Raw genomic sequence first — 72,089 nt, 5'->3', positions numbered from 1 at the left:
CTGCTTTAAGAGAACAATCAAACAAGTTGCAACCCTCATATGTACAAATGTATGTATGAGTGTCTATATATAAATATGTATGTATGTATGTTTGCATGCATGTGTGTATGTGTATACACACATACACATGCACACACACATCCAGAAGAATATGTACTCAACACCATGATATAATATTTTCAAGCTAATCCAGTTGACTGTTAGTCTAAAATTTCCCTGACTACCAGTCAGTTCCCTGGGCAGTATAAACTGCATAAACGAACAGAACATACCTGCTATGTTCTCAACAGCCCACCTTTCAAGAACCTGTAATTTCCAGTCATATGACCAGAAATTATACTGTCGCCCCATTCATTACCCATCAATAACCTCCTTTCCCCTTTCACAACTATGATGCTTTTTCCTGCTGAATCATGGCTAAAGCTTGTATCTATTGTAATGCAGCAGCCAGCCTGCTCACCATACACTTCTGTCTATCTATCATTTAATTAATTATATGCTCCTACACATCTATCATTACAAGAAGTGGTCTGTTTAACTTTTCTACTTTATACTGACTGATGAACTAATTGGAAATCAGGGAAATTCCACTATAACAGTCTATTGAATCAACTAAAATAAATTGTGTGTGTATTTATTAAGATGTAGTAGTTTAAAATAAAATAATGGTAGTCTAACATAATGTGTAACCACTTTTACTAGAAATGAAATGCAGTAGTTAGCTGGATATGAAAAAATGGTAACAGGATCACCATTTATTCGATTGATCACTAAATAGAATTCTTTGTTATAGTGTTTAAGAAACGAAGTTTCTTTAGCAAGAAATTGTAATGTCAAATGGAAAAAGTAAGTGGGAACATTCTCTTGTATAAAAGCTTCTTTTAATTTAACAGGCTTCCTTTGACTTTGTTGTGTTGAAAGCTGAGATAGCAACAGTAACTAATATTGCTTTTTCTTATACAATAGTCTTCTATTATGGAAGTACTGTGGAATAATATACAACATTACATCAGGTTTCTTTCCAGAGATTTCAGTAACTTTGAATTGACATAAACATCTGTATGAATATATGACTTGTATGTGTATGTGAGAGAGAGAGATAGATAGAGAGAGAGAACTGTTAAGGAGAGATTGTTTGCTAATGCTCTGCACACTGTCTTTACTAAAGCTCTCTCACACACTGTCTTGCAACACAAAGTGTTTCGTATTGCAAGACAATGTGTGAGAGAGAATCGTGATGTCATTGGAGAGAAATGTGTCTGCATGGATGATGGCTCATTTGCATTTAATGAGGCTGCAAAGAGAGAGATTTGGAGACACCACTATGAAAGGTTACTAAATGAAGAGAATGAATGGGAGAAAGAGAGTCTGCCAAATGTCGACCCAACAGAGGGACCAGCTATCTGAATTGACAGTACCTTAGTAGATAAAGCAATTAAGGGTATGAAGACAGGGAAAGCCTCCAGCCCATCAGGAATCACTGAAGAGATGCTTAAAATATCTGGCAGTGTAGGTTGTAGTCTAGTCACCTGTATAGCCAACCAGGTGATACATGAAGGAGTCATACCCAATGACTGGTGTAACAGCACCATAGTCAACTGCTACAAAGGTAAAGGTGATGCTTTAGATACAAATAATTACAGAGGTATCAAGTTGTTGGATGAGGTAATGACAGTCATGGAGAGGGTCATAGCCCAACTAATTAGGAAGAGAGTTGCTTTAGATGAGATGCAGTTTGGGATTGTGCCAGGGATAAGTACTACTGATGCTATATTTCTGGTAAGACAGCTGCAGAAGAAATATCTAGCCAAGGATAAACCTCTGTACTTAGCTTTCATTGACAGTCCTCAATCAAACCGTCCAACCCATGTCAGCATGGAAAGCGGATATTAAACGATGATGATGATGATATATGCTGCAATAGTTATGATGGCAGACTGTAAATCTATTTAACTTAGACTGGTATATTTAAATTTAAGCCAAAATATGTTTGAATTTTTAGTACTTTGTTAAACAAGATTGCAAAACAACTAGATTATTGAAGAACCAATCTAACAGAAAGACATCAAAATAACCATATAGAGGTATCAAAGTGAAGTCATAGAAAACTAATGAAAAAGTGGCTGGAATTTTCAAATTCATTGATTGCTGTATGTTGACTGTAGTTGGATAATTCCATGGATCAGTTGATTTGTCTGTAAAACAACAACTGAAGAGTTGATGTTGAAAAAATTCATGTACTTCTTGAATCTTGAAAGAAATTTGCTGCATTGCTTGTTGTTGTAGAACATAAATGAGCTTTGAAATAATAGAAATAAAACAAAAAATATGGTAGAACAGGGGAAAATTTTCTGATGTCATGATTGTTATGGTTTTTATGTTGATGAGGTTTATTACAGTTGAGGAGAAGTTTTTTTTTCCATTAAGTATTCCTTGCAAATTTAGATAAAACATAAGTTGTGGAGTTGATGACACGGTGACCTTCTCACATGAGTCAAAATGACAAAAATTCCAAATATTATTTGCTAAACCACTGAAGTGATAACTCTTGTTGTAACATCTGTAGATAGATTGATGACAGTTGGTTGTGATGTTGATATTATTTTATTTTAGATCAACCTAGAGTGAATAAAGCCATGATCAAACAATTGCGACCATCCTATTGATATATGTGTGTGCATGTATATATATACATATATATATATATATATATATATATATATATATATATACATAACAAGCAACATCATGAATTATTCATCATGCTGATTGTTGGATAGGTCATCATCAGAGTTTTACCTTGCCTTTTTATACCTCTTTAAAATGTTAATGAAAGATTTATGCTATGATGTAATCTATGAATACATCAATAAAGTTCTATCGAAACAGCTGTAGTAAATTTTAAATGTCATTTGTGTCCTTTTTAAACCTATATCCCACTTAAACCAACCCTAATCTGGATCTACAGTTTAAATTGGATTTGATACTTACATATCAATATATCTGCAGCATACTACTGATATGTGATACCTCATGGTTGTTTTACCACACTGTGAACCCTGTGCTAAAATACCTAGTCAATTCTGACATCTTACATGTTGATGCACCTAGATTCTGATGAATCTTATGACTGATTAATGTGTGTGTGTGTGTGTGTGTGTGTGTGTGTGTGTGTGTGTGTGTGTCCTCTCTATCTTTAATTACTTGAAGTCCTCCTGTAAGGAAGGAGCTGGTTTCCAACAAAGATACAAAGCTCCAAAGCTGGAATGTAGAAACAAAGTGTTCTTTTTGATTTTATTTGCTGTTTTGTTTTTAATCTTTTTTTAATTCTTTGTTTTTAATCTTTTATAATTTCTTGGCCGTACCTTTTTTCTTAGGTATAATTAGCTTTTTGTTTGCATTTTATATAAAGAGAAATGTTTAGTTTTTTTTTTTTGGGGGGGGGGGGGTCAGGTTCCCTTATTATGCATAACAGTTTGCCTTTAGAGCTTCCAACTATTTTTATAGATTAACTACAATTACTTAAAAATAGTTATCTCTTTCTATTAAGTACAATCCTCTCTGTGTATACAGTAAATATATCTCAGCTTTAGGAAGTTGAGTTCAGAATTTAGTGAGTAATATTTTTTTTTTCATCTAGGCTCAGTAGATTGATAGACTTTCAATGTATCACATTGAGATTGTAGTTTATGACAAGGACAGCTACTTTGCTTGTGTCTATGATAATATTTCTTAGAATGAGTTTAAGTTTTGATATTATATTGCTTAGGATTTTGAAATTGCATTCATTTCTATATTCTATAAGTTACATGTTTTCCTACTATATGAGCTGTTGTTTTAGATTTCCGTTTTCAATATCTAAATCTAAATTGATATTTCAAGTTTTATTAATTAATTTGCTGCTTTTTAATTCAAAACTATTTGATATAACTGCAAATTCCACTTAAATCTGTTTTGGTTGAGTCTCCAGATAGTGTATATTTCTTAAGCATTCATAATACACTGTCAAATGTAATACTTATTTATTGACGTTCTTTTGAATTAATCATGTATTATCTTGTGGCTTTGAAATTTCAATTATGAGATTGCTTATTTTTACAATGACATTGTAGGGTAGGTGTGAGAAGCTAGATGTGGCCAGTGTGAATATAAACAGGTTGAATATTTTGGCCAAACATAGCCAATTGAAATATGCAAAGGGGTTAAATATAGCTGCTATGTCAGATATTATCAGTAACATTTGTTGGTTTGATTCATTAAATTTGTTCGTAGAATCAGAGCTAAACTTATGTAGTGGGAATAAGGAGGATACTTGAAAAGTTTCATCTTTATGAGAATATGATTATTATTATTATCATCATCATCCTCATCATCATTATTATTATTATTATTATCTCTTTATTTTACAATAGTTTGGATCTTTGGCAATATTTCTTTCTTATTTCATTTTATTTCACTTCATTTCATCATCTACTTTTAAGTACAAATATGAATTTTTCTGTTCTAATTCTCCAGTTCTAATGACTAATTCTCAACTATTGACTTATATTTGGATTGATGTGTTTATGTACAATGTCATTACTATCCAAAAATTCTCTTAAAGTATTCTCTGCAATCAATTCCTACTTAGCTTAGATTTTTATTCTTGTTGTGTTGTCTTTAATAATTATTCAGTTTATCCACAGCTGTCCAATATACTCACGTATCTTTTCCTTTAATACATGGATTTATGATAGGCTGAAAGCCTATATACATCAGGGCTATGTATATTCTTGGCTAATTGGTTATTGTTTTTCCTTATTTTATTTATTTATTTTCTTTAGGATTAATGTTTTTTTCCTTTTCCTAGAATCAGCTTGGTGTCCCTTTAGTCTTGTGATTCTTTATAATCTCAAACATTCCACAGAATTACTCAATATATCTCTTATACACACTTTTCCAGGCTATGAAAATCATAACCAACACTAGACTTCAAAATATGCTAATAACTAGGTTTTTACTTTACCTATGGATAAACAGGAATGAAATATGAAAGAAAAATCATAAGAAGCCCATCGTATGTGTGTGAGTGTGTTTATCCTCCCCCTATCACCACTTGACAATAAGTACTAAGCTTAAAAATAATAATTCCTGGGGTCAATTTGTTTGACTAAGACCCTTCAAGGTGGTGCTCCAGCATGGCTGCAGTCAAATGACTGAAACAAGTAGAAAAATAAAAGGAATATATATACACACACACACATATAGGAAACAACACTAGAGATCAAGTCCCTTAACTCTTATATAAGAACCTCTGCTCTAGTAATTCATTGAATGCTGTTGCTATAGATTTGTGTATACTGCAAGCTTTATCAATTCTGGAAGCCTGCCAGTTGTTACTTGTTAGTAAACCATCTCCAATATCTTGGATTTGCATTGCAGTTGAAGTTCTACTACAATTATTTCAGTAAATGTTCCATGTACATGAATCTGATGGAAGAGCCCTCATGTTTTCCAAAGCATGTTATTTGAAATTCTTTACCAAAATAAGTTGTTTCCATTTTTTTTTAAGGTTCTATTTTCCTTTTGAATCTCTATTGCATTTGTTTGTTTTTTCTTCCATATTAGACACCTTTCTGCTTTGCAGGATAAAGCTAAATCTTTTCTCTTTTTGCTCCTTTTCTATTCTATATTTCGTCTTGTGTAGTTTTTGGTGTGTATGCATTGTAAGCGGAGTGTGACTTATTGTATTAGGGTCAAGTTTGGTTTCCCTTGATACATCCATTTACTGAGAAAATTAGGTTATTTAGCATATTGGTGTTTTGGTTTACTTCTGTAGAAAATATTTTTTCGAAAGGTTTTGTTGTATTTGGCTACATTTCCCATAGATGTTTGTTCATTCATTGTTTATGGAGTTATTTCTATTGATCCATATCGATTGATTTCTTTGTGGTCAGTTCTTCTATTTTCATAATCATTTCTGTTAGGTTCCCTCATTGTTGACTTTGCTTTTTCTGTCGTCCTTGTAGCTGTTTTTAGTGTTGTTGCTTCTGTTTAGCCCATGGTCAAACCTTTTTGAGCAGAACTATGTTCAAGTGCATTCCAGCCATGCCTGTTCCATCTTTTTAAAGTTATGCAGCACTACATTATTTAATTGTTATCTGAGAGTGAATTTACATACTATTTCTAGCAGATCAAATGACCAGGTAGAGGGTCTTTCTCCTGTTTCTTATCTGTGAAGTGAAGAGTATGTATAGTATAGCTGAGTATTTCAATGACTATTTCCAATGAGTCTTTCTTTGGCTTTTTTGTTATATTTTTTCTTTTGTTATCTGTTTTGTAGTGATGTTCTTTTCATGTGTGGTCATTTTAGTTGCGCTATTTTCAGATCTTGCTTCACACAAAACACACAAGAGGTTCATCTATTTTGTGTTTGTCATGTTTTGTTGTATTGCTTTTATAGGTTCATAGGGTATTATCTATTCCTTTGTGTGGTCAATTTTTCTTTCTTTCTGTGATTTTCAGTGAACATTCTTTCTAAAAGTTATTTTGTCTTTCTTCTATGGATAGTTTTTATTATTTATTACATTAGTATATTATTATCAGTATATCAGTATGTTTTATTATTATTATTTTATTTCATGCCTATTTGAGATATTTCCCTTATTTTCAAATCATTCTAAGAAACTAGGGATTTGGAATCTAGGATTATTGTTTGTGTGACTAGACCAAGTTCTGAAAGATTGGAAATTGTGTTAGCACAATTCACAAAAAAGAAAAAAGTCTGGTGAACATCAATGAGAATGCCAATGCTGATTCCCATTGTTTAATATATATACACATAGATCTGTTAATGTATTTTAGTCGAGTTGTTGTCTTTCATCTACTATTTTGTTCTTCAAATCTCATACATTACTTTTATAGTGCCTGTGAGTACTACATATAGTCTGGACATGTATAGGTATAATTCTATGTTCTACAATTCCCATGTGCTTTTCAGTTTATTTTGGCACATACTATATGTGTGTGTATATGTATACAATTTTTTTTCTTTGTCAAAGATTAACCACTTGAGTGGGTATTGCTTCTGATACTCATATTTCATGCACTTGCTAGTATGATTATATTAAACTCACACAACAACATTCCTCATGAATCATGGGTCACTAGGCATTGTTTTTATTGATTGCTGCTGTTTGTACTGTTAGTTATGGTTGATATGTTGTGACACTTTGGTTTTGTTTTAAGTTAGCTCACTTTATTTATGTGTCTTAGTCTTTGTTGTTGTTTGTTTTCTTTTGTGATTACCCATTGTTTATTATTACTACTAGCTGTATACTTTGTATATAATCAAGACAAGCAAGGCTAGCCTTCTTTGTCTTTAGTTATACAAAATAAATACTAAATATAATTACAAGGAGATACACTAACATTATTTTCTAATTAGTTTGTTAAATTTGCTTTGGATCAATAGTGTTATTTTTTTCTTTTATTCTTTTTCTACAGATTATTATGTTGCCTCTTCTAGTCATTCACTTTTTCAGAACAATGGATTTGTAGAAGTGGATTAGCAGAGTTTCTAACAAAGTACTTCATTGTATTTCGTTAAGTTTCTTTATTCACTGAACTCAACTTTGATTTTCATCCTTCTGTAAGTTGATAAAACTAAGTCCCAATTAAGAACAGGTTCATTTGTTGCTCTCTGTCCTTCAAATTTCTGGCCTATGTTTGGAAACATTAGTATTATTCTTATTATTAAGGTGGCAAGCTGGCGGAACCATTAGCATGCTGGACAAAATGATTAGCAGCATTTCATCCATCTTCACATACTGGTCTCATAAGTACCTGTCAAGCACTGCGGTCAACATAATCAACTCACCCTTCTCCCCAAATCCCGTGTCTTGTGCTTATAGTAGATTGAATCATTATTATTATTATTATTATATGAAAACTCACAGCTTATTTTGCTGGGTATGATGGAAAGTGTCAGCTGTCCACAGCCAGCAGACTAAGGTGACATTTGTCTGCTGGTCAACTTCAAGAACCCTGTGAAGAATTCTGTTTTTTGTAGGTGTTCTACCTTCATACTCACACCAATCTTTTTCAGCCAAGCTGGTAGTTGAGTGCTGATATTTCCAAGTGCACCAATTGCTATTGGTGTCTTTGACAACAACTTTCATATTTCCCACTTTAAATCATCTTAGTTGTTTATTTTTTCTTCTTCTTTCACATTGATCCTGTTGTCACCAGGACATGCTATATTGATAATCATACATGTTCTATCATTTTTATTCACCACAACCATGACCGGTTTTCTATATCTGGTCAGGTGATCACACTGGATCATTAAATCACATAGGATTATGTAATTCTCATTCTCAGTGACTCCTTCTAGAGTTTGCTCATACCATGTCTTTGCTATTTGTAGGCTGTGATTTCCACAGAGCTCCCAATTGGTCATTCTTGCCACATTGTTATGGCATCATTTGTATTTGCATTGTACTAATTTTGGACATTTGCTAACGATGTGCAATTCTGTTTCACCCCTCTCACCACACATTCTGCATTTGTCACTATCTATATTATTACTATTATTGTTATTATTATTATTATCATTGCATTTGCACAGCATCTAATGCTGGAAATGTACTACAGTGTCAGCTGTTCACTACCAGTGAACTAAGGTAACACTCCTTATTTTTCAAGAACCTTCCGGAGTATTCGAGCAGTTCCAAGCAGTGCTGTTTTCTGCAAGTGCTCCATCCTTATTTGTTCCATGTACTTCTCAAGATTTTTCCTCACTATTCCCAAGGCTCCAACAATTATTGGTACTACTACCACCTTTTTCATGGACCACAACTGCTTAACCTCCCAAGCTAACCTGTCATATCTATCTGCTTTTCTTTCTTCCTTATCGCATACCTTGTGGTCAGGTGGGCATGCTATAACTATGATCCAGCATAGTTTGGTTTCTTTCTCAAAGAAGACTATGTCTGGATTCCTATTCTTTATCCCATGGTTGCACTGAATCAAAATTCCGCAGGATCTTTGCATTATCATTTTTGATGTTGCCTTCGGGTTTATGGTTGTACCAATTTTTTGCTCTGTCAAGTCCATACTTGTTGCAAAGTGTCCAATGGACAAGCCTTGCTATATTGTTGTGGCATCTCTTATATCCCTTCTGGGTTAGTAGCATATATTGACTGGTAATTTGCCATACGGTTTCACCATTCTGTCCACTAATTCTGCACTTATCACTTTCTGATGTGTTTTCTATTCTGTATTTTATATAACTTCTTCTTCTTCTTCCCCCTTATCATTATTATTATTATTATAAGAATAGAAAGGTGATGGATTGGCTGAATTGTTAAAGTGTCAGGCAAGTTCCGTGTGGTATTACTTTTTGCTCTTTGCTTTCATTTTTTATCGAGGACAACTTTGTCTTTCATCCCACCAGGGTTGACAAAGTAAAGTACAGTAGTACCTCGGTTTTCAAGCAACTTTGATCATGAATACATCATGCTTTATATATATATATATATATATATATATATATATAGATAGATAGATAGATATAGCATGATTTATTCATGATCAGAGGCATTCGTAAACCAAGGTGCTACTGTATTAAAAGAATATGAGAAAGACAGGAGATGAAGTACGATTCATTTGTGATGAGAGTTGTTCAAAAACCTAGGTTCTACTGTACTTATTGGTGTAGATATAATTAATCACTCCCCTCAAGATTGTTGGTTTTGTGCCTAAATTAGAATGTATTATTAAGAACACAAAGGTGGTGAACTGAAAATTTTGCTTGAATGTTGGACAAAATGTCTTGTGTTATTTATTTTTTATATTCTGAGTTCAAATCAGGCTAGAGTTAACTTTGCCTCTCCTTGTTTCTGGGTTATTGAAATAAAATATCAGTTAAATGCTAGGTTCAATTCAATCATCTGTTCCACGCTATCACAAAATTCTAGCATTCTTTTCTTATGCTCATGTTAAAAAATAGTTATTATTTAATATATGATAGAAAGTTTTTTTTTTTATAAGGTAATAATATTTTGCATTCTGTTTGCATAAACCTCAATTAGAAATGTGATAAAGTTTGTCTACTTACTACTTAACTTCACAACTGTCTACTTTAATAATGCAAATTAATCTTACATTCTTGAATCTCAGACATAGTAATCAATATATATATTCTAAGAACTTTTCAACATATTTGAATAACTTCATAAAGATATTAAAAAAAAAAATACATGGAGATCTATAGCAACAAAGAACTACTACTACTACTCCTACTTTGTCTTCATGTTAATTTCTTGTCTCATTGAAGTAGTTCTGATTTTATTTCAAGTTTAAACATTAATTTCTCTCCTCCCCTTGTGTCTAAATCTTCTTTTAGTTTATGTCATTTTAAGTTTTTATGTCAGCCATTATTCTGATCATGACTTCCTTGTTATTATATCTTTGCCACTTAGAATTATCATCATAGTTATTGTAGTTTCACCACATCACATTGTTATAAACAGTAATATGTCTACCAACATATATGTATGTGTGTGTGTGTGTGTGTAGTATGTATATATATATATATATATATATATATAAAACATGTCTACATACATGTATGTATGTGTGTACATAAGCATGTATGTGTCCAAACACACACAGACACACACACACACACACACACACACACACATATCTATATATAGATGGCGTGGAGGTGTGGTAAGAAGTTTGCTTCCCAACTACATGGTTCTGGGTTCAGTCCCACTGTATAGCACATTGAGCAAGTGTCTTCTCCTATAGCCTCAGGCTTGTGGGTGGATTTGGTAGATGGAAACTGAAATCCCATTGTGTGTGTGTGTGTGTGTGTGTGTGTGTGTGTGTGTGTGTGTATACATACACATATACGTATGTGTGAAGGTAAGTGTGCCTTTGTGCCTGTGTTTGTTCCCCCACCACTGTTTGACAACCAGGTGCTGGTGTGTTTAGACTCCTGTAACTTAGCAATTCAACAAAATAGACCAATAGAGTAAGTATCAGACTTTGAAAAAAAAATTCTGGAGTTGATACAGCCAACTAAAATTTCAAGGCGATGGCCCAGAATGGCCACAGTCAAATGACTGAAACAAGTAAAAGATGTGTGTGTATATATATACACATATATATATATATATATATATATATATATATATATAATTTGGGTACTATGAAGCACCAGTTTTCCTAAAAATGGGTTCATGAGAAATCTTGCAGGGGTAAGATACAGTTCTTATTCACTTAGATTTCTTTTTCCATCATGTCTGTAGAAAATTTAGTGATGCTTACAGTGGCTTCAGAGTTTTTTATGACTCCCACTGATAGTACCCAAATTATATATATATATATGGAGATGTACTTGCATAGCAAGTGACCTGATCTGAGATCGTGTGCTGGAACGAAAACAATTGCAGCGTGGAAGGTGTTTATAAGCCATTTAAAATAATACACAAAATCCGTTAGATTCACTTCAACATTTAAATTTAATTTGTCAAAATATTTTCTTCGCTTTGAGACCGCGACCTGTTCACTGACAAAATTCTGTGCTGCACAGAATTTTGAGACCGCGACCTGTTCACTGACAAAACTCTGTGCTGCACAGAATTTTGTCAGTGAACAGGTCGCAGTCTCAAAGCGAAGAAAATATTTTGACAAATTAAATTTAAATGATAAAGTGAATCTAACGGATTTTGTGTATTATTTTAAATGGCTGCAATTGTTATATATATATATATATATATATATAGTTATTAATTTGCCAATATGGTTTTATACTTCCAGTCACTAATATTATTTCTTTTGAATATTAATGTTCTCTTATATATTTATATATACATATATAAAAGGTATTGGTATCTAGAAGACCCAAGGGGTGGCAGGTAACACTAAGTAAGTGCTATGGACAGACTGTAGTTAAACTCTTGGTTTGATAGTGATACGGGTGATGAGTTTAATGTGGGTCTTGTATTAGCAAGACCCACGTTAAACATGTATATATGACACACATACTTATATACATATATAAAGTGTGTCTGTAAATGAATATGTATATAAGTATAAATATATACAATTCATTGAGTAGAATATTTGGCTTCACAGTCATTCACATGGTTTTTTGTCACATTAGGCAACAATACCCAGTATTTAAGAAATATAAATAAGCAGTGTACCCCCAGTGCAATGTAGGTAAGTTCAGCTAAGTTTGAAAGGTTGCTAGATGCAAAAAAAAATTGGCCAGGCTGGAACATAGAGAATTATAATTAATAACCAAATATTGTGATTCTTAAAAATGATTTTGACATTGGATACCCTGTCTAATTTTCATTGTTTTGAAAAAATGGACACATGTCATTCTTGAAATGATTGAGGGATTAAGTTCCTTTTCAAATTTGTATTGTTCCATATTATTTTCATTGAATCATATTACCTTGTAACAAAATATTTTCATACTCTTATGTCAATTAAAGAAATAATTTCATCGTCATCATCATTATAATCATCGTTGTGTTTATATTTGGCATTGTGCCATTATAAAAATTCATTATTTTAATTCTATCATTGCAGTTCTTGTTTATTGTTGGTGATGTTTACAATGCATCGGAAACATGTAATTTATTATTCATTGATGAATGATTCCTAAAAATTCTGCATGGTTTGATAAATAAATACAACACTAATAAGTTATGTTCCAATTACAAAAAATACTCTCCCATAGCTTCCCATCCATTTTTATTTCTTCCTAAAAATACTCTCTTGATATTTTACAATTTTTCATTCAGTCATTTATTTATTTATTTATTTGTTGTCGTCTGCTCCAAATATATCTATAGAATTCATTCATATAATCATTACCAATGCTCTAACTATATCTTTTCATATCTTCTTTTGAGCCCAAAATGGTAATTTTACGGGTTGCTCAACCATGTAGAAATAGCAGCTTAATCTCCCTCAGATCACATTAACATTTTATCAGAAAGGAGGAAGGTCACATGGGATAATTTAGACCTAGATATAATTTGCCTGAACCAGAAAAAGACAGGAAGATCATGTCTAAGCTGCCTTTGATCACAGTTAGGCAACTTCTTAGTCATAGCTCTCTACAGACACATGGACCCTTAACATGTACCCTTAACATGTACCCTTAACATGTACCCTTAACTCAGGGAAATTCAGCATGACACAGAGTGTGACAAGGCTGGCCCTTTGAAATACATGTACAACAGAAACTGGAAGAAAGAGTGAGAGAAAGCTGTGGTGAAAGAGTACAGTAGGGTTCGCCACCACCCCCTGGCAGAGCCTTGTGGAGCTTTAGGTGTTTTTGCTCAATAAACACTCACAACGCCTGGTCTGAGAATTGAAACCCCAATCTTACAACCCCGAGTCCACTGCCATAACCACTGAGCCATTGTGCCTCCACATATATGTATATATATATATGTGTGTATTTATATATATGTGTGTGTGTTTGTGTGTGTGTGTATATATGTGTGTGTGTGTATATATATGTGTGTGTGTTTGTGTGTGTGTGTATATATGTGTGTGTGTGTATATATATATATATATGTATATATGTATGTGTATATATATATATATATATATATATATATATATATATATGTGTGTGTGTGTGTGTGTGTGTGTGTGTGTGCATAAATGGAATCTGGACAAATTTCTTTAAGGAACACCAGATAAGCCACCTATACCTGGTTACAATTCACTCAACAAGTATTTCTTATTCGCATGGACCATAATACCACAAAACTTGACTTCAAATGGATTTAGGTAATCCTATAAGGTGTTACTATTAGGTTAGATATGGCCTGGACCAATCTTTGGTCGAAACATGGTAGAGCTGACCATGTATGGACCAAAGGAAACCACGGACATGCAGCCTACAAGAAACTCTCAGAATCTTTCCAGCTTGAATTTCCATAAGGCAAACTGGAAACAAATTGAGAAAGAGATCCTCAAACAAAACTGGCCTAAATGTCTCTCTTCACCGGACAATAAACATGAAACTTCAACAATTCATATCTGTAATGCAAGCCTGGCAAGAAAGGCCACTGTACACAAGAACAAAATCCTCAGGGAGAGGAAAATTCTTGTGAGACGGCATACAAAAGTTTCAAATCGCCTAAACAAATTGAAAGCAGTGAAATGTCCCGTCTGAAAATACAACTGCTGGAGATTGAAATAAATCTGAAACTCACCCATGAAAAAGAAAGAGCAGACAAAGAAGCCTGGGCTATAGACAATATAAAATATAACCCCAGAGCTTTCTACAAGTTTTCCAAAGAAACAGTTTCAATGCACTGCAGGATAGGGTCACTCCTCGAAAATGATGGGACACTCACAGGAAACCCAATGAAGATAAGTGAAATACTAAATGAGCAATTCAAAAATATTTTCACTCCACCCCTAGGGCACTTTCAAGTCAGTAATCCAACTGACTTCTTTACCACTGCAGATATAAAAACAGAGGCAATGATGATCAATTACATCAATATAAAGGAAGACGATGTAATAAGGGCTATAAATGAAATGAACCCAAACTTAGCTACTGGCCCTGATGGATTCCCAGCAATCCTTCTAAAAGTATGTAAACGAGTCCTAGCAAGACCGCTGCAGTCCTTCTTTCAGAGCTTCCTTTGCAACTGGCAAACTTCCAAGAAAACTGAAGGAGGGTGAAATATGCCCTGTTCATAAAGGAGGTAGCAGAAGAGAAGCCAAGAACTACAGACCTATCTCTCTGACCTTGCACATCAGCAAGGTCATGGAATGAATAGTCAGAAGAAAACTAATTGCCTTCCTTGAAGAAAATGACCAGGAAGAAGCTGCCTGACTCAGCTCTTACAACACTATGACTGGGTACTGAAATAGCTGCTCAACCACTCAAATGTGGAAGTCATATATCTCGACTTTGCAAAGGCCTTTGATAAAGTCGATCATGGAATATTTCACAAACTGCATAGTTGGAAAATTGAGAAAATGGCTTAATGACTTTCTGAAAGATAGAAGTCAGGTGTTAGTAGCCAATGGAGCCACCTCCAATGACACTACTATTCATAATGGCCCTCTCAGACATGCCCTCAGCCACACACAGAGCCACGATCACAAGTTATGCAGATGATACAAAAGTTTCACAGGTAATACAGAACCCTGAAGACACTATGCACCTGCAATATGAGCTGGATGAAATATGCAAGTGGGCTGAAAAGAATAGCATGCAGTTTAATGCTGAAAAGTTTCAAGCCTTGTGCTATCAGCATGCAAAACTAAATGCAATACCCATTAAATAAACTGGACCTGAGGGATTGCAATCCCAGAGGCACAGTCAGTGAAAGACCTGGGCATTTACATGAGTATTAATGCATTCATACCCTCCCCTTCCACCATTAAGTATATTAGTCATGGGATGACTATTGGAATGGTTTCCAGTTGCCTTCTCTCAGCAGGTGAGATTTGAACTCAGAATGTAGAGAGCCAGAAGTTTTACCATAAAGCATTTCTTCTGTCCCATCCACTAAAGTGATGTCAAATGAATTGTTTTGTGCAAGGAAACAACGTTCTGCCTGGTCTTTCACAGCTAGGCTTTCTCTCACAGCCAGGCTTTCTCTCACAGCTAGGCTTTATCTCACAGCTAGGCTTTCTAACAGCACCTTCCTTAATATTATATACTATGTAATGAGTTATTACATTAATACAAAGTTACACTTGGCCAGTACTTATGAAACCCATAAAATAATCTCTACGTGGTTTCTCAAAGTGCTACAAATAGCAACCTATTCTCTTTTAAGCCACACTTTTGAATATTTAAAAAGCAAAGGGCATATTAGAGCAATTGTAGAAACATTGTGTCTGAACAAAAGACTGCATGGTCACAACTGATAGGATTTTCCTCGTAGGCTTGGTCAATCAGAGCTGATCTTTGACTAGGCCACAGTAACATCTGGCACATCTTTATTGACCTTGGAACAATGGAAGGTAAAATTTACTGAAGCAAAATTTGAACTTGGAATGTCATTGAATGTGGTCTAAATACTGATATTTTGTGCAATGTTATTAATGATTCTTTTATCAACTCACCTACCTACTTCTGATTAAATTTGTTAGGTTCCTCATGATATTAAGTCTCATCTGGTTCGTTTTCATACTCTTTAAAAACAAGTAAAATGATTTAATTTCATAACAACTATTCTACCAAATTGGTTGTCTTCTTATATGAGACTACTTGCCACTATGATATATTAATGGTAAGGTTTTACTACTTTAAAACATGCCAAATACACACAAAATGTGACATCTATGAGTGTACTATGTGGATTGTGATAAACTATTTCCATTAATAAATGTCTCCTACTCTATAAATCCATGTTAATGACTGCAACCACCTCCATGGATTTGAGTACATTTCTAAACTTGTTTAGTTTATGGGGAGAAACAGTCATGCTTTCTCTTCTTTTAATGAGTTTAATAGTAAAATGGCGTGGTAATGGTTAAATAGAAGTAATAAAGGTAAAAGTTGAAAACAGGTCAAAATTTAATGTGAAGTTGACTGACACCTGGGAAAAATTATACATACAAATTGCATGTTTATGTATAAAGAATAGAGAGAAATATTCCAGTTTATGGAGAAATCAATTGAAATCAGGATGATTAGTGATGTGTGCATTACAACATTTCAGAATTGGTGAAAAGGCTTCCTGTTATGGCAAGATGAAATGAAAAATTATGTTCCAAAATTGCATCAGAGTTATTGCTTTAAGTTCTACAGAAGTGATGACGAAGCTGGTACAGTTTTTAAAATCTATCAAACTCATACCCTTTTTGAAAAATTGAGATAAAATAGTACAAATGTGGAAGTGTGGTTATGAAATTTGCTTTCAAACCATGTGGTCTTGGGTTCAGTTTCAGTGTGTGGTACTCTGGGGAAGTGTTTTCTTCTATAGAGCCAAGCCAATTAAAGCCTTATGAGTGGATTTGGCAGATAGAAACTGAAAGAAGCCCATTGTGCATACATGTGTGTGAATTTGTGTTTGTCCTCTACCATTGCTTAAGAACTGGGGTTGATTTGTTTGACTAAACATTCTAAGTGATGCCCTAGCATGGCTGCTGTCCAATGAGTGAAACACGTAAGAGATAAAAGATAGATAATAAAATGAAATGACATACCAATGATGTTGCCTCTACTTGGCTGCTCGGTCTGTTAAAAACAGCAGCCTAATCTACATCATATATCATATCATCTTAATGCAAGAACACATTTCATAATAATAAAAGGTTCTCCTATTCCTAGTTTCAAAGTATATTTAAAATAGATATTTATATTTTGTCTCTAAATAAGTTTTATTTATTTGTTTTAGACAAAAGCTTTAAAAGAGTTATTGAATATTAATGTGGTTTTGACAAAGTTTAGGCTGTTGAAAAAGAAGTATTCAATTTTATCACAAATTATACAAAGAAAAAAAAAAGAAATGTATGCCAGGTCTCTACAGTTTGAGAACTTAATATTCACACAAGATATGCAGAGAAACTACTCAGTATTGGTGCCAGTGAAGCATATTATTTGTTAAGGTGAGCAAGCATGTAGCAGTGGACTGTTTGACTTAGATTGACTGTTTTAGCCAAACCAAATGAAATAAATAATCTTAAGTGAAAGAAGGCTATTTTTGCCAATATTGGTTATGTTTAATTCAATACTGGGAAAGAAAAAGTTATATCTCTTCCTTTTGGGAAACTAATTACTTGTTTAACTACAAAGATAAGACTGATAACATTTATATCTAAGAAAGAGAATTCTGTTGTAACCAATATCGAATGGTACCTATTTTTATCTATAACATGTTTATCAAAGATTCATTTTTTTCTTCTGTCTTCGTTGCAATACTTTGTAAAAGAATTCAAACTTATTTACCTCTGTCTCAATTTTCCTTATCTTTGACTGATTTTCTTCCTATTTTCTTTGCTTCAGTGTCATATATAATATATAGAGAGAGAACTACATTATTGGGGTTATAATTGGCTTGTGAAAACACACACACAGGTGTGCAAACAAAAGAAAAGAGCACTCTGCACATGATATGAAGCTTAAATATTGGAAGTAAATCAGTTTAACTCAGGGTTGCACTATTTAAAGTTTTGTGAATGAAATAAATGCTTAATATTAGATGGTAAAGCAGACACAGCTTCTAAATAAAACCAAGTGCCATTGGATGATGAACAGAATTCATTCATATTTGGCAGTTTAGATTGCATGATAGTGCTATATTCTGGTGCTCAGTGGCAGCTGCCAAACTGGAGGCAATTTTAATGCAGTAATAATGTCCCTTAGTTTCATTAGAAATTCCAGTAAAAATTTCAGGTATTTATGGAGTGGTATAAACAGCTAACAGCTTAAAACTAGATTATACAAAGATCATTGTTGTCATAATAAATTAAGTTTCCTTGTTAAATAATACACCTTGCTGTTGCAATATGTACAGTTTGTTGAATCAATACTGACAATTGTGCACACTGGGTGTGTAAGGCAGAATCTTAACGACAATGTTCCAAGTCATACAGAGTGACATATTTTTCCTGATCCTGGAGTGTTGTGATAAACAGGGACAGAATGGTGGAATTTTTCCTGTCTGTGACCTGGAGAGGTGCATGTACTAAGTGAACCTTATATACAATCAGATGGGGTAACAGTCATCCTATAGGCCACTGCTCTAGAAAGGCAGAATACTTTCAGTAATATGCAAGAAATTGATTGTGGTTAGTTTGATGGAGATAGCTATATTTAAGGTAAATTTCTTTAAGATTCCGGTCAAGTTTTCTGTCTATAAGATAACCATCTATATTACTTGAAATTGCCATCCCACCTTCTCTGTACAAATCTGAGCACATGCGTACGGTGTTGTGTGTGTATATATATATGTGTGTATGTATATATGTATACACACAATAACCGTATATAAAGCATTTTAAGAGCATTCTTTCTGGTAAAATAGTAGTTAATTTAGCAATCCCATGATAATCTTACTTTGGATCTTTTTTAAAGCGGGGGCCACATTTTTCATTAATGTTTTACGTAGTGTTTTTGGTACCGAAAGACTTTCAAACTTCGTATACTTATCTATTTTGTGTTATAGAACAGAAAAATATTTTTGTATTCGAATTTATTTCATGTAAAAAATTGTCTTATTTCGATAATTTCAACCAATCACTGACGTCCATTCAGCCGATATACATTAAGTGCCGACTACATAAACAAACGATTCTTCGTTTTATTTGCTTTTTTCATTTTAAATTTGCTTTAACCCTAACCCTAACCCTAACCATAGGGTTAGGGTTAGAGTTAGGGTTAGGGTTAGGGTTAATTGTTTCAGAATCGTTTGTTTATGTAGTCGGCACTTAATGTATATCGGCTGAATGGACGTCAGTGATTGGTTGAAATTACAGAAATACGACAACTTTAACATGGAATAATTTATGGATTTCTTTTTTTTTTAAGAAGACTAAGAGAAAAAGATGTTTTATATGACACATTGTACAAGTGTTCCAAGTTTCAAAGTGTTTCGTTAATGAAAAATGTGGCCCCCGTTTTAAAAAAGATCCCTTACTTTTGCCATATTCTCTACAACTTCCCATGTCATCTCCCTTGCCTTTATTTCCTCCTCTATCATCTTTAGCCATGCTTTTCCTTTTCCGGTTTTCTACTTTTTTCCACTTTCATTTCCATTGTGCTTCTCACCCGACCACCTTCATCCTTCCTCAATACATTTGCTCCAGAAGCAATGTTAAATGTGGTTTAGTTAAGTGTATGTGCTTAGCAGCATTTCATCCACTTTTATGTTCCAAGTTCAAATTCCACCAAGATCAACTTTGCCTTTCATCTTTCTTGAGTTGATGGAATAAGTAGCAGTTGAGCACTGGGGTTGTTGTAATTGACTAGCCACTCATCCTGCATAAATTTCAGGCCTTATAATAGAAAGGATTACTTGTACTGTCAATAAAGTGGTAAGCTAACAGAATCATTAGAGCATTGGAGAGATGCTTTGCTGTATTTGTTTTAATTCTTCACATTCTGAGTACAGATTCTGCTAAAGTCAGCTTTGCCTTTCATTCTTTCATGGTCAATAAAATAAATACCAGTTCAGTACTGTGGTCAATGTAATTGGTTTATCCCTCCTATAACCTGCATTGGACAAACTACATCTCTAACATTGTCAAGAAGGCTGAGTGTGTCTTAGCATCACTCAGTAAGATTTGTTGGCCACTCTCCAGCTATCTATCTAAAGCTGTATTTGACTATGGTATGTCCACACTTAGAGTTTGCATCACCAGTCTGGAACCTCTGTCTTGTTCAGCATATCAATCTCCTGGAAACTGTTCAGAAACATGTTATCAGATGAATACCCACTGTCAGGCATCTACCATACTCTGAATGTCTTGCTTCCTTGGGCATGGACACATTAAAGCTCCAACATCTGGCAAATGACATAGCAGACACCCACAAGATTATCCACCATCTTCCCAACAACAATCTTGGGGACATTTTTGAATTCCATATGTCAAACATTCATGGAACATACTTACAAAATCTAAAAGCAACACAACACCCATGACTTTCAGAAACAATTTTCATGCTCAGGATTGCTGAAGCATGGGAAAAAATACCTGCATCAGTTGTTAGCTGTCGAGACACTACATCCTTCAAAACTTCCATGCTTCCTGAAATTCACCACTCCCGTTTCTTCTTTTCTTCTCTTTCCTTTCTATTAAATACTTTTTCACTGTTTACTTCCTGTACATATTCTATGTACTGTTCATGCAGTTTTGGTTACTTTTTTTGATGAGTTGTTATGCCCCTGAGAACTATATTATTTAAGTTCATTATTATCATTTATCATTATTATAAAAACTACTGATCTTGTACCAAAATTAAGAAGAATTATTTCAACTAATAATACTACTCTCATCCTCCATATTAAAATAGGCTACTAATTTTTGCAGCAGGACTTAAGCTGCTTCTTTTAATAGTACTGTCCTTTTTGGTTAGGTATACCTTGAAGTGTTTTGCATATAAGCCTACTTTATCAAGTTTTATAATTCTGCTGAAGTTAGTGTTTGCATACAAAAACCTGTCTTTTTGTTTGTTTGTTTCTTTCTTTGTTTGTGCATGTGTGAGAGAGAGAGAGAGATCCAGAGACAGAGCTGGGTTTAAGAAGTAGGATTAAGATTAATCTAACTAAAAACCAAAAACAAGACATAATTTTGCATCATGTATTGAGATCGTTTTAGCATAATCCAACTAAGTTCCAATTTCAAGAAAAAGGTTAATTAGATTCACAAATTTTACAAAAATGAAGTCTCTGGTGGGCATAATTTTATGTTTAACAATATTTCTATTATTAGAACCAGGGTACTTGGTACAAAATTGATAATTGATTTCATAAACATGATAATATATTCACTTTCAATTCTCTTAAGTAAATACATAATTTTTAAAAATCTTTGATGTTATATGCAACTTATGGTTCAACACTCGTTCCAGCTTTGAATATTCTTCTTCTTCTTGAGGAGAGACATAATCAATTGAATAATTATCAGTAATTATTTTATTGACCTGGGAATGTGAAATGAAATGTATGGTTGATTCTTGTAGGATTTGAACTTCACACTAAGAAGAATGAAATCTCATTAAAGTTATATAACTTGCCACTATGAAACTTTTAATAAATATTTTGAAAATTTGGCCTCACTCTCTCTCTCTCTCTCTCTCTCTCTATATATATATATATATATATATATATATATATATATATATATATACAGAGAGAGAGAGAGAGAGAGAGAGAGAGCACATACATATAAGAAGGATGACCACTAAGTGGACATCCATTATGCTAGAAGTAGACCACATAATTTAATTTTTTTAATTTTTCACCCTTCGAAATCATAATTGAACCAAATTCGATGACTGGCACCCGTGCCAGTGGAGCACTAATGGCACCGTCCAAGTGTGATCATTGCCAGAGCAGCTGTCTGGCTTCCATGCTGGTGGAATGTAAATAGCACCATTTGAGTGTGATCGTTACCAGCGTCATCTTACTGGTACTTGTGCCAGTGGCACATGAAAAAACATTCGACTGAGGTCATTGCCAGTGCCACTGGACTGGCTCCTGTGCAGGTGGCATGTAAAAAATACCATTTGAGTGTGGCCATTGCCAGTACTGCATGACTGGCCTTCGTGCCAGTGGCACATAAAAGCACCCACTACACTCTCAGAGTGGTTGGTGTTAGGAAGGGCATCCGACTGTAGAAACTCTGCCAGATCAGATTGGAGCCTGGTGCAGCCATCTGGTTCGCCAGTCCTCAGTCAAATTGTTCAATCCATGCTAGCATGGAAAGTGGATGTTAAAAGATGATGATGATGATGATGGTATATATCTTCTACTTGTTCCAGTCATTTGACTGTGGCCATGAAGGACTTTTTTATTTTTTAAGCCTGGTACTTATTCTATCAGTCTCTTTTGCTGAACCACTAAGCTACAGGTATGTAAACACACCAACAACCGTTGTCAAGCTGTGGTGGGGGACAAAGACACACACACATATACATACACAATGGGTTTCTCTCAGTTTCCGTCTACCAAATCCACTCACAAGGCTTTGGTCAGCTCCAGGCTATAACAGGAGACATTTGCCCAAGGTACCACACAGTGGGACCGAACCCAGTACCATGTGGCTGGGAAGCAAGCTTCTTACCACACAGCAACGGATTTGTATAAAATTCTTCAAATATGCCAAGAACATATAAGCCTGTTCCTCTTTCTCACAGCAAATCAATTTATCCCACTCAAGAATTGTTTGTTTATTCTCACTAATTGTCAATGTAGACCAGTGCTAGTTTCTTCACATTCTTCTGTTTACTTAGTAAAATATTTAGTCTGCTGGTCTACAATTTCAACCAACTCATTGCCATTTTTAGAAAATGGTTCAGGAAAGAATTTACTTGTTTTACATTTTTTTCTTGGGATATTTTTATATCCAGTGGTTCAGTACATTGGAAGTTAAATTTAGAAGTATATATTGAACATTTGCAATCACTCTTTCTCTCTCTTTCTCTCTTTCTCTCTCTCTCTCTCTCTCTCTCTCTCATTATACATATATGGACATATATGTATAAATCGTCGTCGATATATATATATTTGTATGTATGTGTACATATGTGTGTATATGTTTGTATGTGTGTGTACATGCATATGTATATATCTGTATGTGTATATGTGTGTGTATAAAGATGTATAATCAGATATGAATTTCAGTTATGTTCTTGCTTGGAACAGTGGTTTAAATAAATGGAAAATATGTAATATTAGAATTGCCTTTTATTTTGATAACAGTATCTGATTTTAATGTATAAGCAAATTAATCTTCCAAGTAACATATCTTACCACCTTTTCCAAATATTTCTCTGTAAATTGGTAGCTTAAAACTTACAATTCATTGTTAAACAAATTTTCTTGTAATTATTCAATTTCTTCTTGTGGTAAGAAGCTTGCTTCCCAACCACATGGTTCCAGGTCCAGTCCCACTGCATGGCACGTTGGGTAAATGTCTTCTGCTATAACCTCAAGCTGACCAAAGTCTTGCGAGTGGATTTGGTAGACAGAAACTGAAAGAAGCCCCTTGAATATCTGCATCTGTATGTATTTGTGAGTCTGTGTTTGTCCCCGCACCATTGCTTGGAAACCGATGTTGGTGTGCTTACTTTCTCATAACTTAGAGGTTCGGCAAAAATCACTGATAGAATAAGTATCAGGCTTACAAAGAATAAGTTCTGGGGTCAATTTGCTTGACTAAAGGCTGTGCTCCAGCATGGCTGCAGTCAAATCACTAAAACAAGTAAAAGAAAAAAAAGAAAAGAATATGTATGTATATTTATGTGTGTCTCTGTGTCTGTCTCTTACCACTGCTTGACATCTGGAATTGGTCCCTGTAACTGTGCAGTTTAACAAAAGGAGACCAATAGAATAAGTACTGGGCAATAGAATAAGGAGTAGAGGCAATTCATTTTCAAATTCTTCGAGGCACTGTCCCAGCATGACCACAGTTTAATATAACTAAAACAAATAAAAGATAAAGATATGTATATGCATACATACCTACAATGAGTACATGAGTGGGTGGACAAATGAAGGAAGAAACACTTTACACATTTGGTAGGAATTGCATTTGTTATTGTTAAGGCGGTGAGCTGGCGGAGTTGTTAGCATGCAGTATTTTGCTACGTTTCAAGTTCAAATTCTACCAAAGTCAACTTTGCCTTTCATCCTTTCAGGGTCAATAAATGAAGTAGCAGTTGCTTACTGGGGTCGATCTAATCCACTAGTCCCCTCGCACAAAATTTCAAGGCCTTGTGCTTATAGCAGAAAGGATTATTATTATCATTCTTCTTCATTTTTTTTTTTAAGTTTGATTTGGCCCACATGCAACTTAAAGTTTTGTAGACTTGGCCTAGGAGCCTAGCATGAGCCCTTGATACTTTAAGTTGCATGGGACCAAATCAAGTTATATATTTTTTTTTAACTATAATAACAATAATAATGATGATGATGATTTCAAGTTTTGGAACAAGGCCACCAATTTCAGGAGAGGGGTAAGTTGATTATATTGACCCCAGTGCTTAACTGGTATTTATTTTATCAACCTCTGAAAGGATGAAAGGCAAAGTTGACTACAGTGTAATTTGAACTCAGATCGTAAAATCAGACAAAATGCCACTAAGTGTTTTACTCAGCATGCTAACAATTTTGACAGCTCACAAATTTAATAATAATAATGTTAATAATAATCCTTTCTACTATAGGCAAAAGTCCTGAAATTTGTTGGGAGGGAATAGTCAATTACATCGACACCAGTGCAAAATTGGTGCTTATTTTATCAATCCCAAAAGGATGATAGGTAAAGTCAACCTTGGCGGAATTTGAACTCAGAACATGAAGATCGACGAAATGCCACTAAGCATTTTACCCAATGTGCTAACAATTCTGCCAGCTCACCGTCATAATAATAATGACAATAATAATAATAATAATAATATATATGCACATATATGTGATTTAAGTTTTTCTCCTTTATTAGTGACCAGCTTGAATTGTACAAAGTGATAAGGCCTTTTGCTTATGTCAAGACACATTCTGGAGGTTTGTAAACATGTGTTTAGTGGGTTCATATATATATATATATATATATAGGTGCATATAAATGTAGTGAGTGTGCATGCCACTTTAATACACATGTACATTTGCGTTTTTGTCCTTTGTGTTTGTTTATTCTGTATACACAAGTGTGCAAATGTTGTCAGGGGATCTCAACTGTAGAATCCCTGGAATGTTTTGCAACTTTTATTGAACCACTACTCAACTGTATTTGGAGTGTACAGATTAGTTTGCTTTGGTCTTTCTTAGAAGACCCCAGCATTTCTAGGCATTTATGCAAATCTCTTGTTACATAGACCAATGTATCTATTGTACCAGGTACAAATGAAAATCTTCAATTTGGATATAAAAGCTGAAGTTTCTCATATGATGGTCTCTTTCTTGAAGGTTTGTTCAGTCAGACAACTCTGGGATTAAATAACAACTTACTAGTTCTTATTAGCTTACTCATTCATTAAGAACTTTGGTTCCTCTTACCGACCCTGACCTGTGTCCAAGCGTGATAATTTTTTCTCAAGATCTGGCATGTTTTCACAGAAGACTGATAACAAAGGACACCACTTTTATGACAGTAGCACTCATTTACAACTATCATAGAAAAAGAGATGTGCATACATGCAATGGGCTTCTTTCAGTTTCCATGTACCAAATTCATTCACAAGGCATAGATTGTCTCAGGGCTATAATAGAAGACATTTGCCCAAGAAATTATGCAGCAGAACAAAACCCAAACCATGTGGTTGGAAAGTGAACTTTTTAAACACAAAGCCATATTTATACCCACCTAAAAAAGCTGGAACACATACTGCAAACACATTTACCAATCCACAGTTCTGGGTAGACTAAATAATGAAAATATTTAAATGAAATAAAACGTAATGTATTTCTTTGAACAGTGTAGTGGAAAGCTTCCAGGAAGTCATGTTAGCAATGCAGTTTGACATAACATGCTCCCCACAACTGCATTTTTAGTTTGGTTGATTGACACCTCTCATTTGGAATGTCTTCATATTTCTTAGAATGTGGCATGGTGAAGCCAAAAAAAAATAATAACCAATCTTCTGCAACAGGACAGTGTTTCATTTCTTTCAAATGTGTGTATGCATGAAGAAAATGCTTGTTTATGCATGTGTGCGCAACGGCAAAGCTAATTTTCCATCAATGTGACAGTCTCTCATTTTTTTTGTGTAAATGCCTGTGATTCTGTATGTTTCTGTATATGTGTGCATGTGTATGCATGTACACTTTCAGGAACAAGATGAAGTCAGTGAACACATGATGAAATCATTTCAGAAATATTTTCTGTAGCAAAATTAGTTCCTTTTAGGTTTCTTGCCAAAAACATATTTTATTTTGCCCACTTTTGACATCAATATTTCATATAATTTCATCTGTAAGCTATTTAGAAACTGGCCAGAAAATACCAACTACTCAACTGTTTTTGGCTATAAGAAGCAAAATTAACCAATATGGACCGGATAAAACTATTCAGATATTCGAAATAGTAAAGTATATTAAGCATTTATTGATATGCTATGAGAATTATTGACTTGTCTCATTGGCTGAAAGTAAGTGATGGATGATAAAGTAGAGTATGGATGAGGTTCTTTACTTATATATCTATTCCAACAAAAAGAGATTTGAAATAAATCAATCAAACTTAAGTACTCCTGCTGTATAATAATGATGTTTTATAAATCTAGCATCAAGACTATATCACCTCATTTGAGACTTGCTATTCTGTTTTTTTTTAAATATTTGTTGCTTTACTGTTTTGCATTTCTTCTCTTTATGTCTGTTTCCTTCACATTCTTTTCCTTCCTCTCTCTCTCTTTTCATTTGTCCATTTCTCTAACCTCCATCTCCCACCTCTTCCCGTCTCTTCCTCTTCCACTTTTCTAGAGTAAAATGTCTCTCTCCTCAAACTGCAATGTCTTAGCCTCATCTAATTATATCTGTTTATTTATTCAGAATGAAAATAAACCTAACCATTATTGTAAAAGTTTGTTTCACACAAAGTTATTCTTTTGGACATTTTTCTCTAGCTGTAGCACATTAAAGCTTCATCTCTCCTATAAATAATGGAATATTTCAATAGAAAGACCGAATATATTTATTCTTTGTTAAATTATCTTATTTAGTGCAATTTTGTTTTTTACTAAAAGCAATTTATATTGAAATTCATGAATACAGAACATAAAGTTGAAACACCTATTAATTGATAATTTCCCCCTTTTAAGTAGCAATCAGACTTGATGATATTTAGGATGATAGTTCAACAATGGAGCATTACACTTTGACTATATAGCTAAGATTTGGCAATTGTGGGTTCAAATCTCAAAAACATGATTATATTTGTCATTGATTTAGAGTTGTGATAATAAGTATTGATTTGACTTTCTCAATGATGAAAATAAATTTTTTTTAAAGAACTCAAAACCAGTAACACAGCAAAAGTTCTCAGGGTGAAGTGGTAAAAATAATGTTTGCACCCTCACCTTAACTAATGGGTATGATAAGCAAGAGAGCATTTTGCTTCCCTTTATGCCTATGTATAGGAGATGCCTGGTCTCCTTCGTTCTGTACACTTCTACTCAAAATTGCATGTTTTCTATGTATTCTGATTTCTAAAATATAACTTTGTGGTACAAGGTCACAAATTGTTGATAGAAAGGTGAATGAATTGATTTAATTGAGAAAGGTATTTGTCGGGTACTCTTTGATTGCTGCAAAAAGGATGAAACACAAAGTCAATAATGATTTGATTTAAACTAAAAACGTGAAGGGATAAATGAAATACTACAATTGCTTACCAAGTTAGTTATTCTAACATCTATGCTTCTTTCAGTAATATAATGAAATTACAATTAACTTTCTATTTGTTAACTATTTTGTCTAATATTACAACCGTATCACTATTTTCATAGAAATCTGACGCTGAACAACTTCCATTGAGGTGATATAGATATCATGTTATAAAGTCCTTGTGTATGTATATATGTGTGATTCTCATTCTACATCTTGTAAAGTGAAATTACAATATAGTGAATACAATTTGATGGTGTCTTACTACATCCCATTTGTAGCAAGTTCTTACAATTCTTTCCTTGAACTCCCTTTCAAGTAAGAATTAATATATTTTGGTTTAATATATTTTTATTTAAAGATGTGGCTTAGTGGTTGGGATGTTGAAAGCACAGGGATTAATTCTTAGATCAACCAGCAAGGATCAATCAATAATTAGATGTGGCTTAGTGGTTGAGATGTTGAAAGGTCATGGGATCAATTCTTAGATCAGGTAGCATGTTGTGTTCGTTAGCAAGACACTTCATTTAACATTGCACCTGCTGGAAATAAGTACCAGTGACACCTTGGATGTTAACCCTGCAATTGACTGGTATCTCATTTTTAAAAAATCTTTACTCTCATTTTAGATACCTTGAAGATCTGGTTAAGCAAAATCCTTGTGGGCCTGGAGGCTGATGACAGATATTTTCAGTTTAACAATGTTCCATGTCTTCATCAAAATGGTTGAGTGTATTTTTACAAACAAAGCTTATTTGGATATGTAAACCATTTGGAAATGAGAGCACTCACATTTCAAAGATAGAGTGTCATCAATGAGAAAGAAATTTTTTAAATGGTTATGGGTGCATAAAGAATTTCCTCTGTCTGATGAAGAGCTTTTCTGAAAACATCAATTCTCTCAGTTCATATCATACAAACTTATCTAAATACTCAATTTGCTGATGCAAGTCATCATCAGTCTTGTTGAACTCTGATTTCTATTAACTCATTTCATTAATCTGTGTCTTAAAGTTTCAGATCACTAAACATTGATGTATTCTAGAGCAAAATTTTTAATCTCCAATCATTTTAAAGAGCAAGCCATCATCTGCAAATATAGCTTGGTAAAATTTACCGTGCTTTTGCTAATTGTTGTGTTGCTTATTTAATTATGTAAATACACTGTCTATTTTCCTACCCATTGATCTAGGATGTGAGCTGGTACTAATTTTCAGCTGGGTAAGTTGGAGCAATGTGAAATGAAGTGCCTTAGTCAAGGACACAAAATACCACCTGATCCAGGAATTGAACTCAGGACATTATGACTGAGTTAAACATCCTAACCACTAGGTATTCAAAACACTCTTCTTGAAACCAGAATCTTTAAGAAGTGAATATATTTATCTCTACTCAATATCGTTATTTGACATCCATCCCATGGCAATTGTAAAAAAATTTTGCTTGTGTTTTATTCTTCAAGCTAATTATTAACCAAGATTACCATCTTTCTCATGTCCCTTTTATATTTTCTTTTCTAAGAGAACCCTTTTGAAAAATAATTGCAAAATATATCCAAATTGCAAATATCATCACATTATTTTCCCATTATATTTATAATTTATAAATAATTCTTCAGGGCAACTTTGAAAATGAAAATTATTCCTCCTTCTAAATTTAAATTTGAAATTTAAAAGTTGTAAATTTTGATTTTACGATGAGTGTTAATTATTTTTTTCTATTCTTCATAAAAATCTTTAGTTGTTTGATACTATGTGTATGTGTGTGCGTTTTCTTCAAACCTTTAAAGGATCTTCATGAGTAAATGTTCTTACTTCATTAAATATTTCCATCAATTTTCTTCGTCTTCTTTATTCACTCCCAAATATTTGATTTACTTAAAAATTCTTCTGTAATTCAAAAAATACTGCCTTGGGTTTCAAAGCCATCAATTTCATCTCTTTCTTGATCCTTACATATATTTCAAATTATCAACAGAAAGTTATTTAATTTGACATCATGTTGAAAAATTGGGAATATTATATCTAAAATTGGGGTTGTGATGTGTGAAAATGTGTTTGTTTATGTGGATGTATCATTGCATGTGTGTACATCCATTTGTATATGTTTGGTGTTTGAACATATGTATATTTCTGTATGCATGTATAGCTGGATCTAGACATACTTATCACTGTCTTTCCTTTTCCCCTTTCTCTGAATCTTACCCTTCTTATCACTTTTTCCTTACCTCTTAATCAAACCATTTTCTCTGTTGCTCTTGTTATTTCTATTCTTTCACTTGTATCTCACTTTCTCATTAATTTCTAATTACACACATGCTACCTTTCAATATTCACTTGTACCTCAAGGTTGAAATAGCTTGTTAAAACAGAAATGGTGAATTCATTCCAATCTTGCACTTGAAATATTTGTTCTTACTAATTTGTCATATATATATATATATATATATATATATATATATATATATATATATATAATATAAATATATATATATATATATATAAATATATATATATAAATATATATATATATATAATATAATATAATATAATATAATTAGAAGAAGAAAATAAAAAAAACATATTTGATTAATAAGATCGTTTATTTATACACATGCACACTACTGTGCAAAAGTCTCAGGGACATATAAATTTTTAGAAATACTCCTTCAGAATATGTAAAAGATAATGAAAGAATGTTTTATTTAAGCATTTACATGAAGTCATTTTTGGTGCACATTTGACGAGTAACTGATTATACATTATATTTATAAGTGCCTTTGGCTGATAAAACAGTTTCACTTCTCTTTGGAATGCTAAGTTGTAATTAGGCAATATGATTTAGAGTAATATTATTTCAGGGCTTTTTGGAGTATTTTGCTACAGTTCTTTCGATATTAACTGCTTTTTTTTAGTTTTGTTTGGTCTAAACAGTCCCACAAAGTGTCAGTAATACTCAGTTTTTGTCTTGGGAAGGGGTGCACAAACGCATACACACACACACACACACACACACAAAATGAGATACCATATTACATCTGCTATCCACACTGACATGGGTTGGGTGGTTTGCAGAATCCAAAGGGTCAACAGATTATATCTTGTTCCAGTTACTTCATTTTGTCATAGTTTATATGGTTGGGTGGCCTTTTTCATGCCAACCACTTTACAGAGTTTATTGACCACTATATATATATATATATATATATATATATATGGACACTAAACTCAGCTTGTGAAGACCTGTTTGGGCAAGTGAGATCAAAACTGAACCAAATTCGATGACTGCCACTCGTGCCAATGGAGTGCTAACAGCACCATCTGAGTAGGATAACTGCCAGAGCAGGGGTCTCGCTTCCGTGCTGGTGGCACGTAAAAAGCACCATCTGAGCGCAGTTGTTTCCGGCTTCACCTTACAGGCACTTGTGCCGGTGGCATGTGAACAAAACATTGGACTGATTCCTGTGCTAGTGGCACGTAAAAAATACCATTTGAGCATGGCCGTTGCCAGTACCACCAGACTGGCCCTCGTGCTGGTGGCATGTAGAAAGCTCCCACTACACTTTCAGAGTGGTTGGCGTTAGGAAGGGCATCCAGCTGCGGAAACTCTGCCAGATCAGATTGGAGTCTGGTGTAGCCATGTGGTTCATCACTCCCCAGTCAAATCATCCAACCGATGCTAGCATGGAAAGTGGACGTTAATTGATGATGATGATACATAATATATATATATATATATATATATGTATATATATATATATATATATATATATATATATATATATATAAACACACACACACATATATATACACCCATGATAATGAAGCATACACATACTCCACAATGTACATGGTTATTAGTCTTAGCAAGACATTTTTCACCAAATTGCTCAACAAATATTCACATAATCTCTGAATTATTTGGTTCTATGACATAAGTCTGTAGGCTGAAAAAACAACTAATCTACATTTAAGGTAGGGCAGTACAAAGTAGTTTGTACAAGAATGTATCAATCCAATGAGCTCTGACTGGCAAGTTAATATTAGTTATTTATTCGTAATTTTATTCATTAATGAAGGAATGAAGGGATGACTTGCTTAGAGTTGATACTATTAGTTATTTCTAGTTATGAGTCATCACTGACCATACTGTAAATGTCTGAAAAAGAAATCTTGTTGTGTCCATTCTGTCTTTGATGTATATCAGAAGTAATGTTATCCAAGGTATCCTATTTTACTTAAGACAGTAGTGGGAGAATAGAGTTAGTCATGCTGTTATTTCTAACAGTTAAAGCGACCATGAAGAAGTTCGCTTGTTGGCTCACTTGGATTATAGTTGTTGTTGATTGTTTAACCCCAGGTCAGTCTGGATTGATCTCATCTTTCAGTATGGCTTTATAATTTTTATCCCATTATTTTCTGTATAGAGGACTACATTGTCCAGTTTACCCTCCCCTGCCCTTCTTTTTGTTTTCACCACATTGTGATGTGATTGATTTAGTGGCTGTTTTTCTCAGATTATGTGACTGCACATAATCTCTCTCATTGCTTTATAACTTACACATTGCTTAATTCTTAAATTCATGTCCTTTCTCTATATAAATCTCACAATCCTGTTAGAAGTTAGAGATTTTCATGTGAATGCAGTTAGTCATGTATAAAAAATCATAAAAATGTAACTATCATAAAAATCATAAAAATGTAACTATCAAATGAATTTTGACAAAACTTGAAGATGAGGTAATGATTATTGATACACGTTGTGAATGTGAATTTTACATGTTCTTCATTTTTACTTGTGATGCCACTGTCACCTGCCCAGGTATAGGTTGAATATAGGTAATTTGATTACAGGTAGATGTTTATGCATATATTTTATAAGATATTAATTCCTGGACATCAGTTTCTCATCTCAGAGCTAAACTTTTGCTTCAATAGACTCTATAATTTAGAAGCTGCACTGATTCCCATTAGAAAAAGCATTCCAAGATATACTTCCATTTCCTTCCTTGATGTATTGAAGGTGATGATCATTCCATTCCTGTTCAGAATTGATAAGTCTTGACATCATTTTATATCATTTGTGTGTACAGATGACACTGAAATATCACTGATTATTTTCTCCAAGTCCTAGATCTCTTTCTCTGATTAAATGATAATAAATAAATCCTTAATAAATAATATCACTGAATTCTAACTCACCGTGATGCTCAAAAATCAAAGCAAGAAAAATAAATCCAAAGAAATTCCCTAAATAAACAACAAATATAAATGTGCATCATGCAAACAAGAAGGTTTTGATAGCAAGTTCTTTCTAAAGTGAGGCTAAATTTTGTTTCTCTCAGAAGAGTGCTTAATTCCTGTTTTTCTCCCCCAGTTCCTAAAAAAAAGGCTTTTTGAATTGCAGTTAAGTGTGGTTTAGCTGGTGATAGTTGGGATTATTTGCAGTACAGTACTTTAAGAGTGGCTGTAAACAATGCTATGTTATCATAAATTATTTAGGTTTACCAAATGTTGCAGGAAAGAACAGCAAGAATGATACTCCAAACCAACTAGCAGGAGACCTAGGGGTAGACCAAGAACAGGATGGTTGGATACTATTCAGTTTCAATTAGTAATGCTTGAGAATCCAGCCAGAATGTCTAATGATGTTGCTTCTGATAGAATGCCTTGGAAGATATGCCTAAGGATTCTACCCCCACAACCCTCCCAGAAATAGTGGGCAGAGGTTTACAGTGATTTTCAAAATTTCAAGCAAACATTGATTTATGTCTCAACTATTTCAATATTTCTATATTAAGTTCTGTTTGACTATCATCAATCAGGAAAAATATCGAAGTAGAAACATTGATAGATAGGTTATATTTCTTGTTGTTGTAGTGGTTGTTGTTATTTACTTGGGCAGCTTTGATCAAATAAACCTATTACCAAGAGCATTCCAGCCATGGCCATTTCATTGATATTTTTTGCTTTAATATGTATATATTTATATTTAAATTTACAACAGTTTAGAACTAGAAAATCTTTGAAAGAAAAGCCGTTTAATTTTGAAGTTAGTTTTAATCTATTTGACTCTAGTCAATATTGACCAGATCAAAGTCCTTAACTTCTTGTTATTATTTTCAAATTCAACAATTAGAGTCAGCTTCAAGCTAATATTCTCAATTTCAAACGAACATTTAAACCATATTGGAAGAAATTTGAGCTACTTGCTAGTAAATAATTCAGTTTTCTTATGGCTGTGCAAACCTAATATTGAAGATGATGGGCAAATAAGGGAACAATATGTGGTTGTTCAATCTGCTAGAAATAGTAGCTAAAACTCTCAAATCATACCCTACACTTGTATGAAACTACATATTGACATAAATCATGTTTGTAAAGATAGGATGGTCACAACTGATTTTATGTATTGACCTGGGGCTAAACAACACTAACTGAAGATGATATACCATAAATGAAAAATAAATCCTCAAGAAAGATTGGTCAAAGCCAGAGGCAGCTGAGAAGAGATGTTGAAGAAGCAACTTAGAAGATGCTGTAAGCCTAAATATGACATTCCAGCATGGGAAAATAGATGTAGATATAACATAGTTGTCATTGATGATGATGATGATGATGGTAGTGGTAGTGGTGGTGGTGGTGACGTTGATCTTTCTTCTTTATTTTCTGCTTTAAATGTTGAACACCACTTGATCTTTCTTACTGTCTTCTATGTAAGAAACTCTTCTGTAGAAATATGAGAAACCACTATTTGGTAAACCTGACTCTCTCTCTATTTCTCTCTCTCTCTCTCTCTCTCTCTCTCTCTCTCTCACTGAGAAAGAGAGGTACACATCTATACCTTCCTGAAATGCTTATCTTCTGTTCTGTCCTGAAGATAAATGTGTGATATTGAAATACCAGTGTTTCTTGATATAATTTTCAGTGCATGAAAAATGTGTCTAGTGTTTTTATTCACATTACCTTACAACCAACAACTTATCTGAAATGAAAGTATATAATTATTTTAAATACTATCCTATTCTATTGTGAATTCTTCAAAAGAATTACTGTAGCAGAGAGTGAAAGGGAGAAAACCAAAAAAAAAATAACAAATAACAAATAATAAAACACAAAAAAAAACATAAAGAGAAACAAAAAAAAAAGAAGCAGTGTGTTCCATATCAGTGGAATTTATTTTACCCAGCTAGATTGTTATCTATAACTTCGCATCCTTGTATTTCACTATTAAAACAATATGATCCTAGCTTTGTCTGGTTTCAAGTGCTAAACTCATTTAGTAAGTGGTTTTATTAATGTAAATTTGTCAATATTAGTAATGTAACTGGTTGCCCCACAGAGATAATAATAGAAATGACTTCTCTCTGTTTTTTTTCTGTTTTTTTGTTTTGTTTTTGTTTTTGTATTACTAATATAGCTAAATCTAAATTACTATTTTTATTGACCAGATATTCATAGTTGTTTCTAATCACTTAAAATCGAGTGCTTTTCTAGCACTATCTGTCTGGTTTCTTTCTACACAACTCAACAAAACCATAACTTTTCAACTGAATCAAAGAGTGTTTTTGTTAGGGATTTTTGTTTTGTTTTTGTTTTGTTTTCATTTAGTTTTTCCAACAGGGAAAAAAAATTCATTCTTTCATAAAAGCACGACATTAGGAAAGAAAAAAAAAGTGAAAAGAAATAAAGTCACCAAAATGCATTACAATAAATGTGTAGTGTTTTTCTAACAGAAATTTTCACTATAAAGGCATTCATTTGAAATTTTGCTTTTCATGTTACTGTTGTTATTGTTGTTGTTTATCCTGAGGTTTGCTCTGATCAAGCACACCTATGACCATTAGCAGTGAAGACCTGATCATCTCATCTTTGTTTAAGGCGTCATATATATATATATCCTGGACTGCATTGTCCTGGATATGATTGTTTCTTCTTAAGAAAGCAAGGTATGATTTAAGGAAGAATTGGCTGTTAGTTTTTGCAAGCTAGGAAACCACAGAGGTGCTCTCTCTGTTCATTGTTACTCTAGATTTAGACCATATTCGTCGTCCAACTTTCTGAATCTAACTCATTTTTGACAATTTTCATTCTGCTCTTTCTGGGTTTATTATACCAGCTGTACTATGTCTGCCACACTAAATTCTCTGACAAGCAGTGATTTAGTATCCTTCTATTATTCTTTTAATTTCTTATCAACTGGCTCAAAGCCAACTCCCTCAGTACTACTGCCTCTAGTTAAGGAGATTTTTATCTTATCTTGGTAACCCCACCAGTGCTGTTGCCACAAAAATAGCACCCAATACACTTTGTAAAGTGGTTGGCACTAGGAAGGGCATCCAGCTATAGAAACCTTACCAAAACAGACAATAGAGTTTAGTACAACCCTCTGGCTTGCCAGCTTTTGTCAAACTGTCTAACCCATGCCAACATGGAAAATGGACATTAAGTGATGATAAGGAGGAGGCAGTGGAGGTGCTACATAGAGATCTGAGATGCTGTTTTCTTTATCCAGTTTGCTTATGTATATCTGTTATTTTAACCTTTGTTTTGCCCTCATAAAGCAGAAGGCATGAAAAAAAGATCTTCTCCCCATTGGCATTACCTTTGTGATGCAATCTTATCTTTTCAAAGAAACATTGTATGTAGGATTATATTATTCAGTGTCCTTCCTTTTTTAAAACAGTGGGATGTAACATAAAAATCTGGCTGTTCTTATTTTAGTAAGACAAACAACCACAAGTCCATCTTGGCAGGGATGGTTAATGTAGACTCAGCTGGTGATTATTGTTTTTTTTCTTTTGCATTCTTCATAGCGCAGCTCATTTGTTAGGTTTACATCTGTTTTTGCTTGTTAGCATGGGTTAGACAAATACTTATTGTTGAGGCATTGTATTACAGCTAGATGCCATTTTTGTTGCTGGCCCTTGTTTCTCAAGTAAAAATTTTTATTCCACTCATCCTCAAAAGTGCATAGCTTACTGGACAATTTGTTGACAGGGAAATGTTAACAAACATCACCTATCTGTAACTCAGTGACTTTTTTCCATGCAAGTGCAGAATCTGAACATTCAAACAGATGCACACCATACATGCATTCACACGCACACATTATATGTATATATATATATATATATAGATATATAGATAGATAGATATATTTATATATATACTTAGTTAAACTTAGATATGTTTCGACCAAAGATTGGTCCAGGCCATGTCTAACTTAATAGCACGACCTGATATATATGAGGGACTCTCCAATTACTTTTGATGTATGAGGATCCGACAACCTACACTTTCTTTGTCAGTCAAAATGCTTATGTCGATTTGCAAAGAAGCCCATAAATGTTGCAAGTATGAGGATTACAGGTCAGTGTAGGTTGTATATTTGTATCCACTTTTCTCCTCTGCCTCACACCCTTAGCCTTCTCATGCTGGCTGAAACAAAGTCTCTTATACCATTTATATATATATATATATCTGTCAAGTTAGGAATCTCATCACAGGCTGATGAGACCAGCTACTGGTACCATGTAAACCAGTACTACTGACAACTTAACCAGCTCCCCTATCTGAGTAGCTTTCCACTCTTGTGAAGAGGAAATCTGGACACCCAGCAAAACTAAAAACAAGGTCTGTCAAAGGCCCTGTGGGCCGACAATGATCTAGTTGGGGAAAGCAATGGCAAAACACCCAAATATCTCTGCAAAGAAAATACTATGAGAAAGTCAGAAGGAAGTAATGCTGTGACTTCATCTGATGGGAGAATTGACTTAATTGGAAACTTTCATTGTAATGTCATCAATGAGCTGCAAAAGCCTACAATACATGATTATATATATATATATATATATATATATATATATATATATATATATATATATATATATATATATATATATATATATATATATATATACAAACAATATATGAGTATATGCATATATATGTACATGTATGTACATACTTTCATCTAAATGTACATATAGATACATATCTGGGTACATGACGTTGCAAAAAAACATAGACAAAATGATAAACAAGGTACAATAAACACACAGGCCACATAGAGAACATATCCTTCATCAGCTGCCACCATTAAAACACTGGCGTTTCGAAGAGTTATAAATATATATATATATATATATATATATATACATATATATTTATATAGTTGGAATGTACAAAAAACAAAAGTCGAAGACAGGTGTATAAACAACAAACAGGTGTATTAGTTTAACACTCAGGAAGGTGAGAAAGTCTTTTCTGTTTCGAGCCTATGCTCTTCAACAGAAAGGAATATGAGAAAATAAACTGAGAAAGAATAAAAAAACGCTTTAGTGGCTAGTGATCGATACATTCGAGTAAGCACATAAATGCAAAACAGAGTGGAAAAAATAGTACTTGTAAAGGTAGAGCAATATGGTTTTTTTTATTAAAGCTGCAAAAACATCACAAAAAAATTGTAACCCAGAGTTTCATGTTCCTGTTCGTCAGACAGCTGTGATCAAATTCCAGTCTTGATTTCAGTCTTGATCACAACCATCCAATGGACAAGAACATGAAACTCTGAATCACAGCTTTTGTAATGTTTTTGCAGCTTTAATTTTAAAAAAATGCATAAAGATGCTGCACAGTAAGATTGAACTCAAAATAGATGCTTGCAAAGCAAATTTCTAAATCATGCAGTCATACCTGCATAAAACAGTATTTGAGTCTAATAAAGTTATTGATGTCACTGTTGTCATTGCAAGTGTTTTTATTTTTTCTTTATTTGAGTGAACTGAGTGAAAAGTATTGTTCTTTGAATGTTGCTGTAGATTACCAGGTTGGTTGGATAAATATTCCTGAGTGTTGTGGGGTGATTGTATAGGTACATGAAATAACAGGAGTATCTTTGCTTCGTTATGCAAGTGATCTGTAGATGTGATCTGTGGTCAGTTTGCAACCTGTGATGATGGAAGAAAACGGGGGGAAACAATATACCTAGAATAGACAAATATAAAAGCTATTTTTATACCGAAAGCTATTTGCTTCCATCCTTAAAGAGGTTGCTATACTATGACAAGTATGTACGTGTAGATACATGCATATAGACTCACATACACACACAAAGATGTATGATCTTATATATATATATATATATATATGCACACACACACACACATGCACATATATGCACATACATATTTATATATATATATATAAATATGTATATAAATTTATATATATATATATGTATATAAATTTATATATATATATATATATATATATATATATATATACATATATATATATTTACACATAAGCATGTATATATGTATATATATATATATATATATATATATATATATATATATATATATATCTTTACTAAACTTATAGATAAAATGGCAGTTCTTATTCAAATATCGATTGATCAGTGTTTTTTTGGATTTGCATCATTTATTATTCCCAACTATCTACGATTCCTATTTATGTCCAGAGTGATGTCATCTACAAGGTGTGCACGTGCATGTGTGTATGTCTATGGTGTGTGTATGTGTACATGTATGTATATATGTGAGAGAAAAAGAGACAGGTCAGGAGAAAATGGGAAAGGAGAATATAAAAAAAAATAATAACAACGGAACCTAACCTCCTCTTTTTATTATTGGATCTTTCAAGCTGAGTGATTCCTTTTAGGTACCAGTTTATAGGTAAAACATCCTGGGTACTTTTGGTCTAGCTAGCTTTAATTCTCTTCCAACCATCATTGATTTTATTTGAATTATGAGAATTAGTATGTCAGCAGAATTTTTTTTTGCAAAACAGTCGTTATGTGTGTTTTTACCTTTATTTTCTTTTACTTATTTTTTTTTCTCTCTCTCTCTCTCTGATTTGTAGTTTGATACATTTATTTTTTTTTTATTTTTTAGAAAATTAATAATTTTTTTTTTCTTTATTGACTTATTTATTGCTTTTTCTCAAACATACAGTTATATTTTTCATTTTCATTTTCATTTTAATCCTTTTATATAATTCCTTGCCGTATATTTCTTCTAAATATTTAATTTTTGCTTTTAATGTATTTACTAGTTTTATTCATTTATCTATTACTTTATCATTACTGCTGCTGCTACTACTACAAGCAATTTGAGTGTACTATCTCTTAAATCAAAATGTATTAGGTGCACTTTTCTTCTTCTTCTTCTTATTATTATTATTATTATTATTGGCAAAATGCTTAGCGGCATTTTGTCTGTCCTTACATTCTCAGTTCAAATACCTCTGAGGTTGACTTTGCCTTTCATTCTTTTGGGGTTGGTAAAATAAGTACTAGGGTTGATGTAATCAACTATCCTCTCCTCCAGATTTCAGGCTCTGTGCCTATAGTAGAAAGGATTATTATTATCATCATCATCATCATCATCATCATTATTATTATTATTATTATTATTATGGTGGCGAGCTGGTAGAATCGTTACCATGCTAGGCAGAATGTTTAGCAACATATCATCCATCTTTATGTTCTAGGTTTTATTATTATTATTATTATTATTATTATTATTTAAATTCTGCAGAGGTCGACTTTGCCTTTCATTCTTTTGGATATCAATAAAATAAGTACTGGTTGAGTTCTGGGGTCAATGTAATCAACTTATTCCTCCTCCGGAATTGCTGGCCTTGTACCAAAATTTGAAGCCATTGTTATTATTATTATTATTATTATTATTATTATTATTATTATTATTATTATTATTATTTACTTTTAATCTGCATGTTTGTTGCAATCACTTGCCGAGACACATTCAACGTCCTTGGGCAAATGAAGGATAAGAGATGTTACAGTATGACTGAAAGCTTGGGAGGAGGAAGTAGAAGGAACAGTTGCAAAATATCTTCATGTAATACAACACATATATTTAAATTGATAGGGTTCTTCTAAGGATGTGGACAGTACTTGTCAATATAATCTTTTGGATTTCTCTGAAACATGGTTCTCCTGGGATATTATCTAGATGCTTCTGACATCTTTTTCTTACCATACCTAGGGCACCTACAATAACAGGAACAATTCTCACTTTAAGATGCCACATCTTTTGTATTTCAATTTCCAGGTCCTTATATTTACTTAATTTGTCAAATTCTTTTACAGATATATTTTTATCAGTGGGAACACTTACTTCTATTAGACTACAAGTATTCTCTTCTCCGTCTTTAATGACTATGTCTGGTCGATTATCCTGGATCGTTTTGTCGGTGTTAACTGGAAAATCCCAGAGGATAGTAACATTTTTACCTTCAATGACTGGCTCAGGATGATGTTCATACTAGTAAGCAGGAGTGTTGATTTTGTAGTGTTTACATATTTTCCAATGTAAATACTGTCCTACCTTATTGTAGCAATTTTTGTATTCATTTGGTGTCAGCACAAGACATCCCAAGACAAGATAGTTTATTGTTTCATCAAATTTATTGCAGAATCTGCATTTAGGGTCAGAACCATTTTGAAGAACATTAGCATGGTAGTTTTTGGTAAGCAAGCTTTGATCTTGTGCTGCCAATATGAAACCTTCAGTCGCTACTCTCAGTCCTGAACTTATCATCCACCGATGGGTTGTTACTTGGTCTACATCAGCATTTTGGCTTTAAAATATATATACAGTCCATGCAGAGACTTCTGGTTTCACCACTCCTCAATTTGTTTTTGCCCATTCTTTTTTGTAGTCTGTTTGTTCCATTTTGCTATTTTAATGCCAAGTTCCCTTGTGAATTTGCAAGCTTCCTTGACAGTAGAATGTGATTTTTTGCTGATTTCATGTTTGCACACAAACTGCAGCATCCATTATTACCATTATTATTATTATTATCATTATTATTATTATTATTATTATTATTATTATTATTATTATTCACATTTTCATATTTTATAACTGTTATAACTATTGTTGTCATTAAATGTTAATCTGAAGCCCATCTGCATCCCCCACCCCCACCCATCTCTTCACTCAACTTAAGAAAATATCAGATTTAATTTTCTGGACTATTTGTCACTTCTGAAATAGTTTTCATCATCATTGTCATCATCACCATCACCACTACCACCACCACCACCATTATCATCATCATCATTATGTCATCTTTGCTAAGATCCCTTTAATTGTTCAGTGACTCGATAATTAGATGATGGCTACAAATACAGTTGTTATTTATCTATGTTGACATGGTAGCACATGACGAGCTGTGTAGTGAGGGTGGTGGTGGTGTCGGTGGTGGGGAGGGGAAGAAATTCTCAGCCTTTCTCAGACATCTATTCCAGTATGTCTCCATTGCTGAGATCTCTGAAATTAAAGGTGTGTGTGTGATTGATTGCATGCATACACTGTATTTGTGTATGAGTTTTAGAAATTAAGTTGTGAGATCTTTGAGCATGCTTGTATGTGTGTAATTGTTTATGTATGAGCACAGATAAATTTGTGCATGAGTTGTAGGAACAAATGTGTGTGTAAACATGAGAACTAATTATGTTTACTTGTGTTTGTGTGTGTATATAGACGTCTGTATGTGACAATAGATATGTATGTCATTTGTGTGTGTGTGTGTGTGTGTGTGTGTGTGTGTGTGTGTGTGTGTAGTATATCTAACACACAGTGAGTTTTAAAAAACTGAATAAAATATACACAGCTTTAAAAAAGATGTTCAGTTATCTCAAACAGATGCTTAAAGGAACATCTTCCAATTCATGTTAAGATGCAAAATACCTCTACCAAAAGCCAAAACAAAAAACAAATGCCCTAAAAATTCATGCATATGTGATTTTAAAAAATGCTTATCTTTGTATTGTGTGTATGTATGTATGAATATGTCTATATCACTCTACATAATTTTGTGTGTAATGTATATGTTTGTGTTATACATGTTATTTAATCCTAGACTAACCATGATGGAACCAAAGATAATCCAGGAATGACCATCACTTATTTTTTTTAGGCATAGTGTACCTAAGACTAAATTATGTAGTGTCTCATTTGTTTGGGTGTAGTTACAGAAAGATTTGGCCACTATTTTTAGTAAGTCAAGTGACCTTGTAGTGGCTTCTTCTCTGGCTCTGTTATATGTTTTGTTGTTTAGCCCTGAAGCTAATTTTGATGAAACAAACCAGTGTTATATTTTGCTTGTTTGTTCTCTTGACAATGTGTGTTTAGAACTACATTATACAATCTGTTCTCTATTTTCTAGATAGTGGAATGTGATTTGAAAGAAAGACTTAGCTTCTATTTCTAGCCCAATGAGTGATCATAAAAGCTTCAGTGATATAATTGTTGTGTGTATGAGAGTGCTTGCCTATAAGTGTTTGTATTAGATGCATGTTTTTGAAATTGAAATTGCAGGGCATTAAGAAACCCAAAGCATCTTCATACCTTTGAGCAATAACTGCTTAATCCTTTTTGCTACCATATTTCTATTGAAATAAACTGCTTTTGTTTCAATTAATTTTGAAAATAATGAAAAATTTAGTAAAATAACTTTGTCGTTATTAAATTTGTGTTTGGAACTTAAATTAACATGAAATTTTGATGGAAGATTTTACTTTGATGGAAGATTTCACTTTGAAACGTAAAGTTGGTATTATGCAACCAATGGCAGTCGCTGGCACTTTGGTATCAAAGTTATCCAAAAAAGGATGATGTTCACACTTGGTTAGGCACTCCATCAGTTATGACAACAAATGTTCCAGTTGATTCGATCAACAGAACAACCTGCTTATGAAATTAATATGCATGTGGCTGAGCACTCCACAGACATACATATACTTAATGTAGTTCTCAGGGAGATTCAGTATGACACACAAAATGTGACAAGGGTGGCCCATTGAATTACAGGTATTACTCATTTTTGCCAGCCGAGTGGACTGCACCACTGTGAAATAAAGTGCCTTACTCAAGGACATAATGTGCCTTTAGGAATTGAACTCACTACCTTACAATTGTGAGCTGAATACACATGCCACAAGCCTTAGTTACTATGTATACAAAATGGAAAATACAGTAACTTGGTGCTGAGTAAACATTATTCACTGATTGTTTGCTGTTGTTTAGATCTGGGTCAGAAATGTTTAAACAGGTCTATAAGAGACATTCCAATATACTATTTTATCCAGACATAGTGTATCTAGTACTAAAACATCCAATGTATCCTTTCTTTTTTTAAAATGACAGGGTATGATTTGAGAGAGATTTGACTAATATCTAGGGAGCCAAACAATAGAGAACATTCGAGGGGGTGGGGGCTTAATATATGTTTGAGTATGAAGAATTTTTCAGATAAATAGAGTCTAAAGTAATATGATCAGTTGCAATAGGAAGTAGTTGTGTCAACAATACAATAAAACAATCGTCTCCTTGGTTATGAGCCAATAAATGAATACAAACAGGAAAGTGAAATTTTCGCTGTTCCTAAGTCTTGACATTGTGAAGCATGGCTGTTTCTTTTAATATCTCTCAAAGTTACAGATGGTGAACCCCATGTAGTTCCTCTGGTTGCCATCAAGCAGTGAATCTGATACTTGGTCTACCATTCCTTTGGAGAGACAAGATCTTCAAGATGACTTTGCTGTATCTTTGAATTATATGTACAATTCATCCAATGAGCTTCCACACAATTTCTTTTTTCTCAGTTTCACTCACAAGCTATGGGTCACCCTAAGGCTCTAAAAAAATGATGTTTGCTCAACATGCCATGCACTGGGATCAAACTCAGGATCCTGTAGTTACAAAGTGAACTTCCTAATCATTTAATCTTGCTGTACCTACACACATATATAAACAGGCAAGATATATGCATATATACACATACATATACAAACAAGCATGCAAAATATATACATATGAACACATAAATATTTTATATATATACATAAACTGGAAGCCAACAAAGGAACCACTACATAATCAATAAATGTACTAGAAATAGTAACCAAATCTCTTCTACTCTAAAACATGAAGAACATTGGATAATGTAGTCTGAGATAAACTATACATGAATAGATGAGATGGTCATGGCTAGTATACCTTTAATCATTGGTTTGCTTGGCTGAGGTTGAACTGGGGCTAAACAACAACACCACACATTTTGCTTTGCTTTCTAAGCCATGTTTTAAAGATTTTTCTTCCAATTATTTCTGCTCTGGAATTTCATTGTTATTGTTCAGTGTCTGTGCAATCTTTGCCTCTTTCTATTAGCCTTCTAAATAAACATCAATGACACTAACCTAAAAAAGGAAAAAGAGAAAAATCATGAGAACTGTTATTTTTCAGCCAAACAATTTCTTTAAAGGCTGTAATTGAAAGAAAACTGAAGCAATATAATCAATAAAGTTTCTTAGTAATGTTTGGTATATTGTACGGTTCACTAATATCTGAAACCAGTTGTTTTGGGTTCTTTACATCTAAGTTGCATACAGCATAAGTGTTGAGCTGCGTTTTGGTTCTGTAAAAGATAACATTTTTTAGCAGCTTTATGTGTATACATATAGTAAGGGCAAGTGACCTTGTGGTTAAAGCACTGGGTTCATGATCACATAGTCATGAGTTCAATTCCTGGAACAGCCAGTATATTGTGTCCTTGTGCATGGTACATAATTTCACATTGCTCCAGTCTACTCAGCTAAAATGAGTATCAGCTGAGTACTGACGAAGCCCTTTTTCTTTCCTTCAGTTTTCACATTCTTGATATTTAACTGGGTCAAATATTGCAGAGCCAAGTGTCTGTACATGTCTGATTGCAACTACATAGCTACCTAAAACAATTAGTTAAAGCAAGGTATGTGTTACTGCTATGTTTTTATGTATAGATAGATAGAAAAATTTAAAAAAAAACATTGTCTCATTGAAAATATAGTTAATCTACTGCATTTCTCTATAATACACTTTTTTACCACATTTTTAATCAAAATATTAAGGTGCTCATTATGCAAAGGATCTAAGTGTTACATATCTTCTCCAAGTCAAGTGCATTGTCATATTTAATAACAAAAGTAAATTAGATTAGATCGTCTGAGATAACTGGTATGGAGCAAATATGATAATGGTACATTTTTCTATTATAGTGATAATGTGTTAGATATTCAGCACAACTGGCAGATACATGTTTCATGGCATTATTGTTGTCAACCTTTCATTATAGATGATTTGAATGTAACTCTTTGATTTTCAAAAATACAACTTGAATTATTTAATAAGATGAAATTAATAAATAAGGATACTACATAGATACTACCATTATTAAAATGTATATATAGACTTTAAAAAAATAAATAACTATTCGTAAAATACTGTAATTGTTATAATGAACTGTCACACTATATGCTTCAATTGAGAATGAAAGAATAAGATATTGAAAGTATTTAAACAGAAGTGTTTGCATTCTGCATTTTGAATTTTACATCTTTCCATACTAGTTCACTTTCATAGGTTGACTTAACAACAAATACAATTTTAGAGCATACACTAGTAAAGTTAAAAGTCACTTTCGAATTTGCATATTGTTTTGAAAATATATGAAATTTACTAATGAAGTTTACACAGTGATTATAATAAAACTGACTAAACACTTCATTTTCTATGCACTATAACATTAAATACAAACAGTGTATTATACATGAGATACATTTTTTTCTAGCTTTTCACAGCTTATTACTAGTGATGTGTTTTATACATGAGTGTACTTTATAGAAATGAATATGATATATTAATATTGTATGTTAGAGAAAGTTAGTAATGTAGAAATTCCTTCTGACAAAAGAAAATATATTTTCATCTACTTTCCATGATGGCATAGATTGGATGAGTCATCAAGATCTGAATCAGTTTTTATTCAGAGTTACTGACTTTTTAGATTGGTTGAAGAATCACATCTTGCTCAAGATATTCTAGTTTTGGTATCATTTCTTAGGCTGAATGCACCTTCAAACACCAACCATTTTACAAAGTGTACTGTATTTATTTTGTCATTGCACTAACACTTGAAATTCAGTCATGTTTTCACTATAGGAGCCTCTCAACCCTATATTGCATCTGTTCATTTACTAATCACTTTATATTGTATTGTGGGTGAATTGTACTTATGAGATTTTCCTTGTGATCTGCTAGACTAAACCGTTGACACTCTTCTGTGGTGAATAGAAGAGTGAGTGGAGGAATAAGAGGGGAGCAATATTATGATGAAACAGAGCAAGATAGTGATGGGGGGAGTAATGTTAAAGATATAAAGCTGGAGGGAGAGTATGTGGTGGTGGGGGGGGGGGAACAGAATACTGTTACAATGGCTCTGAGAGAGATTGAGTGGAGGAAGAATAAAAGGGAAAGTGACAGAGAGAATAGTGATAGAGAGATGAGAGGTTATCAATGTGCAGATGGTGGCTTAACAGGGCATATTGGACCACAGGCCTAAATGTCGCAGGTTAGGAGGCAGTGGATGGAGGCTTAGGAGAGATATATTGAATATCCCAGCTTCCATTGCTACAATCATTTTAATATTCACTATGCCATGCTTGAACAGGTGGGCGTATAATTTTGATTAATCTAAGGAAGCAAAATCTCCAATACAAATTGCTTGAGATAAGCTAAGAAGTTAACTGAATGTGGTTGCTACAACAGATTAATAAGATTTGAAGAAAATCCATGCATTTTAAAATTCTATGCACGTATTTTAAAAACGTAGTTTCATTCTTAATTTCTTGTCTGTTGTTCCATTTTAAGTTCAGTGAAGCATTAATTTAATTTATTTTAAATAAAATTTGAAACAAAAGTAAATATTTGCATAAAAGATATCTTTAAAACTCATTTCTAAACATTTCTTATATCTTTTAATAAGAAGAGAACAACCAGTAGCATTTGTATATTACAAAAGAATTATACTTTCCACTGAAAACTTATATAATTTCAAAATTACAGACTTATCTTCTAACATTTTGCTAAAAACGACTTGAATAAGCTCTAGAGAAACTAGGACAGAGCTGTTCTTTGATGTCTTGTTATTGTTGTTGTTGCTGCTGCTGGTGTCTTATGTTTATGATCTTCAGTTGATTTAGTTACAAATACCAATAATATTTCTTAGAAACAATTTGTAATATATTACTTTTTAACATGACTTCTTAAAGCAGATGGAAGTAAAAGTTATATCATTTTAATAAATAGATTCTTCATATGTTCTGATTATGTTTTCCAGCAATATATAAGAAATTCTTGTTATTTTACTTATGTATTTAGTTTGTAATTCTGAAGGCACATAATTAGTTGTCTTATCTAAAATATATGTAATATTTACTGTTATCCTTACCCTGTTCAAGTAACCTATGTAAATACTAATACCTAATTTATGTTTTTTTCTTATGTGAAACACAAAAATGTTGATTATATTTTTGCTTGATTGGCAGGAAGAATTTTCAGTACATTGTTTTTGTTTATCCCTAGACACACTTATCCATAGTCATTACATCCATGACTATCCTATCTATTTTTTCATAGAAAATTTATACCCCAGATTTCATTACTCGATTGGTACATATTAAAGATGGCAGGGTGTGATATATGCGAGATTTTCCTACAATTCCTAGCAGAGCAACCACTTAAAAAGTTTGTTGGCTTATAGCAATCAGTCATCACCATTATCATTTTAACATTTAATTTTCCATGCTTCCATTGGTCACAGAAGAGTATATTGGATCAGAATTTCTACAGCCAGATGTCCAGATGCCCTCCTATCACTAACCTCCTCCTGCTCTCAAATAGGGGTAATAATCTCCCAGTCTATTGAATAAAAAAAAACAACCCAGACATTCTTTCTTAATGGATCTCATTCAAACCCATTGTTTACAAATCAGAGAAGGCAGGGGGAATATGAACTCCCACATACATATATAAATATAAGTACACATGTACATACATATGTATGTATATGCACATATCATCATCATCGTTTAATGACTGTCTTCCATTCTGGCTTGCATTGGGTGGTTTGGTAGGTGCTGACCATCAAGGGAGCTATCTAAACTCAAAATGGTCTGTTGTGGCATGTTTCTACAGTTGGATGCCCTTCCTAGTGTCAACCACTTTATAGCATGTGCTAGGTGCCTTTTACATGCCACTGGCTTGGGTGCATTTATGCAGTACTTGCACAAGTGCATTTTATGTGGCATTGGCATCTGTAAAGGACAAGCTTTCATGTATGGATGACAGTGATTTCACTTAGTTTGACACGTCTTCTCAAGTACACCAAATTGCCACAGCTCCCAGTTCCTTGTCATTTTCTCAGTGAGGCCCAGTGTCTGAAGATCCTATACATACATATGTTCAATAACCTTCTTTCACTTTCTGTCTACTAAATCCACTCATAAGGCTTTAGTTGGCCCAAGGCTATAAGAAAAGACACTTGTTCAAAGTACCACACAGTGGGTCACCCTAAAACCATATGGTTGGGAAGTAAACACTTAACCACTCAGCTATGCCTGCACCTAATCATCATCATCATTGTTTAACGTCCAATTTCCATGCTGGCATGATTTGGATGGTTTGACTGAGGACTGGCAAGCCAGGAGCTGTACCAGGCTCCAATCTGGCATCAACCATGCTTGAATGGTGCTTTTTATGTGCCACCTGCATGGGAGCCAATCTGTTGGGACTGGCATCAACCATGCTCAGATGGTGCTTTTTACATGCCACCAGTACGGCTACCAGTCAGGCAGTACTGGCATCGGCCATGACAATGATTTCACTTGACTCAACAGGTCTTCTCAAGCACAGCGTATTATCCAATCATTGAAGAGTGATAACTGTGAGAGAAATGATTAACAAAGAATATCCAGTTCTGTGTTGCATTAATAATTGCAGGAAAGAGTTTTGGTATGGTTCTGTGTAGTACAGCCAGATAGGCAATAAGAAATAATCTATATATATAAAAATGAGAATGTGTGTCTGTCTGTCTGTCTGTGTGTGTGAATCCCTAAAACTCGAGAACTACGCAACCAATTTCATTCAAATTTTACACATGCCTTACTTAGGGTTCCAGTTGTGTTTTAGTCAAAAAAATTTTTTAACTTCTTGCAGAGTTCGAGCACACGGCAACATAATATCTCCTCCACTATTTAATTATTACGTGTCAAAAGTGAAAACACTCATGTCAAATACTTTCACTTTAAAAATGAAACTATTCCACTAACTGAAACAATCACATTTCGATACTGTAATGACAGATACTTTCAGAGAGAGAGAGAAAGAGAGAGAGAGAGATGTATACGTATACATATAGATGTATACGTACACCATTTCGATACTGTAATGACAGATACTTTCAGAGAGAGAGAAAGAGAGAAAAGAGAGAGAGAGATGTATATGTATACATATAGATGTATATGTACACGTATATATATATATATATATATATATATATATATATATATATATATATATAGATAGATAGATAGATAGATCTATATGCATACATGTATATGTATACATATGTGTAGATGTATACATATATACATGCATATAGATATCTATACATATATACACCCATCACACACACATACACATGCACACAAACACACCATTAGTCATTTGTTTTCTTATCCAAAACTACGTCAAAAGTACTGAATGGATCTTTATGAAATTTGGAAATTATATTCTTTGCATAACGGCCATAACTCCCATGAAAATTCATATATTTTTGATGTTGATGAAATTTTAACCCGAACATAACAGATGAGCATTATTTAGAAAATGATGTCACACGTTATCGAGGCTACCATTCTTTCTGGATGTGCAAAAGGGGATGATGTCTTTATTCCAAGAATTCCTCTTACTCCATCAGGAGCAGACATTCCTTTTACATTCAGAAGACTACAATTCCCCCTTCGTGTGACTTTTGCCATGTCCATAAACAAATCTCAGGGTCAAACACTGTCTGTAGCTGGTCTTCTCTTGGAAGAGCCCTGCTTCTCACATGGACAACTGTATGTTGGCTGCTCAAGAGTGGGCAGCAAAAAAAACCTATTTGCATATGATCCACAAGGGAAAACAAGGAACATTGTTTACAACGAGGTGTTATAATTACAACAGCAAGAAAGTATGTACATGATCACCTTCTTTTACGAAACTTCATTGACTTTCATATATTTATATTTCTGCTAGTAAATTATAAAACAATGATGTTGAGTCAGTAGTTTCATATGAATAGGATAAAAAGAGGAATTTAGTAAAATGGGTACAATGGAGAATTTTGTTATACAATTGGGCATTCATCCTATTTTCTTCATTCTGATCTTTAAGACATAATAAATGAGTTGAAGACTATTCTCATTACAAAATCTGTCAAAGATCTAAAGATTCTACTGGGTTGGTGACTCATTGAAAGGATGAATATCAATAAACTTGATCATTATCAGGATCTCTAGGATTAGTTGAAGGAAGTCGTTCCCAAACGGGAAAGTGGGTTGAATGTTTGCTACAGAATGGATTCTGCTAAAGGCTTCCCCAGATCAGGAAATCATGTTAATAAAAGGATCAGAAAGCAAATATATTTTTCAGATTCTCTTCAAAAATCAGTAAAAGTTAAGATATTGATGTCTTTTAAGTGATCTTCCTGCATTTTAAAATAATATTTCGAATCTAATATTTTTACAATATCAATCAAGTTTATACTTCAGTTGGTGATCTATCTTCACCTTATCAATTATCAAATGCTTTCATTTTTGTACTCATTTCTAGTTAGTATATATTTTGTTTGCTCTAACTGTTGAGGTTACTTTGCTAGTTATAATTTTATGCACAGATATCATGTATCAAACTTTGCCTCTTCCATCTGCTTAACATTCAAAGCAAGTCTAGATCTTTATGTGAGGCTTCAAATAATCTCATTTGTAAAACATTCAGTGGCATTCTTTCACACATTTTCTATAAGAATTTAATCCTTAAAGAAATGTGTTATCCATACAATGTTAACATATTTCATGCATAGTGGTTTTACCATTGTCTTGGATAAGTTATTCTTTTATCTTTCTTTTTTATTTCCTATCAGGTTCTTCTTTTATTCTTAAGAACTTTAGCTCTCTTAACTGTAGCTGTGGCTCATTTGCAGACATTTCAGTCTTTATCAATTATAACACCACCTCTAGTCTCTTTGTTAACAACTTTGAAGATTATTTTTGAATTTACATTATTTAATACAAATGTAATCCTTTACATTTTTCTTCATATTGAATGATTTCTTTATATCCTCTCACAACATATCATTGTCTACTACCTCAAAGGAATATACTAGTGATCAAAAGATACTGTAAATACCCAACAGCATCAAGATGTTGTTTCTGGGTGTGATTAAACATAGACCTCATACGATGAATGGATAAAATGGGCAAAATAATTTCTAGTAGTCGATTAGATGAAATTCTTTAAGGCCATGGTCTCTGACCTTTTTTAGCACCGCTGACTGGTTTCCTGCAAAATAGCTTTCCCATAAACTGAGGAATCACCAGCATCATCATTATCATCATCTAACATCTGTTTTCCATGCTGGCATGGGTTGGATAGCTTGACCAGAGCTGACAAGCAGGAAAGCTGCACTAGGTTCCAGTCTGATTTGACTTGATTTCTACAATTGGATGCCTTTCCATTTTAGACTTCCATGCCAATTAGTGGGTGCTTTTTAAATGGCACTGGCAGACTGCAATAATCAACGAAATATAAAAATAAAATTTTAAAATTTATTCTTCTTCTGCAACCTAGTACTAAGTGATCCACAGCCTAGTTTTGGTCCACAGCACAATGGTTGTGGACCCCTACTTTAAGGCACAGCAAGATAAGACCATTTGTGGCCCTTAATTGGAACCAATAGACTACCTATTTGATGGCCTATAAGATGCACCTTTTTTTACCCAAAAATGGCTTTAAAAAGCCCCCTACATCCAATACACACAATGTAGGCTCAAAACTCACTCAAAACAGTATGTATGTTTACAAAACGTGTGCTGCCATCTATTGGTGAACACTTGCCTTCAGTATGTTTATATCAAATGTGGATGCAATAAATTGCTTATAATTACCGGTAATAACATAAAGTTATACAGGTAAGTAGAGGAATTAAAACATTATTTTAGAGGTATTTCATTTTACAAAAGTATAGCCTAGGCTAGGATGTGTCCTATGCACTCTTGTGTCTTATAGGCCATCAAATACAGTATTCAGAAAGATGAGTAGCAGATTCGTGTTACTTAGCCTCATTTCAGTCCTAACTGTGCAGACCTATAATTAAAGACATTCTAGCTGTAACCATCTTGTTTTATTTTCATATAGTTGCTCCAGAACTATACTATCCAGTGTATCACATCTCTCCTGAGACAGTGAAGTAGAATTCAATGGAGATTGGGGTGTTATTTCTTACAGACAAGCAGCTGTGTAGAGGCTTCCTTTTTGACTCTATGTGTTGATAAATTCTCCTGGAAGATAACAATAAGTACAACTTTTTTACACAGAGAAGGAAGTGAGGTGTCATATATAATGGTTATTGAATGAAAAATCTCTGCAGCTTTAGAGAAAATCACTTGGGTATAATTCTTCAATGTGTAATATCAAGTATCAAGGAAGACTAAGCACAGAGGAGTTGTTTACAAGCTATTAATAAATCAAGCTTAAAAAATGAAATTATGTACATGAAAAATCTTTAACCTTTAGATTGCAAAATAGGCGTCACAGATACTAGCTGATGTAAACATTTATGTTACAGCTACAGAATGCAAATGGAAGGTATATATATCAAGTGAATCATTGTCCTGCTTCAATGTGTCATGATAAATACAACAAAGGTAACATGACATAGAATCAAAGTATACAGAGAGATATGCACAAATACAGAGCTTCCAACAGAGGGCAGCAAAGCAAGAGCTATAATTATGTCTCTTAATTTAAACATTGAATTGGCTGAACTGTATTTCATAACCCCACCTCTCTCTCTCTCTCTCTCTCTCTCAATCTTAATCTCTTAGTCTATTATAAACACATGGTTTTGGATTCAGTCCCATTCTGCACCACATTGAACAAATGTCATCTACTATAGCCTCAAGCCAATCAAAACCTTGTAAAGTGGATTATGGTGTAGGTAGAAACTGAGGATGTGTGTGTCTTCTTGTCTTGATATCGTTCACTAGTCAACAAGTGGTGTCATTTATTTTCAGCTAAGGTAAAAAAAAACACTCGCCCAAGATGCCAGGTGGAGGTATTGAACATAGGGACTTTGTGATTGTGAAGTAGATCTCTTAAATATATCAGTCATGCTGTGTCGCAATATTTTATGGAGGGAACATTCGACCTTTTATCTTGAATATTTACACTTTGTGACTTGTAAGAGAACCCTATTATATTTTGAAAGCTTTACAACTAAACAATGATGATTAATAACTAAATGTAATGAGTTATGGCTAAACAATGATGATGTCTGACAATGATAGTTTTGACTAAAGAATGTAAATCAAAAGTATCAGAAAACTATGAGTGTGTGTGTGATTGTGTGTGTGTAAGTGGCTGTGTGGTAGGAAGCTTCCGGGTTTAGTCCTACTGCATGGCACCTTGAGTGAGTGTCTTTTACTATAGCTTTGGGCTGACCAAAGCCTTGTAAGTGGATTTGGCAGGCAGAAACTGAAAGAAGCCCATTGTATATATATATATATATGTATATATATATAATATGAATATGTCTGTGTGTCTGTGCTTGTCCCCACCACCATTGCTTCACAACCAATGCTGTTGTGTTTATGTCCCCCTAACTTAGTGGTTCGGTAAAAGAGACCAACCAATAGAATAAAGTACTAGACTTACAAAGAATAAGTCCTGGGGTCAATTTGCTTGGCTAAAGGCAGTGCTCCAGTATGGCTGCAGTCAAATGACTGAAACAAGTAAAGGAATAAAAGAATGTATATGTTTACACTCACACACACACACACACACAAACACACACACACACATTTTGATTTGTAAACAGAGCTTTATACTATCAATATATTCATCCTTCCATTAATTGCTTAATTGCCCTCAGAAACACATGCATACACATTGACGCATGATATATTCATTAAAATAAATTCATCTGTCTGACAGACAAACTTCTAATTGCTGGCATTTCTATTACTGTTAATTAACCCTGTAGTTTTGCTTTTAGTATATGAGAACCCATGAAATGAAAAAAATATCTCACTTGGAAAACTGGTATGGGTTGATGAGTGTTGGTGACAAAAAGTGCATCAAGTTGTAAAAAATCTCCCTCAGCAAGTTATGTCTAACCCATGCCAGTATCGAAAAACAGACATAAAAACAAATGAATTTCAAATTGTTTCAACATCATCCCATGTTATTGCATAAATCTTATAAGATATCTCAAAATATCTAGCCAGCCAACCTGCTGTTTTAAAGATCTTATTGAAGATCCTGGTTGTCACCATATTAGTTTTTAGCAGTTGACTTATTTCAATTGATAAATTTGTTAACTAAAAATAACTACATCAAGCAGTTACTGAGTTTCATCATAAATTTCGTTAGCAAAATGTTTGGTTAAAGTGTAACTTCTTGTTTTCTTCTTTTCTTTTCACACATTCTAAGTGGGTTTGATGGAATGGACAGTGTGGCCAATTCCATAATATTCATTCTGAACCTTCACAAGCCAACTGCAGGAAAGCTATGTGCAAGGAAGGAATTGGGAATTTCTGGGCTGGAAAGACTGGCCAGAGTTAGTCCCTTATCTTGTTCAGTATGATCAGATGAATTTTTTTATTTCATGAAATGTTATAGTATATATTTGGTGGTCTTTTTTTTTCTTAATTCATTCAGAAAGTATTTTATGATCACTTTTTATCTAAAGTTTTTCTTGTTTCCAGAAATGTCTTTATCATTCATATATAGAAAACACAAGACAAATGAGAGAGAGACAGACAGACAGACAGACAGACAGACAGACAGAGAATGAATTTACATAGTCATTCAGCCTACTAGAAACAGAAGTTAATTACCCTTGAAATTTTCACTCCAAATGGATGATTGATCACAGCTGTAATTCCATTGATCCCAGGTCTGTTTGATCAAAACTGACCAGCAGCTAAACAGCAACAACAACTGTGATGCCTTTGTAAATGCTGACCTTGTTCCTTATCGAAATAAACCAGTTTCTCTAAAATTCACATCCTGTTCCATATATTGATGTTTTAGTGTCAGAACATTTTCACAATTTCTGGATTGTTTCTTCAAACCAGAATGAATTGTAAAATTACATTATTGCAGTGTCTTTCACAGGAAGATCTTGGGAAAATTAATGAAATGGGGAAGAGGATAAAATGTCATATTTAATAAAACAAAGAGCGTTATGAATTTTCTAATACTTGGCCAACATCAGTGTGAAGAAAGAAGAATTATATGAGTACAAATATTATTTTGTCTTCTCATCAATAAAGAGAAAATAGCAAAGATTTTTGCTTTTTTTTGTTTGTTTGTTTTTGAAGGGTTGCTGAGATTTCAGTTTTAGAAACACTGCATGTGTCTCCTTTATGGCAAGACACCTATCTCTGTCCCTCTATTCATTCTCTAGCTTCTCATCACCTGGAACAAAGTCACCTTCCTTACTACTACTCTTCCCTCAGTTAAGGGGTCTTGTTTTGCAAGTTATTTGCTGACCTCAGTATTTCTGCTGCAGTGCCATATAAAAAGCAGACAGTGAACTGGGCTCAGTCCACTAGCTCGCTGGCTCCTGTCAAACTATCCAGCTCATGCCAGCATGGAAGGAGTACATTAAATGATGATGATCATTGAATCTTGTGACTAGATGTAATTCTATTAACCATTTTGTGACCAATGCCTTGGGAGTGAAATTAGTAGATAGAATTTGTGTGGAAGTTCACCATATGTGTGTCTGTTTGTATGTAAGCATGTATACATGTATGTGTGTGTCATTTTTGTGTTTCTGTTTATATCTCATAAATTAGTGGCATGACAAATATTTTTTTTTTTAACTCTGATACTTATTTTAAGTACCAGCCTTAAAAATAAGTTCTGGGATCAATATGATTAGTTGAAATCCTTCAAAGCAATGACCGATACAAGCAAAAGAATAAATGGATATTTTCTAACAAAAATTTATTGCTTCTCTTTTTTAATTTTCAAAATGATTAAGAACTTTGAAAGGTTTTGTGAATATCTAAAACTACCATCCAACTGAACAAAAGAGAAATGTTTATATATTGAATTCAATGTTCTCTTTCATATATTAATAAGAACTCAGTCTAAGATTTTAATTTTGAAGGGTTGATGTTAGAAGGGTTAACTCACTATAATATTTCTATATATCTATCTCTGTTACTTATAAGTCTTTTTATCTGTTGCCTCCTTTGTCTATTTTCCTATATCCAACTTCACCTCACCTGACTCTTCATCACCTCCTCAACTCAACTGACCTGGTTCTTGCTGCAAACTTTGAATATCCCTCACTCACATTTACTTCCTCCCTCATGGGTCACCTCACACACAACTCCCATCACCTCCTCCACAATGCACCCCCCTCTCACCATTTCCTACCATTACACATACTGGCTTTTTCCAACTATACTCAGTCCATACATAGCCCTCTACATAGTCTGTTTCTTATGTGTAATTATGAAAACATATGAAAGCCTGTGTATTCTCCCTCTTACTCTCTCAGAAGAGCAAGGGTCCAAAATGTTAGATTTTTCCCTCTTCATGTCAAATCAACTCCCTGAAATTATTTTTCTATCTATAAATTCTTATCAACAATTGTTAAATTGCTAGTTAATCCAATTCCTCCTTTTTTCTTGAGGGACATTATAACTAATCCTATCTCATAGGGATATTTCTTTTGGAATTTCAGTGTTGAACTCTGAAACATGATTTTTATGATAAAAAGTTTGCTTAGAAAGAAAGACTTAATTTATATACTACATAACAAGTGAATATGTAGAAATATTTTTACAATATATCCTCTTTATAAATATTCTCTTCTGTGACAGATATGTCTTTGTAAATATTCTTTTCAAGACAGATGTTTGGTTTTTTTGTAAATATTCTCTTCAATAATAGATAGATTTATTTTTGTTGTTGTTCTCTCCAACAGTTATGAAATTGTATATTATAAATTTAGTTGGAATTCTTGGGGGATATGTGAGAAGAATGAATGTTTGTCTTACTCACGTGCACACACACACACACACACACACACACACACACACACACACACACGCACGCATGGCTTAATGTTTGTTATTATGTTGAGTTAGAATGAAAACAATTTTACATTAAACTGAAAGTTAACTCAATACTTTCCGTGAAGGACATATTCATTATTCTGTTTCAAGAATAGTGTTGACAGTTACTTCAAAGTTTCAACCAGATTAGCCCTCATCAGACAGCTTGACAAAGGCTATGCAGACTGAAACTTCGGAGTCACAGTCAACACAATTCTTGTAAAAGTATAAGAAAGAAATAAGCTAAAGAATGATAACTTTTGTACAAATGGATTACACACACACACACACACACACACATGCACACATACACACACATGCACATACCTTGTGACATAACAGAACTTCCTAGCATGTAAAAAAAAAAAAGAACATAAAACAACCATGATGATGTTGATGAGGATGGTAAACTTCTAAATGAGGTAGTGTACTCAATACATTGAGTGAAGTTCATTACTTCATTGAAAAGTGAAAACCAATGATTCACTCCATTGCTTTTGATTCTTTACTAGTTTCAGTTATACAGATTGCAATCATGTTGAGTCACCACATTCTGATGCTTTCAGTCAGTACATACGTCACTGGTTTTTATTTATTGAATGATTAAGATAACCTTTTCATGTATAGGAATGCAACTCAAAGCACTGTTATCCGTCATGCACAAGCATACATACACAAACACATGCGCACGCGCACGTGTGTGTGTGTGTGTGTATCCATATATATCTCAAGACTGTCACTTTGGTAGTTACAACAAGTGTTCCAGCTGATCTGATCAACAGAATAACCTGCTTGTGGAATTAATGTGCATGTGGCTGAGCAATCCACAGACATACATAACCCTTTAATGTAACTCTCTGGGAGATTCAGCATGACAAAAAATGTGACAAGGCTGGCCATTTTAAAATACAGGTGCTACTCATATTTGCTAGCTGAGTGGACTGGAGCAACGTGAAATACAGTGTCTTGCTCAAGGACACAACACATCACCAGGTATTGAACTCATGACCTCACAAATATGAATACTCTAACCACTAAAACACATGCTTCATACACACACGCACACACACACACATTCATTCATTCATTCATCATCATCTTAATGTCCTTTTTTCCAAGTCCATGCTTGCATGGATTGGCTGGAGTTTATTGAAGCAGATTTTCTACACCCAGATGTCCTTCCTGTTGCCAGCTCTCACCTGTTTCCAAGCAAGATAATTCTACCCCTTGCCCAAATATATTCTTGAGGGTATACAGGGCGTCAGATTTAGTCTGCAAGGGAGAAGACTGTGCTGGTATGGTCATGTGATGCATATGAATGAAAACAGTTGCATCAAGAAGTGCTGAGCTCTAATTGTGGAGAGAATATGCAGAAAAGGGTAGACCCAGGAAGACGTGGGATGAACTAGTGAGAAAGGATCTTCAGATATTGGGTCTCACAGAGGGTATAACATGTCAAGGTAAGTAAATACATGGTCATCCTTGAGTACAGGGATGTCCCCTGCTTCTCTGTCCAGTTGAGTGTTCCTAATCTTGCAGGCTCATGGGTGCTGGTGCCATGTAAAAAGCACTCATGCCAGGTGTCACATGAGAAACAACTGTGCCAGTGCCACATAAAATCACCCATACTGGTGTTGTATAAAAGCAGCCAGTACACTCCGTAAAGTGGTTAGTGTTAGGAAGGGCATCCAGCTACAGAAACCATACCAAAACAGACATGGAGCCTGGAGAACTTTCCAGTTGTTCAGCCCTTATCAAACTGTCAGACCCATGCCAGCATGGAAAATGCACATCAAAGGATGATAATGAATGTTGCAGCTTGTATGACAGTGACACTCATTTTACTGCTGTCATGCAATATGAAGACAAGGAGACAGGCAGATTCATACACATTCCATCTGGCTGACAGTCATGCAGGTGGAACATAAAGAGCACCATTTGAGCTCTGGACCTCATGGAGGCAGTGACAGATGACCAAGACCCTTGGCAATATACTGTGCATGTGTTGACCTGTCAAGCCAAGTGAGACTGTAGTCGTGGCCTAAGCCAGTGTTAGGTCAATGGCACCCGTGCTGGTGGCATGTAAAAAACACCCACTACACTCTCGGAGTGATTGGTGTTAGGAAAGGCATCGAGGTGTGGAAACCTTGCCAAATCAGACTGGAACCTGGTGCAGCCCCACCGGCTTATGAGTTTTCAGTCAAACCTTCCTACTCCTGCCAGCATGGAAAGCGGACATTAAATGACGATGATGATGACAATGATATGTATATATATACACACATACACACACACATATATATATATATATATATATATAAACTTCCAATCATTCAACAACACATGTGATTTTCTCTGATTATTTTTTTCCTTTCCTTTGGTCATTTTCCTCTTTCTGGCAAAAAGCCATGCTTGAATCTTCACATCTCCGCTTTTTTCCATCTTAAACTTTCTCTAAGCATCAGCTTAATACATACATCCTTTTGACTTTTGCTGCTTCTCTTGTTTTTGTTTTTTTGCTTTTGATTTGCATGTGTATTTATGTGTGTGTGTGTGTGTGTGTGTATGATGAGCTTCTTTAAGTTTTCATTTTCCAAATCCACTCACAAGGTTTTGATCAGCCCAGGGCTACAGTAGAAGACACATGCACAAAGTGCCACACAGTAGAACTGAACCCAAAACCATGTGGTTGGGAAGCAAACTTCTTACCAAGCAGCCTGCTCTTGTAGATATATATGTTGTTGGATAACAATCTTGGGAAGGAGTGCTCAATACAAACATAGAATGCAATAGTTTATTTAAGCCAGTTCAGTGGCCTGTATTTCTGGAGTTTCCAATGTATGCTGGCTCAGTTTGATTTATTTGAAGAAGCAGTAATAGTATACTGTCAAAACTCCAGAGTAACAAGCTCCTGGATTGGCTTAAATAAATTGTATATATATATACATATATGTGTGTGTGTGTGTGTGTGTGTTTTGATGTATGTATGTGTGTTTGTGTTTATGTGTGTGCACACATGAGTGTATGTATGTAAGTGTTGACATTCCATAACTTCGCTTGTCACCATTTGAGTGAAACAGTGATAGATTGTTTACAATCCTTGTCTTTATTATTACTGGTCACTCAGTACATATAAAAACAAATGAAATAGAAGGAAAAATATCACTCATTTGCATTTCTTCTGAATCTTTATATTCTGAGTTCACATTTCCTCAAAGCCAACTTTACCTTTCATACTTTCAGGGTCAATGATATAAGCACCTTTTTAACACTGGGGTGGATGTAATCAACTTAGTGGAGGTGCAATGGTCCAGTGGTTAGGGCAGCGGACTCGCAGTCATAGGATCGCGGTTTCAATTCCCAGACCAGGCGTTGTGAGTGTTTATTGAGCGAAAACACCTAAAGCTCCACGAGGCTCTGGCAGGGGATGGTGGCGAACCTTGTTGTACTCTTTCACCACAACTTTCTCTCACTCTTACTTCCTGTTTCTGTTGTGCCTGTAATTCAAAGGGTCAGCCTTGTCACACTGTGTCACGCTGAATATCCCCAAGAACTACGTTAAGGGTACACGTGTCTGTGGAGTGCTCAGCCACTTGCACGTTAATTTCACGAGCAGGCTGTTCCGTTGGTCGGATCAACTGGAACCCTCGACGTCATAAGCAACGGAGTGCCAACAATGTAATCAACTTACCCCACTTATCTAAAAATTGCTGACCATCATCATAATCTTTTTTATCATCAACAAGGCAGTGAGGTGGCAGAATCGTTGTCATGCCTGGTAAAATGCTTTCTGACATTTTGTCCGTTCTTACATTCTAAGTTCAAATTCCGCCGAGGTCAACTTTGCCTTTCGTCCTTTCGGGATTGACAAAATAAGTATCAGCTGAGTACTGGAGTTGATGTAATCGACTAGCCACCCTCCCGCAAAATTTTAGGCCTTGTGCCTACAGTAGAAAGGATTGTTATTGTTGTTATTATTATTTTTATTATTACCATTGAGTGAGAGAACAGTGCATGCCATCAAAGTGACACTGGGGTAAAATATACAAAACCATCATGACTACCCGTCTGATAAGGGTACATGAGGCACATGCATCACAACCATATGTGCGCGACATAGTGATCTCATATCAAAATAACCAGTGCATGACCTCGCAGGTGGGGCCCAGTTAGAATTTTCCTGCTCAAAAGGCCCCTGAATAAGGTTTGTTTAAGGATGTTGAGCAAAACACCCATGTTTGCAAAGGTGGATTATTCAAACCCTGAAGAATTCCTCTCAACACATGGCTATGATGCTCCCCCACTACTTCTGCTCATGATCAGAGATGCACATATCGTCAGCCATCAAGGGACATGCTCAACTGGTTAAGGTCAAACAACTGACAAGCAAATCTGTGGTATTAAGCAGAATATTTGCTGTAGCCCATTATTATTATTATTATTATTATTATTATTGTTATTGTTATTATTATTATTATTATTATTATTGTTATTATTATATAGCTGTTACATGCTACATGAAGTTAGCAGGCATGTTGTCAAGAGGCCTAGTGACAACAAATCTCAAATCTTTCTTATGATTCTTGCAGAAAACTTGATTGCACATATTCAAAGTCTACAAAGCATATCTCACTTCCAGTATCTTTCAGCCTTTTAGATAAGAACTTGGCTTCCATGCCGTGTGTGCCAAATAACACAGAAACAATTGTCTTCCACAATGTCTTCATTTCTCTGACTAGATTCTGATATCACTCAATTTTTCTCAAATTCTTTGGTAGCTATCATATAATATTGCATAATTTATAATCATACTCTATTTTTTTTTTTAATCCTCTGTGATCAAATCTCATCTCCTTGCTTCAGTAGCATGGTCAGTCTTCATGAAGAAATCCCATAAAATCTTGTAATTATTATTTGCCATCACAGCAACAGGTTCATGTTTATACCACTTCTCTGTCACTTTGAATCAACTCACTTGGCTAACATCCCAGTGCACTCTTTTACTGTGTGCTGGCTTATTGCATTTATTATTATTATTATTATTATTATTATTATTATTATTATCATTATTATTAAGCCAGTGAGCTGACAGGATCATTAGCATGCTGGACGAAATGCTTGGCGGTATTTCACCCATCTCAATGTTTTGAGTTCAAATTCCACTGAGGCTAACTTGGCCTTGCATCCTTTCAGGGTTAATAAATGAAGTACCAGTGGAACACTGAGATCAATGTAACTGACTTATCCCCTCTCTCTAAATGGCGACCCTTGTGGAAAAATTTGAAACCGTTATAATTATTATTATTATTGTTATTATTATTTTTAGATAAAGGATAAAACTAATGCACAAGAGTCATGACTGCGACAATAGATTTAAAGTGCATATTCAGATTTATATCTAAGAATGATTGACAAGCAACGTACTAATATGTTGGGTATAGTCAAATAATGACCTGCTATAATTACTCATTGATTGTGAAGAAAATATCCACCAGATTGATATGGATATGTGTTAGTTGTGAAACTGACAGGAATTGAAAATATTACTGACACATGCGTATTATATTTCTATCCAAAATGCAAATTATATAACGTGTGTGGTGTCACTGTATTATATTGTGTTGCACTATCTAGTGTTGTACGGTACAGTATTGTGGAATGAGGGGGTGCATAGTATATAGAGGCATGGCTGTGTGGGTTCAGTCCCACTGCATGGAACCTTGGGCAGGTGTCTTCTACTATAGCTTGCTTTGGGCTGACCAAAGAAAGCCTTGTGAGTTGATTTGACAGACAGAAACTGAAAGAAGCCCATTGTATGTTTGTGTGTGTGTGTATATATATATATATATATATATATATATAGTTCAAAGCTTCCACCGCTAGAAGCCACTTGATGCAACCCTCAGGCATCAGTATGCCAGTTGGCAGTGTCAAATGCAGTCTTACTGTTGCATGGTGTGTCTTTGCTTTGCAGTGTTTCTTGACTGTTTGTTGATTTTCATGATGGCTGAAATGAAGGGACAGCATGCTTCCATGAAATTCTGTTTTCTGCAAAATTTGTGCCTCACTTGCTAACAAGATCAGAAGCAGTTACAACTGAATACATGTCTTGAACTGATAAAACAGTTGGAAATGAAACAGTTGGTGATGAAAGCTGGTGCTACGGAATTTGCAGATGTGGAAGAGGTGAAAAAAAAAAAATTACAATGGAGGCATTAAAAGGCATCACTTTGCAAGAGTTCCAGCATTGCTTCGAACAGTGGAAAACATGTCTGGACCGATGCATTGCGTCAAATGGAGAATACTTTGAAGGTGATAAAAGTGTCAACATGTAAAACTAAGTGAATAAAATAATACTGCAAAATTTCGGTTTCTTTTGGATCCCCTCGTATATATATATATATATAAATAATGAGTATATGCATATATATGTACATGTATGTACATACCTACATCTACCTGTATACATAGATGCATATCTGGGAACAGGACGTTGCAAACAAAACGTGGACAAAATGATAAAACACAGAGGCCACATAGAGAACATTTCCTTCATCAGCTGCCACCATTCTAACACTGGCATTTCAAAGAGTTAGGGCATATATATATATATATATATATATATGTATATGCATGTATATCTTTGTATCTGTGTTTGTGCCCCACATCTTGACAATCGGTGTTGGTGTGTTTACATCCCTGTAAGTTAGCGGTTCAACAAAACGGGCCGATAAAATAAGTATTAAGCTTTAGATGGAAAAAAAAAGAAAATAATGATAATAATGGGTTGATTCATTCAGCTAAAAATTATTTGAGGTGGTGCTCTAGCATGGCCGCAGTCTAATGACTGAAACGAGTAAAAAGAAAGATATAAAAGACAGATGTGTAAATATGATTTGTAGATTAGAAAACAAAACTAAGGATGTACAAAGATGGTTAAAAGCTACCATTACTTCTAAGTGGAATTTAATGCAAAACTGATGGAGTGATAGTGGGATTTTAAATGATTTTTATCTTTCAATAATTCTTTCGATAAAAAGGTTCTTAAGTTTGAGGAGGAGAGACTTACTCTATTATTGATTTTTGCTTGAACATATTTTTTTCCCCCCCTCTCTGCTTTTTTCTGCTTCAGATTAAGATGCTGGCACCAAACATCAGTTAGGAACAAATATTTCATGCTGTGAAAAAATTCATGTTGAGAAGGTGCATGGAGGTGCATAGCTATACAAACCTGAAAAATGATCTTTAAACCAAATTGATGATAATAATCTGGGTTAGGGTATGTGCAATGCTGAAAGAGTATTTCTATGGATATGATACACAAACAAATGTTCGGCTCTTTAAGATAACAGCTTCCTAATGTTATTGTTTAGCTCCCAGTGCAACCTTGAACAAGTACACCTATGATTAACTCTTTCAATACCAACAAGCTTCAGATTGCCTCTGGTTTTATGATTCAAGCGATCTTATTTAAAACCTTCCATTAGAATATCACATCACTTATGTTCCAAACACTGGGTTAATAATCACGAAAAAATTTAACTAAAGTCCTCGTTGTTTTCAGAAGTAATTAGTCAATGACAGTGATAAAAAAAGGTTTAACGGTGTTCCAATACCAGCCCTGGCCTTCCTGTTTTTATTCCAACCTGGTATATCTAGATAGATACACATCAGTAGCTAAACATATCCTTTCTCTCTAAATAATTCATATGTGATAAGAAGTGAGTTTGGCTGTTATTTCTTTTTTGAGGCTGAACAAGTATATATATATATATATATATATATATATATATATATATATATATATATATATATATATATATATATATATATATATATACATATACAAACCTCTGCTCTGATTGTGATATTGTTAATTGTAGATTGCATTTTGCAAATGATGTCAAATCTATTTGGTTGGTTTTGCTCAGTTATTTTTTCCTTCTCCTTTGTAATAAAACATTATAGTGGCTTAACATTATGGCTATTATTTGAAACAGAAATGATTTGAAGGAGAGAAAATTTTACTTCAATGTCACAATACTGTAAAATAATTCAGCGCTTAAAACAGATTTGAAACACTGATCTTTTTTTAATGCATGTAAGTGTGGGATTACTGCCAAAATATCAGTCTGTGACCCAGGAAGCAAAAGCGGAGGCCCATTAATTTCTGATTATTGTTTTCTTCCCTATAATAATAATAATAATAATCTTTTCTACTGGAAGTACAAGGCTTCGAATTTGGAGTAAGGGATTAAGTCGATTATATCGACCCTGGTGCATAAACTGGTACTTATTTAATCAACCCTGAAAGGATGAAAAGCAAAGTTGACCTCAGCGGAATTTGAACTCAGAACGTAACAACGGCCGAAATACCACTAAGCATTTCGCCCAGCGTGCTAACGATTTTGCCCCATTCTACTACAGGCACAAACCCTGAAATTTGAGGGGAGAGGGTAGTCGATTACATCGATCCCAGTGCTCAAACTGGTAATTTTTTATCGACCCCCGAAAGGATGAAAAGCGAAGTCGACCTCAGCAGAAAATAATAAAATTAATAAAAATTAATCAAGCTACTTTGAAAGGATCTTGTTCCCCATGGGCCCTGCCTCACAAAATTCCTTGTGATGACACTTGTAATTTGTCTCTTTTTTTACTTTAAACTTCAACTTCAGCCTTGTCTCTGTTTATATGAATGCATAGGAACGTATCTAATTAAGAAGTTTGTTTATATGAAATCCCCAAATATCGGACTATTGTAGTTTTAGATTGACCTAAGCCTCGCGTGTGAAATTTGGTAAACAGAAACTGTTTAAAAGCTCGTTGGATGGGTTGTACATGTGAGTGATGGGTCGGTCCTTGTCCCACTCAGTGTCATACTGAAACTGCATTGAATGTTCCGTTTATGATACGAGTATCTACGGAATACTCAACCGTTTGCCCTATATAACAGAATGTGTAGGTGTTCCCGTTGATCAACGCGCCATTAATAGATTCATTCATTCATTTTTTCGTTCATTCAATCGTTCGTTCGTTCGTTTGCGCGCGTCGTGTGAGTGCATGTGTATGTCTGCGCGCTCGTAGTTCCGTGTGTGTGTGCACGCACGCTCGTGGTTCTGTGTGTGTGTGTGTGTGTGTGTGTGCACGCGCGCTCGTGGTTCTGTGTGTGCACGCGCGCTCGTGGTTCTGTGTGTGTGTGTGTGTGTACGCGCGCTCGTGGTTCTGTTTGTATTTGTGTGCGTGTGTTATAGTTGTGCGTAAACACAAGAATTAAGCAGAAAGTAAACACTTGTGTTTCGTCGTTCCTGTTTAGTAAACAGGGTAGAGCAGGGTTCTGTACCTTTACCGCAAGTTCAAGCAAACACACACACACACATGTATGTATATATGAGTTGACGGTACAAACAAAATCACTCCTCTCCAACAGCGATGTCAACACCTTATTTATTTAGCTAAGGTGATTCATAAGTAATCTTCCATAACACATAATAAAACAAAACCGAGAATGATTGCTTGTCAATATATAGATATGCAGATACATATGTGTGTGTGTATGTACATACGGATATACATACGGATGGACATACGGACATTCAATTAGTGTGAAAATGTTACATCGGATTTTTTCTCTCTTTCACTTTTTCTTTTCTTTCTTCCATTAAATGCATCATATTGAGAGAAAGTACACAAATTCCTACGAATCTTAGCAATTCTTCCTCATATTAAACAAACCAAATTCTTTCCCGCAAAAAAAAAAAAAAAAATTCTTTAATTAACGTCTCTAATTTTGCAAGTCGGGGGTATAAAGTAATTACACAGTTGCCTCCCTTACACCATGTCCCTTTACCTTACTACAGACACAGAAGCCGGCTTGCTACTGCACTAACTTTCTCTTTTAATGCCATCCACTAAAAGTTTCTATCAAAGGCATTCCTTACCACTGTGGTATATTATCATATCATCGTACTACCTGTTGGGGGTTTTCTGTTGAATATTGCTAGTTGTTGGGTTGGTCAATTGAGTGGTTGTTTTGTCGATCAGTCGGTTGCACAACAACGAACTATATTATTAATATCAATATTTTTCGATCGTTGGAAACGGCTAAAAATAATTTGTCATCATCATTTGCATGGAAGCATGACGCAGGTAGACGGACAATAAAAGAGATTTCAGGTAATTAATTAAAACTTTGAATTTAAAAGGATAAAAAAATATAGAACTAATTTTCATTTTCAGTTGATCATGTTATAACGTATTGATATATCTAAAGTCGAATACTTTACACACACACACACACACTCACACATGTATGTATGTATGTGTATATATATGTGTTTGTGCGTACACACACACTCACACATATATATAATTAAGAAATTAAAGATGTGGGTGCGTGCGTGTATGTTTATGTAAAATTAAAATGCAAATACATATATGTGTGTATTATGTGTATAAATGTGTGTGTGTATATTGAAATGGGTATATATAGGTATGTAATGCATGTTAGCTTAAAGGTGAATAAAATTATTTTTAAAATGATTAATTAACAAAATAATGATTCTGGTATGTCTTTCGAGGGGGTCATTTGGAATACATCAGGTCGTTGTAGTTAATACATTTCTTGTTCGCTTTTATTCTGTTATCAATGTACTTAATTAAACTTTCGCATACGCACCATACCCGAGTTAATTAGTTTTGCTACCTGTTTTGAATTAATGTGAATATTTGTTTTGAGAACTATTGTGTTTTTAAAAAATCGCTTTAAAAAATCCCAAAAGTAACGAAATTAAAGAAAGCTCTTTCTTTTCGCAACTTAAACAATGAAATAATTTTTTTAAATGTTGGCAAAAATGTGTTGTGTTTATTGAGTTAATGGTGACGTTGTATTTATTTAACATCATCCGTTATTGACAAGAGGAACCGTATTAACAGTTTAAGGTGAATATCTCCGCAATAAGACTTGCTGTATGTGTTAATTGCTACTGTAATCAAAATAAATTTGATAACAAGCGTAACAGTTACTTTTAATTTAGGTACAAGGCCAGTAATATTGACGGGAAGGGATTAATCGATATTATCGATTCTATTACTTAACCGTTTCTTTATTTTATCAACTCCGAAGGGACGAAATGCAAAGTTAACCACGGCGTGATTTGAACTTCACAACTACCTTTCTATGGGCACAAGCCTGAATTCTTTCTTTTTTTTTTTTTTGTGGGGGTGGGATTGAGACAAGTCTATTACACCGATTCCGACTGGTAATTATTTTATCGACCCCGATAGATTGAAAAGAAGAAGGAAAAAAAACCCAATCTAGGTAGGATTTGAACTTAGCGTTTTTGTCCGGTGTGCTAACGATATTGCCAGCTCGCTGTATTAGAAGGATTATTCTCAAAATAACTATAATAACAGTCACTTCTACAAACACAGCAATTTTGTGTGGGGGAGGGTAAATCTGTTACTATCGACTCCAGTCCTTGACTGGTACTTTATTCTATCGACCTCAAATAAATGACTGGCAAAGTTGATCTCGGCAGGATTTGAACTCGGAACTTAGAGAGCTGGAACGAATGCTTCAAAGCATTTGTTCCCGACCGATTCTACCAGCTCGTCACCTTAACAACAACATTAATAATCCTTTCTACTATAAACACAAGGTATGAAATTTGGGATAAGGGGGTCCGGTCGTTTTTATGAACTAGCACTTATTTCATCACACCTGAAACAATGAAATGCAAGTCGACTTCTGTGGAATTTGAACTCAGACCGTAAAGACGGACGAAATGCCACTAAGCATTCTTTCTGACGTGCTAACGATTCTGCCAGCTCGCTATCTTAACAACAGCAACAACAATAACGGTTTCTGATTAGGCACAAGGCCAGCAATTTTTAGGGAAGGGTCGGGTTATTCGATACCAACGATCCCAGTATTTAACCAGCTCGTTATTTTAGCAACCCCGAAGGGACGATAAGCAAAGTTGGCCTCGGTGTAATTTGTACTCAACTCAATAATAATGTTAACGGTTGTTTCTAGTTAAGGTACAATGCTAGTAATTTTGAAAGAAAACGAGTTAGTTGATTAGCAGTAACACCAATATTTTGACTGGTTCTCTATTTTATCGGCCCGGATAGGAAGAATGGCAGGGTTTGAACTTAGAACTCAAAGAGCCAGAACAACTACCGCAAGTAATTTTTCTTTTGCGAGTCTTTAATGATGCCAAATGCCAAATAATTAATATTTGAAAACACCAAAAGACTCGTTGTGTATCTTATATTTCCGATCTGCACATATGCATGTAAACACACACACACACACACACACACACACTCACACACACGCACACTACACCTCACATGTATGTCACCGATCATTTAACAAATTTATTTGTCCATTTCAGTTTTACTGCGAAAAGTATATTTTTCTTCCTTTTTGCATTCTATAAGAGTGTGTTTAACATGGCAATGGTTTGCCTCACTCGCCCACTCTCATTCATTGTCTGTCTGTCTATCTCTGTCTTATCTCCATGTCGGCCTATCTACCTACCTATCTCTTTCACTCTGATTTTAACAGTGGACCATTTCCTGTTTCTTCACTTTACCCCCGCCCCCACTCCTTCACACACACACACACACACACACACATTCACACCTGATAGTATCCAAAGTGGTTTCAAACAACAGGTGTCAGGTGAACACTGTTATTTGAAGGAGTAAAAAAAAGGATTTAAGTGGATATAATTTTTGGGTTCTATATTGTTGTTATTATTATTATTATTTATTATTGTTATTATTATTATTTATTCATTTGCTCTGATTACAGATTACTGGTGGTTCACTGATATTATCACACAACTCCGCCATTCAGTTTTCTTTACTTTTTCTTTCTCTCATTTCTTCAAACAATATATCTCTATTGGTTTGTGCTGAAATTGTTAGATTAAACTACATTTTCCCCCACTTCAACCTCTGTTAAACATGTTTCAACTGGCTGAGACAGCAAAATGCTGACTTGTCATTTCTTTCTCTTCAGCAAATAAAAGCTTTCTGGTACTAACTATATAACAAAACAACATTCTCTCTCTCTCTATGATTGTGGATATTTTGTGAGAAAACTGAATTGTTTAATCTAGCAGCATATTTTTGACATAAGAAGTTAACTGGCCATGTTTTCTCTCTACTGAATTAATCATATTGCGTTATGTAGTAACTAGGTAAACCCCATTTTATATCAACTTATTTGAAATCCAGGGACAAGGTTCAAATGGAATGCCAGTCCAAGGCCTGCAGCAGTACCAAGAATAGGCCCATCAGCATCAGATTAGACTCTCAAAAAAAAAAAAGTGGGGAGTGGTGGGGTAATAAAATAAACCTTAGAACCTGCTTTAATTCTGAGAGGACCTCTCCTCCATACTCTCAGCATGTGAAAGCAGCCTTGTTCCACTTTGCAAACAGTCTCTCAAAGACCCTGATGAGACTGTCTCTAGTTTTCCTTGATACAGAAACTTCCCGTTTCTAAAATGTTCATATTTAAATTGAAGCCATCCATCATTTTGCCAATTATCTTCTAAACACTGACTTAATAATGAAACTGTTATTTAATTAAATCCTTCCAAATTCTTCATTATTTGCAAAATTAATGAAAACACATTGGCTGTATTCTTTGTTAGAATTATGTCCATGAAAGAATTAAATGTTCCACAAGAATATGTTTTGTTTTGTTCTTTTATTCTTTTTTGTATTTTTTTGTTAAATTTTTCTTTTGTCCTCTGTTTC

This window comes from Octopus bimaculoides, chromosome 3 (assembly GCF_046866305.1).
Source record: "Octopus bimaculoides isolate indiv1 chromosome 3, ASM4686630v1, whole genome shotgun sequence".
Classification (NCBI taxonomy): domain Eukaryota; kingdom Metazoa; phylum Mollusca; class Cephalopoda; order Octopoda; family Octopodidae; genus Octopus; species Octopus bimaculoides.
Note: the sequence above shows the minus strand (reverse complement) of the source record.